The sequence below is a fragment of the Malania oleifera genome, chromosome 12 (assembly GCF_029873635.1).
Source record: "Malania oleifera isolate guangnan ecotype guangnan chromosome 12, ASM2987363v1, whole genome shotgun sequence".
Classification (NCBI taxonomy): Eukaryota; Viridiplantae; Streptophyta; class Magnoliopsida; order Santalales; family Ximeniaceae; genus Malania; species Malania oleifera.
This window is the reverse complement of record NC_080428.1, coordinates 77,544,831-77,616,919: the sequence shown is the minus strand read 5'-3', so window position 1 is coordinate 77,616,919 and position 72,089 is coordinate 77,544,831. Positions and strand designations below refer to the sequence as shown.

The 72,089-nt window shown below is 36.8% G+C and overlaps 2 protein-coding genes across 2 annotated transcripts; both read right to left on the bottom strand.

Moving 5' to 3' along the window:
* Positions 1-41,066: 41,066 nt before the first annotated feature.
* LOC131145153 (protein trichome birefringence-like 2) lies at positions 41,067-50,770 on the bottom strand. The gene is made up of 5 exons (XM_058094258.1): positions 49,605-50,770; positions 49,089-49,281; positions 48,659-48,849; positions 48,269-48,427; positions 41,067-41,754 (listed from the first exon to the last, which is right to left on the bottom strand). Exons 1-5 carry the CDS (start codon positions 50,552-50,554, stop codon positions 41,424-41,426), a joined length of 1,824 nt encoding a protein of 607 aa, XP_057950241.1. The 5' UTR covers positions 50,555-50,770; the 3' UTR covers positions 41,067-41,423.
* Positions 50,771-54,838: 4,068 nt separating this feature from the next.
* LOC131144618 (protein NSP-INTERACTING KINASE 3) lies at positions 54,839-63,204 on the bottom strand. Its single transcript, XM_058093352.1, has 11 exons — positions 62,259-63,204; positions 61,568-61,700; positions 61,369-61,440; positions 61,006-61,149; positions 60,780-60,851; positions 60,591-60,650; positions 60,394-60,491; positions 60,171-60,317; positions 58,648-58,989; positions 56,669-57,060; positions 54,839-55,362 (listed from the first exon to the last, which is right to left on the bottom strand). Exons 1-11 carry the CDS (start codon positions 62,359-62,361, stop codon positions 55,042-55,044), a joined length of 1,884 nt encoding a protein of 627 aa, XP_057949335.1. The 5' UTR covers positions 62,362-63,204; the 3' UTR covers positions 54,839-55,041.
* Between the last annotated feature and the right edge of the window lie 8,885 nt (positions 63,205-72,089).

Sequence of the window (72,089 nt, the reverse complement as noted above, 5' to 3'; positions counted from 1 at the left end):
ATACATGACATCAGCTAGTTATAGATCCTCGGGAGTTTTCAGTATTATAGATTATATCAGATAACACATTATTAGTATGATTACTTGGAAGTATGAAATTATATGTTTATCTAACCATATTACGATTTATGTTTATAGTATGAGAAATGTACGGTATAAGTATTACAACATTAAATATTCATGTTGCCACACATCTGATTTTAATTTATCTACCCTTACAAAGAGGTGTCTCATCCCGAATATTAAATGATTTTCAGGAAACCTAGAGATATCAGCGGGTCAGGGCCGCCACTGAGTGAGTTGAGCTTCCCTGCTAGGAGGGTAAGTTCTGATCTAGGATCAGGAGATTTTTGTTGTAAGATCCTAGGTTTATTTTGGTATTTTTGGGAGATTGTATATAAACATAGATATTTGGGAATGTAGTTAACTCTGGTGTTTGGATTTTATGGTTACGAGAATGTGATTTAAATTTACTACTGCTTAGGTTTCCGCTGTATTTGACAGGTGTCTTCGATACCCACAGGTTTGGATTGACTATTTTATTTATTATGTTTCATTTTATATTAAGATAAGCAGGTCGTTACAATTTTTTCGTGTATTATATTTCTTATAATTGAGGGAAAGACAAATACCAAATAAAATGTCTTACCCTGAGATTGGGACGAAATCTAAATCAACTCCACCAACGATTAACTCTAGTAGACTTGTAGAGAACTTCGCCAGGAGCGTCGTGGTGGCTTTAGATCATCGATTCGGTGTAAAATGGACCCAGAATCGAAGAGAGAAGGAGGGAGATGCATTTTAGAGAGAGAAAGAGGGGGTTTGCACTGAAAATTCGTCTAAAAATATGGGTTTTCACTATTTATAGAGTCGGATTCGTTGACGAGACACATCACCTCGTCGACGAGTCCTTTAATAATTTCGTCAACGAACTTCCTCCCTCGTCGATGAATTTTAGACTGTCCTATAAACCCTTTTCGGTATCTTCTCGTCGATGAGGCGTGGCTTCGTCGATAAGGTCCCTTATGCGCTCGTCAACAAACTCCCTGTGTTCGTTGACGAGGCCCTATGTGTTACTTCTGGGTTATTCCATCCAAAGTGCAATGTCGTCGACGAACGCGAAGCGTTCATTGACGAAGCCTACTGCCTCCTTCTATTTCTGTTTCCATTTCCCCCCTCTTCATTATTTATTATTTTTCAGGTCGTTACGTTAAAGTCACGCAGGCTAGTGATGTTGAGTTAGCTAAGATTGTAGAGAAAGTGCAGTAGGGGTGGGCTGCAGATTTCAACATCTCTGAGGGAGGTGTGTTGAGGTTTGGGAATAGGTTATGTGTTCCGAACGACAATGAGATAAGAAGGAAGATTCTGGAGGAAGCGCATCGTTCATTATATACGATACATCCTGGTAGTACAAAATGTATCGAGATTTGTGTGAGACCTTCTAGTGGAGTAGTATGAAGAGGCAAATTGCCCAGTTCGTGGAGCAGTGTTTGATGTGTCAGCAGTTGAAAGCTGAACATCAGAGGCCGACAGGGCCGTTGCAGCCTTTGCCTATTCCGGTGTGGAAATTAGAGCATATTTCCATAGACTTTGTGACCAAATTGCCATCAACACTTCACGGGTAGAATGTTATCTAGGTGATCGTGGACAGGTTGACGAAATCTGCCCATTTCATACTGATGAAGGTTAGCTATCCTTTGAGTAGGCTAGCAGATATGTATGTGCATGAGATTGTGAGAATGCACGGAGTACCGGTATCCATTGTATCAGATTGAGATCTGAGGTTTACCTCTCGATTCTGGTTGAGCTTCCAAGAAGCGTTAGGTACGAAGCTTACTTTCAATACGGTGTTTCACCCCCAAATTAATGGACAGTTTGAGAGGACGATACAAATCTTGGAAGATATTTTGCGAGCTTGTGTGTTAGACTTTGGTGGTAGTTGGATACAATTTACGCCACTAATAGAGTTCGCTTATAATAACAGCTTCCAAGCTAGTATCGGGATGGCACCGTTTGCAGCTTTGTATGGTCGAAGGTGTCAATCTCCTTTGTATTGGGAAGAGGTTGGTGAGCGTCAGGTGTTAGGACCTGAACTTGTGCAGTAAGCGTCTAAGAAGGTGGGTTTGATCCAGGAGAGGATTAAATCGGCTTAGAGTCGGCAGAAAAGTTACGTAGATGTTCACCACCATGAGTTAGAATTCGAGGTGGGCGGTAAGGTATTTCTAAGAATCGATCCGATGAAAGAGGTGATGAGATTCAGGAAGAAGGGCAAACTGAGCTCGAAGTATATCGGACCATTCAAGGTTCTTGAGTGAGTGGGTCCGGTAGCCTACAGGATTGCACTAGTCCTAGCACTTTCGAGGATCCACGATATGTTTCACATATCCATGTTGAGGAGGTACGTGTTGGATTCTTCACATGTTATCAGTTATGATGAGTTGGAAATTGGGGATACTTTAGTGTATGAGGAGATACCTGTTTAGGTTATGAACCGTAAAGTTCAGAAGCTTCGTACTAAAGAAATACCGTTAGTGAAGGTATTGTGGTGCTATCACGAGGTTAAGGAAGCTTCTTGGGAACTGGAAACGGAAATATGCCGGAAGTATCCGCAGTTGTTTTGAGTATGTGTACATTTCTCTACTTTGGGTTGGGATAGGTGGTTAGTCGTCGGGAGTGTATATATTGTGAACTTTTGAGACGGTTTATGTTTGTAACCACGACATTCCTCCGCCATAAGTGAGGATATGTATGTATGTATGTGTTATGATAGGGCTGCGCTATAGTAGTCGCCAGTTTTTCTCTAGAGTTAGGTGTAAGTGTTCAGTTGTATGAATGAGTTAGTGAATGAGAGATGGCAAATTTCGAGGACAAAATTTATGTAAGGAGGGGAGGATGTAAGAACCCGAACCATGATATGTGGGTTTAAATAATAAAGCGAGGAGTAAAGTTGGAATTTGAGCAGGCTTCGTCGACGAAGCCAGATTTCGTCGACAAAGGCTTCGTTCTGCTCATCGACGACCTTCAGAGGCTTGTCGACGAGGAGAAGCTGAGAGGTATTATGAAGTGTGATGTAATTCAGGGCTCGTTGACGAGGAGAAGCTGAGGGGTTTCAGAAAATTGGAAATCCCAGGCTCGTCGATAAGGCCATGGTCTCATCGACAAGAAGACTATAAGGTCTTGTCGACGAGGACGCAATTCATCGACGAGAACAATTGAGTCAAGGGTACTATAAATATCCATTTTAATTACTTCTCAGCTAAGAAATCTTATTCTCTCTCTATCTCTCTAGAAACTCTTCCTACTCTCCATCTCTTTAGATTTTTCTTCGCCGTTTGTTACGAGAATCGTTAATCTGAAGCTACCATGAGGATCGTGGAAGAATTTTCTACATGTTCTAAGGATCGAATTTTCGGTTCGGCTATTTTTGGGTTTTGGCGTAAAATCAAGGTAAGGCTCGGTTTTTAATTCTGATACGGTAGTTTTGTAGAGAACAATGTTGTGAATATTTTATGTATCGGGATTTGTAGGTTTTGGAACTCGGTTCGTTGTTGAGGAGTCTTGGAGTTTGGGATTTGTTATTTGGGGGAAAGGTAAGGGGAATTGTGTTTATATCGGTTATTTTTGAAATCAAACTCCGTGGAACTGTGGTCCATGGGCCTGTGTATGTTTTAACTACTCATTTAGGGGGATCTAACGAGTAAAACTATGAATTTTTCATGATTACAATTTTGGGAAAAAATGGGTGACGGGCTGCATCCTTGGTTTTGTTGAAAACCGTATGTATATGATGATTTATACTGTGTTATAGGAATGGTCATGCCTTGACTTGTTTAAACTGTATGTGTTTGGAAAACCATGATTTTAGATTACCAAATGAGTGTGGTTTGTTTGGTTATATGAGCATGCATAGTTGTGTTTTGTTGAAATGCAAGTAGGAACGAGGTTTCGAACTTGTTCTAGGTACTAAGAGTGTCCGAATCTATATCCGTGGATGTATGAAATCGTTAGGCTATGTTTGGCAAGAGTGTCCAGCTCTATATCCGAGAGCGTGAGCCTTACCGGCTGATCATCAAAGGGTGTGGATCCACTAGTTTAGTGCCGGTACAATGCCATGGGAGTCTCGGACTAGCCATGTGCCAGTGGCGCCGTGTTTCGTGGGTTGGCTACAGGCCAACGCCGTATGTCTCGGGGCGGCTTTGGGCCGAAGGGTGTGACGACACCGAAATTGCTTGATCACGTGTGTGTGCGTGTATGCATTATTGTGAAATTGGTACTGGAACTGCATTTAACTGTGTATGTATTACTGTCATGATAACACTCAAATGTCACACATTGATATAACTTGTATTCTTTCTTACTAAAAGGTGTGTCACCCCTGCTGTACGTACATAATTTTCTAGTCCTTCAAGTAACTGAAACTAGTGTCCTTGTGTTGGGAGAGTAGTGGTCGGTGTACTACGGGTAGCGCTTGGGTAAGTGCCGGAACTTTTGTTTTACAGGTTGCCGTTTTGAGATATGTTGGACACCTGATTGTACGTTGTATGATAGAGCATTGTTTCTGCTCTTGTATAAACTCTAGTATGGTACCATGTATGTGTAGAATGATCTTTTTCCTCTGCGTATATTCTGTTGTGTATGTATGTGTCTAGGGTGCCTGAGAACCCAACGGGGTCGGACTCTCCTCCTTTGTCGTGTATTTTGGTTGTTTTTGTTGGATACAGGTACAGGTTAGATTACATTTTCACCCCTGGGTCTCATTTTTGGGTTCAGGGCGTGACATTGTAGGCTCAAATGGGTCTAGCTCAACCGACCCTGGTTTGAGCCCAATCGAGCCTAACCTAACTCAAACTCGGGCCCAACCTAACCCAAACAAACCAACCAACTTAACCTTAACCTTAACCAACCTAACATGAACTCAGCCTAACCTAACCTAACTTGGGTTAATGCCTAGGTCAACCAGCTGTTAACCCCCCTATTTGGCTCGTGGGAAAATGCGAGAAATGCCCTAGTAAATCCAAGAAAACAAAGACAAGGAGGAAAGAAAGAGAAATTTAAAAAGTGAGAGAGAGATTTAGGGGGGTTGCCTTTAGATTTGGGAGACAGGGTGAGAGCTTAATGCTCTTTACCACCATGAGCACCATTCAAGACCTGCAAAAACAAGGAGAAAAGGAGATGGGTTAGAGATCTGAGAGAGAGAAAAAAAAAAGTTAAAAAGGATTAAGGATAGGAGAGAGAGTGAAGAGTATAAAGAAAGAGATATCGAAAGAGGTATTTCATACCTCACTTATATTAGTTCTTAGGGGAGTTTATCTAATAAGATCGCCTCATTTAGGAATTTTATTACACATTACCAAATCACACCTTATTTCATATTTTTTTAAAATTTTTTTATTATTTATTTACTTTTTAAGGAGCTAATTAAAGACCATAAAATTCAATTTAGGGATAGTTCATGGTTAGTTAGGTATTGTTCGTAAAACAGATGTGTAGTGGGTGCTAATACCTTCATCTTACATAATTAAACTTCCGATCCTAACTTTAGTAAATGCAGACCGAGACTACTAGTTCCTTAATCTCAAGATTAGTTTAGAGACTAATCAACGAGTAGCGATCAGGTAAACTAACCGCACATATGAAAATAACAAGTTAGTGGCGATTCCATCAAATTTTCGATATTATTATTTATCATCATTTTTTACCCTTCTCTAAACGTTGCGACATTCCATACACGCAGAATATAACACTTTCAAAAAAAAAAAATGGTTATTGCATAAACTTATTTGACCAATCTACAAACTCAATTCCTTAACAACAAAAGGTGAAAAGTGCTGATGATGCAAGATGTAATTCATGAGATTTCTTCGACACTTTAGTTAAAAATTTTTAAAAAAACATATATTAAAAAAATAATATAAAAATTGTGTTATTATGGTCCTTACTCTTCTCCTAGAATTCTCTTTTATAGTAGTAAAAATTCTCATAGGTGCCCTTAATTCAAAGGGAGTTACATGAAACATAATTTTACTCTCTTTTGTAAGAGCCATAGACCTTTTATTAGCCTTATTTTAGTACCTTGATTAGTTGCACCTTCAAAGTATATTTTTTTTTTGCTTTTTTTTTTCATCTTTTCATAATAGATATTATTTTATACACCATTAATGGACAATTTATAGTTCCAGAAAAATCAATTAGAATAAAACTCATCATTCATGTGGCATGATTAAAAGAGAAATTATATGGAAGGCGACAATTATATTAATTTTAGCTCTTGAGACACCAAAGAATCTAATTTTTAAATCTTATTTTGAATATATTACAATGCTTTGACTTTAAAGTTTTGCTCAATTATGTTTTAATTCTTAAGCTATGTTTAAAAATAGGAATTAGGGTCCATTTAAGTTTAAATTTGTATACAACTTAGACAAAATTCAACACAATTATTTACACCAAGCTTAAATTTAATTTCAAATTATGAAATTAAAATTCTCAAGTAAAAATTAGGACCCGTTTAGTTATTGAAAATATATATTTTTGATATTCTATTTTCCAAAGAATTATAAAAAAATTGAATAACTTTTAAAATTTTAAGATTCACACTAGAGAGATTTAAAAAAAGAGTATGTTAAGATGTGGAATTTTTTTTTTATTTTAAAATTTTAAAATACTCATAAAAAACTTATTTTCTAATTTTTCAAAATTTATAGAAGGTAATATTTAAAATTATTGATTTTGTGATTTGAATTTGGATTTTTTTATAATTTTAAAATTTATAAAATTATGACTTTTTTATGAATTTGAAAAATAAAAAATAAGGTGGCTTTTAAAGAAAACAAGATGACATTTTTTTACTTATTTAAAAAAGTAAAAATAAAAATACACAATTAAATGGTATCAAAACTATTTATTTTTTATTCATTTATTTCATACAAATATTGCAAAAATAAAAAATTATATAATTTAAAAAAAATTAAAAAAAAAAAGATTTATTTTTTAATTTAGATACTCTTTGTATTTTCATTTTGAAATTTAATAATTTAGGTTACAAATAAATTATATTGTTTTTTTTTTTTTGAAAACTATTTAATCACCAGAAAACTATCTTTAAAAAAAGTTTTACAATTTATTAAAAAAAATTAAATATAAAAAAAACAGCTAATCTTTTTTAAAGAAGAAACATTACATCACTTATAATAAAACCTTATTACAATTTAGAAATAAAGTGAAAGAGATTTCACTTGGGAAAGAACAACTAACTAAATGTAAACGCTTGTCATGTAATCACGATATTCTTTTACCAAAAGTGAGGATATATCAATAAATAATTGGAGGTGCTGCCCTCTTTTAGTTATAAAAAAAAAAAGTTTTCACATAATAATAATAATAATAATAATAATAATAATAATAATAAAACAGGGGTCACATAGTTCAATATAACTAATGGAGATCTATTCTTTATTTTCTATTAAAAGTAACCATATGATTAATTTTATTTTATATATATATATATATATATATTTTAAAAGAAGCAGCCCGAACTGATGAGCACAGCTCATGAGGTAGATAAAGTTTAATCTAAGAAATTGTGAAACATCCTGCTCGAATAGAATAGAGATATAGAACAGATCAGGTATAAACACTGATTAACTCGGATTGAGCCGATTATCGAATAAATCTCTGCTACTTGCCTGGATGGGGCCAAAATTAATTGGAATTTGCCTTTATTGGTTATTTAAAAAACTAGTTCGAATTATTACTCTTGAAAACTTGCATCAAACTTCCATGGGGGGGGGGGACTAATATAGCCAAAATCAGTACGCCCATATTTACAAATATACCCATGGAGGTAGATAGTCCTAAGGTCGGCTTTGGGTAACATTGGGTGTCTCGCGTAACTCCCTCTAAACTATTAATAATCCCTAGCGCGATTACGAAAGTAGCAATTGATGACTTGCATAACCGCCCGCAAATTACTTGTATAAGTTACTTGCAAACCATAAGTTGCTCGTAACCCCCTCAGCTTAATGTTACGGTTACAAGAGAGGTATTATTGATGTCTTGCATAACCTTTCTTAAATTACCTATGATCCCTCTAACCATAATGACACTCATAAATCTCAAGTTCAAGAAGGATTTGTCTCCGCCAAATCGTCACTATAAAAAGGGGATCCTAAGAAGAGGTAAGGATCTCATTCTTGTTTATTCTTATTTAGTGTTGTAACATAATTCCACCCATTATCCACTCAAATTTTCAATGTGGGACAAGCTCACAAGTGGAATTCTCAACAATCTCCCCCTCCCTTGTGAGTTCCAACAGCTATTCCTTAAATGAAAATTGTCTATCTTTTGGGAATAAGCTCAATTCTCCAACAGTTGCTAAAGTGGGCCTTACCACTGGCGCCTTATGTGCATTGAATTGCATTCCACGTGCCTCCAAACCAATCCTATCTCTCACTTCTTGACCCTATTCGGATCCATCTGCAGCCTAGATGAACTTTATTGGCCTCAACCACACACTTGGTCCTCCAACTGTTAGCACGTCAGGAGAATTAGTTTCGCATCTCGACTTTTTACGATGTCGCCCACTTAGAGTTATGAACTGTCGGTACTGATACCACTTGTTAAGATCCTGTGAGCAATAAACAAGTACCAGAAAATTGAGAGACACCAAAAATTTACGTGGTTCAGTCTAGATCGACCTACGTCCACGGAGTACACCACAATACCGGAAAAGAATACAATCTCACAGGCCTCTCTTCTCTCTTCCTCACTCCTCTACACTCTCTTCTTCCTCTCTGTATCTACCTCTCAACAGCTCCTCTATTTATAGATAGATGGAGTAAATTACAATAAATAAAAATTGAGGAGGTACATTCATCTACTATTAATGGCCTTGGATTACAGCTACGGACGCTTCTCCAGCTTGCATCTCCGGACTCCAGCTACCACATCTCCAGCTTGTGTCTCCTGGCTCCAGCTACAGAACAATAGTCTCCTACAGTTCATAATTTAGGCATCATAGTGATTTTCAGGAGTACACTATGGGTCCTACAAACCATTATTATTTGATTCCTTTGAATTGGTCATGATCGAAGGACGACCCACAAAAGCCGTTTGATTTTTAACGATAATAATAATAATAATAATAAGCAGGGGTCACATATTTGCTTATAACTAATGAAGATCTATTCCTTATATTCTCTATTAAAAGTAATTATATGATTAATAACAATAAACAATTTTATGCAACATCTTGTTTAAAAGGGATGAAGTTTAAAGGATTAGGGTGGTGGTGAAGAATGAAATCACTGTATTTACGGTAGGCATGGCAATAGGAAGAGCTTTTTGGTGATTGATTTGATTTGATTTGATGCGATTACTATTTCTTCCACCATCAATCCTGTTCGTCTGAAAAATTCTGGTTGCTACAGAAAAAAGTTTTGAGAATTTTGGCAACTTCAATTTTTTACAGCCGTCCGATCGTTGGCGGAAGTCGGGAAGCACGGTTTTTTATGATCGTCCGACGGATGAAATCCATGGAAAATTTATGCTTTTTAATTTTTACCTCCAACTCTCTGCTTTTTCTTTTTCTTTTCTATTCACTTTTATCTTGATCTTTAACTAATTTTTTTTTTTTTAAAAAAAAAGCATTTTGCCTCGACTCGTGCACGTGGAGCTGAGTAATGATTAATAGTCTGGCCCACTTATTGATATTTCGATTAGATAAAATTGAGAAATTATTGAATATATAGAGCATATACATTAAATTTATTAATCTTGTTATATGAATATATTTAGCTAATTTAGTTAATTTTTATTAGATATCACAAATCCGATACATACACTCAATATATTTAATATTTTTTTCAATAAAATTATGTGAATTAGAAAGTTAGATGGAAAAATTGAATACTTTCATGATAAAAGTTTTAAATTTAAATTCTAAATTTAAAAAACGAAATTAAAGCGATATATTATAATTTACTTATTTGTTTGGATAAAATTCATATACATTTTTTTTACAAATTTTTTTATGAGATATTACATCCTTTTGAATTTCTTACACTTGTCAAAACACCTCTTGAAATTATTTGTACAATAGAAATAATTAATTTAGGTTTACTGAATCAAGCATTTTTTTTATCAATGAAATTATAATATCAGAAAATTCTTTAGTAATTATCAATAATTCAAAGGGTAAAAATCATTTTTTAAAAAAACTTTTGGCATTAAAGATAAAAGAAAAAGAAATAACTCGAAAGTATTGTGTAAGTTTATGTGAAATAATTTTGAAGACATCTTCATTGGTTATGTAAATTACAATCTCTCCCAAATTATGAACATTTGCCGAGACCCTTTTACTTGTTTGTTGTAAAAGTTAAGCATAAACATTACAAATAATGGTAAAAATAATTGAGGCGTCATGTCACTTGGGTCGATCCATTAAGTGCAACATTATTCAAGTAACCTGATGCTACGACAAGTAGTTAATTCAACCATCTTCTATGCTGCTTTAGAGGAAAACAATTATCGAACAATTGGAAAGTGCGAATTTCAATAGTTAAATGATCATTTAATACATTGAATAATCATCTCTGCCATATATTTGGAGAAATTTTTTATTTTAAATTTGTATTAGATTTAGATAAAATGTAATATAAAATTATATTAAAATTTGTCTAAATCCATCAAAATCTAAATTTAAGGTCCAAAATTTATGCTCCCAAATGTCCAATAAAAAGTATAAAAATATTAAATAAATATATAAAATATAATCAAGTCTCTCTACCAACAAAACTTCTAAATTTTCCTCCCAACTTAAGCATTGGATGACCATTGAAAAAACACTTTTTGGCATAATTTTATTTTATAGGTTTTGGAATAGACACAATCTTTAATTACTAATCAAGTTTTTGTTTTACTAATCCTTTTTTTTTTTTTTGCAATATTTTTTATTTTCGGTTGATTTGATTATTTGACTAAAAAAAAATCAAAATTGAAATCGAATTGAGCCGAATTGAACCGAACTTAACCAAATTCTATTTCAAACATTTGACTTGGTGTTTAGATCCAAATAGTTCATCTTAGACCTAGCACATCGAATCAGGATGGATAATTCATGGTGAATTAGACAGATTATCAACTGAGGCTATTACAATCCATATCTGACTAATTTAAGTTGCGAATTTATGGCGGTTTAAATCGGATAATTTGTGGCGAATGATGGATAATCTGTCATTCTCATCCATAATACAACTTTTTTTACCATTTGATGAACAATTTATTTTGCAATATATTAACTAAAATTATTTTTAAAATTATAATTTGTAATTGTTAAACATTTAATAATTAATCACAAAACTACACTTTTAAAATTTTTTAGAACATGAATTTAGAGGCTTTTATTTTATCACAAAAGAATGAATATTTGGATTTGAGTTTGAACGTAGGCATGGGCAGACCCAGGGACACATACTACAAAAGTTCAAAGCGTGGGATTAAGTCTTGGCAGCAGAGTTTATGCTAATTGAATTGATGCCTAATAAGCAATGACATATGAGATTATCAATGAATTTAAACATTAGTTGTTTGCAGATACACAGATATCCACCGAATAAAATCTAAAACCTACCAATAAAAAAAGTTTAAGCCATATCAAACTCATTTAATATTGTTGACAACTTCACTTGTGAGTTTGTCCCACATTGGATAATTGAGTGGATGATGAGTGCTTATATACATAATTAGACTCAAGACCCAATAGATTTAAACTTTTAAGTCAAGTTGGTGTTCACCCATGTGTATCAAGCCCACCCATGAACTCCTCCGGCGCTAACAAGTGGTATTAGAGCCGACGGTTCGTAACTCTAGGTGAGCAATATTGTAAAAGTCGAGATGTAAAACTAATTCCCCTAACGTGCTAACAATTGGGGACTAAGTGTGTGACCGTGTTTCTGTTCAAGGAGAAGCACAGGGGGAGATTGTTAAGAATTCCACGCATGGACTCTTCTGGTGCTAACAAATATGTTGATCGATTATGAGTTGATTTAAGAGGATCAAATTCAGTTTAGATTAATAAACTTTTATCCATTTTAGCATGTCTAATTCAAATAGGTGAAGTTCAAGTAGGTTAATTAGATCAATTTGAACAAACTTTTGTATAGTATTAACTCAAGGCCGGTTCTGTTGAGGAAATGCCGCACTTCACAGCATAATTTGAGTGTTGAGAAATACCGCAATCTGTGACATGAATTAAGAAATCAAATCATGATTGAAATCACGTAAGGAGAAAAGTCAATCTTGGTGTACAAATTGTTTGAATGTTTTTGTATAAATAGGGCTTGTACAAATTGAAATAATATACAGAAATTCAATCCTTGCTTCTTTGATTTTTCTTTCATTTTTCTACTCCAGTTTTATCATGGTATCAAAGCAAGGTTGTAGAACCTCTGTTCCGATTATTTGATTTTATATATATATATATATATATATATATATATTCCTATTCATTACCTCATCGGCAAAGGTGTTCTGGAATCAGTTTACGATCATAGCGGCTCCCGATTATTGTAACAGCAGCAATGCAGGACAATCACCAGTGACCGGATCGCCACCATCGCTATCGCAACCACGCTTCGCCACTGATGTGACGCCTCGACCCGCCAAGTGGGGCCCGAGTGCCACGTGTTTCAATCACCTGTATCTGATACCATAATTAACATACACGCAGCGGCACATGAATAAATAACCTCAAATAAATACCAGAGTTCTATATAACAACCAAAAACCAACACTACAACATCCAAATATCTATATCCACAACAGTCCCAGCCTAAGCCTTCAAACTCGGTCTCCAGAAGAACCTGAAAAATTGTTAATCTACTAGGGTGAGACACTTCTCAGTAAGGGTGGAATAAATTATAACAGTGTGTGACAATTGAGTTTTAATATTTACATATCAAAATAAACTGCTTCTCATATAATATTAATAACAACTGAGAAAATATACCATTAATAACATCCTCAACATCTAATATCATACACACATCCAATATGCATAAGTACATGATTTTTTATGCAGGCGAAAGTCCCCAAGGATAGGGAAGATTACCCACCCATACAAGTAGCTTCCCTCTACTCTAGTACTAAAAACTACCTACCAGAGCACTCACCTTACTCAGTAAGCCCTTAGGTGAAGTATTAACTCGCCGCCAATACACACATCTTTATTATTTTAAAGGCAAAAGTTTCCGAGGATCGGGATGTCTACCCGCCCATACAAGTAGTATCCCTTTGCACTGATACCAAGAAACTACCTAACAGAGCACTCGCCTTTCTCAGCAAGCCCCCGGTGGTATGTTTACCTCGTCGCATGCACACACATACATTGTAACGACCAGCTCCTTTTTCACACATATATATATATATTTTATATATAAATAAATTATCATCACATCATACATTCCAACTCAGCAGGTCACAATCCACATGGGCCCGTGGGCACTAGGGATATAACAAAACATACAGCAGAAGCCTACGCAGCAGAAAGTATAAAATCATATACATCTCATCATAATGTGCATAACACATACCAGAGTCACTACAATTACTATCTCACAGTATATACATCTTAAAAATGAAATCTAGGGACAATCCCCCACAAAACCTAACTGTCCCTACTAAAAACTTACCCTTCCAAAGAGGGCAAACAACTGATCTAGATCAGCGGGGCTTTTCCCGCTCTTCTATCAAGGGCTCCTGAAAAATGTATAAGATTTAGGGGTGAGACATCTCTCAGTAAGGGAAATAAACTAATACCAGTGTGTGGCAGCATGAGTATTTTGTGTTCTACATATACCATACATAACATATTCAATACTGTTTATCAAATATGGGAAAACATATGCATATCAACACATAGCAGAATATACTGCATTTTCATAAACATATCTCATCTCATACACTAATAATAACATAAAACAATCCAAGTAGGTTAGCTGGCTGTTGTCATGTATTACCCCCACATGACTGGGTTGTGTGGCTCGAAGGCGGGACCTAACAACGGTTGGCCGACCACTACCAAGTCAAACAGTAGTCTGTAGGTCCGATGGGTCTACCCAAACTGGTCCGTACACTAGGGGCGATAACAGCACACTTCTTGAAAATAACCACATCGACCATCCAATCTCACACCACTCCGTACAGCGGCGTTAACACAGATATCATGATCACAAGGACCATGGACACATAGCAACGGTACCGTGCAAATGCTAGCCTAGACCAAGCCAACTAGGCTCTGATATCATATACATATACTAAAACCGTGATACATAAATATCTCATATTATTTATTTTCACATCAATCATATCATTTCACATATATACATGTATCATGAAAATCATCGGCCCGTACGCCGGTATTACACATTTTAACATAGCACGGCCCGTACGCCGGCAAATCACATAGCACAGCCCGTACGCTGGCAAACCACATAGCACGGCCCGTACGCCGGCAAATCACATAGCACAGCCCGTACGCTGGCAAATCACATAGCACGGCCCGTATGCCGGCAAATCTCATCCACATAGCATGGCCCATACGCCGGCAAATCACATATACATATAAAAATATCTTGGCCTGTACGCCAATTTTCCATCATAGAAATCCATATCGTCCCCATTCCCAAAAAAAAAAGTATTTCACAATATTTTTATACTCATGCCACACTAAACAAATTTTCTACGTATTCAACATATCTTCATTTAAACAGTATTTTCCAAATATAAATTATATATATAAATATATTTATTTTTTCCTAAAACCAAATGCTACATATATATATACATACATACATTTTCTCAAAATGAAACTAGTTTAGTTTATTCCCTTACCTGATTCCTGAAAAGCCCCTAAGAAAATCTTCCCCGTACCCACAAGGTTCTTAACTCAACACCCTGAAAATGAAAATTCGCAGAATTAAAGTTTAGTATTTTCGTATGTACAACATTTTCTATAACTACCACTAAGTCAAATTCGACTTAAAAAGTCTTACCTCAACTTAGAGATGATTCCCAACGTTCCCAATCAACACCCTGGAACTGAAAATTTTCAGTATTAAAATTCAGTATTTTTACGCGTATATCACTTTCTTCAACTGTCAAAAATCCAAATATTGAATATAAAGTCTTAACTTGGATTTGGGATGAAATCTAACTTCATTTCCCTGATGATCCGCTCCGACAGACTTGTAGAGAACTTTGCCAGGAGCGTCGTGGTGGTTTCGGTTTGTCAATCCGGCGTAAAACTAGCCCGGAATCGAAGAGAGAGAGAGTCGTAGGAGAGAGAGAGAGAGAGAGAGAATGAACTCACACCCACCAAAAAATCCAATTCAATTTGGATTTTACTTTCAAAGCTTCTTAAAGAAGCTTGTGTTATTATATATATATATATATATATATAATAGTAAACATTTATTAAAGTGTAGCTTCTTGAAGAAGCTTTTATACTTTATATATATATATATATACACACACACACACACACACACAGATATATATATATATATATATATATATACATGCTTTAATATTTATATATATATATATATATATATTTGTTCCTTATCATACTATTCATTTTACTTGTTAATTTAATTAATTAATTTTATTTTATTATTTTATTATTATTATATTTTTTTAAAATTAAAATTTATTATTATTATTTTTTTTCCCGGTTACTACATACATTCACAATATGCTATACCATTATTTTTATGTTATAATTAAATTCACATGCGCACAACACATCCACACAGGAATCATGCATCTCATACTTCATTTTCCAATATCCTCAGTATGTGGCCCACACAGAGCAACTGCATACATGTCAGTACGTGGCCCACACAGGCACCTACGTACTTCTTATCTACACGTGGCCCACACAGGTACCACTAACCACACAGGGTACATAACATGGCCCACACAGGCGCCATTATCCACACAGGATATAACATGGCCCACACAGGCACCACTACCCACACAGGGTATATAACATGGCTCACACAGACACCATTATCCACACAAGATATAACGTGGCCCACATAGGCACCACTACCCACACAAGGTATATAAAATGGCTCATACAGACGCCATTATCCACACAGGATATAACGTGGCCCACACAGGCACCACTACCCACACAGGGTATATAACATGGCCCACACAAGCGCCATTATTCACCAGTATCTAATCCCCATGACCTACCCGTCATACATCAATAGAACAAGCTCCTCGACCTGCCAATGTCCTACCCCATATAAATAACAATACGACGAGCTCCTCGACCTGCTAACGTCACATCATCATTTACATCTAGGCAATATAACAACCTTCTCATGCCAACGTTGTATTGAGATGCATACGAATAACCACACAGTTAGTTCACACAAACGCATTAAATCATTTCCACACAGGAATCCAACAGATTAATACATTCTCACACAGTAATCCAAAAGATCAATACATTTCCACACAGTATCCCCATAGATCAATACATTTCCACACAGGAGTCAAACATAACAACTCATTCATCTTGCCATAATCATTTCAAACACCCCCACATGCAAACCCAAATACCACAATAATTCATATTCAATTTATTAGGAAAATTACTCCCATGTCACACGAATTTAATATCATAAACAATTATCCCAAATATAACCGTAAACCAAATCATCATTTTTCCAATAATCAGGCTATTCTGAAAATCATATAGATAAATAATAAATTTCATATGCTTGTAAATAACCAGTTTACCTTAAAAAAAATACTGATATAATTTTATTCCCCCTTACCTGATTCCCTGAATTACGCTTGCAGGGCTCCCAAACTTATAACCGCAACGCTCACCCGAACCCTGATTCAATCAAATCAACCCCAATAAAATATTATTTTAACATTTCCTAATTTATAATAATTAAATAATAATTAATTTCTAAATAACACATTTATCCTAATTTTGGACTATTTCTACAATAACCCCACGAGAATTTCACTCCGCTAGACTTGTAGAGAATCATCCCTAGATTCTCGTGGTGGTGTCCGATCGCCTATTTGACTTAAAATTTAGGAAAAATTAAGATAAGAATGAGAATTTGGCTTACCCCACGAGATATGCCCACGTTACTCCTACGACAAATCCACTTCGGTAGATATGTCCGTGGCGAAGAATGGAGTTCGGTGGTATCTTCGGATTTTCAATTGGACGAGAATCGACCGCAAAATCGTAGAAAGAAAATGAGTGGAGAGTGAGAGAATATATTTAATTTTTTCTTTTTCTTTCTTTCTTTCCTTTCTTACCTGCGCGTGAGAAGGAACTTTTATTTTTCTTCTTTCCTACTGTTTTGTTCCGGCAGGAAAACTTACGTACTAAGTTTTCTTTTTCTTTTTTTTTTCTTTCCTTTATCCTTTCTTTAATCTTATCATATACTTATATATACTTATATATATTACTTATATCCACAATCCTCATATTCTTAATTTAATTAATTTTCTTAATAATAATAATTTTTTTGAATTAATAATTTTTTATTTATTTATTTTCTTTTTTGGGTCATCACAACTGATCTCTTTGGTATTTGTTGTTCCAAATCCTTCACCGCATTCTTCTCCGGTGCCTCTGCTACAGTAGATCTGCTGCTCATTGCAAACATTTGGTGAGGGAGAATGCTTTTGACATGGGAATTATTATTATAAGATTATTATATGGGTAAGAGTGGTGTACAAAAAATAAGCATTTGCTGGATAACATGGACAGTATTCAGATATTTGAAGTGATTATTTCACTATAAGGTTAGTATTTGCAAAAAAAAAAAAAAACTAGAACGAAGAACAAGGAGAAGAGAAGTTTACCTTTTATGGCTCAAGAGGCAACCAAGATGGAAAAATATGATGATCCAAATCATCACTTATATCTCCAACAATCAGATCATCCTGGATTGATTTTAGTTTTTTCACCACTTATGGAGGATAATTATTCTACATGGAGTTGTGCAACGATTCTTGCACTTCAAGCGAAGAATAAAAACTGCTTCATTGATGGCACACTATCTCCACCACCTTCTGATTCCTCAGAACATTCCCAATGGAGACGATGCAACGTTATGGTAATCTCTTGACTTCTCAATTCTATTTCAAAGGAAATCTCTAGCAGTGTGATCTACTATGAAACTGCATACGCCATATGGGACGATCTGAAAGATCTTTACTCCCAAGTCAATGGCCCCTGCCTATACAAGCTTAAACAAGATATTGCTAATTTTGTTCAAGGATCCTATCAGTTGGTGCATTTTTTCCAAATTAAAGAGTTTGTGGGATGAATTATGTGCAATTCAAGGAACATCTACCTACACTTGTAAGGCAAGCAAGGAGACCCTCAAACAGCAAGAACTAGACCGTGTCTTGAAGTTTTTGATGGGGCTCAACGATTCCTACACTGCAATCTGTGGGCAGATACTTCTAATTGATCCACTTCTCACTCTCAATCGTACCCATACCTTTGTACTTCAAGAAGAACGTCATCACAGCATCTTGTTTCCACCATCCATTGATGGTATTGCTTTGGCTACCACCAACCATCAGCCACGAAAGGAAGGACGTCTTGGTCCACCCAGGAAGTCTTTCAAATGTAGTCATTGTGGCAAAGAAGGTCATATTGTAGATCGATGCTACCGCATCCATGGCTTCCCTCCAGGGCATCGCAGTTCTAAACCCAATTAGGGTCCTAGGCATAGTGCTCATCAGGCTTCTTCACATCCATCTACTAGCAGCCTTCCTTTTTCTCCTGAACAGTGTCAGCAGCTTCTCACCATTCTTAACAACTCTGCTCCCTCTCAACCCATGACACACCAAGTGGGTAGTGTTGAATCACCATTGTTAGGTAAATCTCATTATGATTTACTATGGATTCTTGACAGTGACACAACTGATCATATGGTCTACTCACCTGTTACTTTCACACAGTCTTTCCCCGTACATGGCCATACCGTTCGATTACCAGATGGATCTCATGCCACCGTTACTCATATTGGATCAACTCACTTATCTTCTAATCTTGTTTTAGACAATGTCCTTTGTGTCCCGACTTTTCATTTCAACTTAATTCCTGTCTGTAAATTGTGCAAAATTCATCATTGTCTCATTATTTTTTCTTCTAATTTTTGTTTCATTCAGGACCTACGCTTGATGAAGATGATTAGGATGGGAACTGAGCAAGATAACTTATACCGATTCACCAGGAATGCTAGTTGTCAACTGACTACATCCACATCCACTTCCCAACTTTGGCATCGTCGTTTAGGTCATCTGTCAAATAAAAATTTGTCTTTTCTTTCCAATAAATTTCCAGAAAATTGTAGTTCTAATTAAGATCCATGTTTAATTTTTCCATTGACAAAACAAACTCGTGCACCTTTTCCATCTAGTTCCATTTCTTTTTTTAAACCTTGTGACTTGTTGCATGTTGACATTTGGGGGAGCCATCGTGTTGCTTCCACTAGTGGTGCACACTATTTTCTCCCCATTGTTGATGACTATGCCCATTGTACTTGGGTTTACTTAATGCGCCACAAATTTAACACACGCCCTATTTTGCAATCCTTTATCCACCTTATCGAAAATCAATTTTCCACCACCATAAAAATCTTTCGAAGTGATAATGGGCCTGAGTTTGACATGCTTTTATTCTATGCACCCAAAGGCATTATACATCAAACTAGTTACGTCAACACTCCCCAACAAAATGGAGTAGTTGAACGCAAACATCGTCACCTCCTTAATGTTGCCTGTGCATTAATTTTTCAAGTACATATGCCTAAACACTTTTGGAGGGATGTCATTCTTACCGCAACTTATCTCATTAACCGAACTCCTTCCCCTATTCTAGGTGGTTTGTCTCCTTATGAAAGATTGTATAATATCAAACCTGCATGTAGCCATCAGCGAGTCTTTGGATGCCTATGCTTTGCTTCGACTCACTCGCAAAATCCATTAAAATTTGACCCCAGAGCAACTCGATGTGCTTTTCTTGATTATCCATATGGCCAAAAAGGCTACCGACTTTATAACCTTGCAACACACAACATCTTTGTATCTCGATATGTTCTCTTTCATGAAGATTCCTTCCCTTTTGCTTCATCTACTCCCAAACCCATGGAACTCGTTTTACCTTGTCCTATTTCTTCTCTTGACATCACTGAAATTCCACCTTTATCACCATCTTCACCACCAAACTCTCCTCCATCCCCATTTAATATTTTACCCACTTCTCCACCTCCCCGACAATCTAGTCGTCCTACTCAGCCACTAACATACTTGCAATATTTTCATGTGGAACAGGTTTTACCATCTCGGCCCGCTCAATCATCTGACTCTACAGTGGTTCGTTTGTCAGGTATCCCTTATTGTATGACTGATTTTTTATCTTATTCTCGTCTATCTCCTTCTCACTGTGTTTTCACCATAGTTCTCTCTCTTACCAAAGAACCACCGTCATTTTTACAGGCCATGACAGATCCCAATTGGTGTACTGCCATGCCTGCTGAAATTGATGCTCTCGAGCTCAACAACACCTGGCAACTTGCTCCTCTTCCTCCTGGTAAGAAACCGATTGGCTGCAAATGGGTATACAAGATCAAATACAACTCTGATGGATCCATCGACCAATACAAAGCTCGCCTAGTTTCCAAGGGCTACAGTCAACAGGAATGCATTGACTACATTGAGACATTTCCTCTAGTTGCTAAAATGACCACCGTCTGTACAATTTTGGCTCTTGCTTCTGCTCGCAATTGGCACATCCATCAACTCGATGTCAATAATGTCTTTCTCTATGGCGACCTTGATGAAGAAGTGTAAGAACCCGAACCGTGATATGTCGATTTAATATCTGAAAGAAGGGTAAAGTGGTAATTTGGGCAAGCTTCGTCGACGAAGCCAGAGTTCGTCGACAAAGTCCCTTTTGCTCTCGACGATGAAATTCAATGTCTTGTCGACGAGAAGATCCTGAGGGATTTTGGGAAAATTTGGAACCTCGGCTCGTTGACGAGGCCACCGTCTCATCGATGAAGGTAATGGCGGACTCGTCGATGAGGACGCCATTTTGTCGATGAATTCACCCGAGTCAAAGGGCTATAAATATCCAAAAGGGTTGCTTCCAAGCTAAGTTTGCTTAAAAATCTCTCCCTCTCTCTCTAGAACTCGAAGCTCTCTTTCTCTCTCTCTTTCTCTCTTGATTTTTTTGTCATTCGTCACCTGATTCGTAAATCCAACGTTACTAGGTAGATTAGAGCGAGATTCTCTTCGTGAATAGTGTATCGAAATCTCGTTTCTAGATTTTCGGGTATCAGCCTAAAATTGAGGTAAGACTCAATTTTCATTTCTGTTTCAGAATATGTATAGTAGTACGGATTGTAAGCATGTATTGTATCGTGGTTTATAGGTTTTGGAGTTTCGATTCATAATTTTGGGGACCGTAGAGTTCATAATTGGAATTCGAGTTAAGATAAGGGGATTCAGTTTATATCAGTTTATTTTCGAAATCGGGATCGGTAAGCTTGTAGGCTACGATCGTATGTATGTTTTGGTAACTTATTTGGAGAAATCTATCAGGTAAAATACGAGATTTTTGGGTTACAGTTTTCGGGAAAATGTGGGGATTTCGGGTATAATCTCTGCTTTGTTTGGAAAATCGTTCGTTTTGTTTAAATTGTATTATTGAGATGACTGTTATCCATATTTGTATAAATTATATACTTAAATTGGAAAACGATATGATTTGCCGTAAACCAAATAAGTGTGGTATGTATGGTTGTATGTAATTGTTCTAGGTATTTTGTAAAACAGTTATGTGGCGGCTAATTACCATACGTTGATATGTATATGAGTGTGAACTCCAAAATGATTCCAAGTTTTGTGAAATCGGCTAGGGGCGGTTAATTACCGTACGCCGAAATAGCTATGTAGCGGCTAATTATCGTACGCTGCGCCATGTACTGATGTGAAAACCGTGGGTGAAAGTGTCCGACTCTATATCCGAGGGTGTGCAATATCACTACGTATCCCGGCTGGTCACCGAGGGGTGTGAGCTACACTGTATAGCAATGTAATTACTGTGAAGTTTCGAGTTTCATGGAGTAGTTGCGTGTTGGCAATGTAATTGCTGTGGGACTTCGGATTCATGGAGTAGCTGCTTACTAGTGTGAGCTACATCGTATTGGCAATGTAATCGCTGTGAAGCTTCGGGTTTCATAGCGTAGTTGCATATTAGTGTGATGACACTAACTGTATGTTTTGGGTATCGTATGTACTGGAATGAATTTGTGAAAATATTGGAATTATATGAAACTGTATGGAATTGTATGAAACTATATGTAAATGTTTTCGAACTGTGTCGTATTATATAGTGTTATGTTTTGAGTAAAATAACACTGGTATGCCACACACTGATATAACCTGTTTTCTTCCTTACTGAAAGGTGTCTCACCTCGAATGTACGTACAATGTTTTCAGATCCATTAGTTAGCCGTATTTAGCATCCTAGCAATCGGAGGCGGGGGTGTCTTAGCTATTGTTAGTACCTAGTTAGGTACGGGATTTTGTAAGTGGGTTGTCATGATGGGTTTTGTAGACACCCAGAGTATGTACGGTATTTATGGGATTGTATACCTTAGTATTGCATGGCTTCGTGTATCCTAGCTTTGTATAGACTCTGGTATGGTATGTAATATAGATAGATGAAGCATTTTCCGCTGCGTAACTGATGAGTATAGATGTATATGTGTATGTGTATAGGGCATTTATGTACCTCACGGGGTCGGACCCTCTTATTATACTATATCATGTATGTTCGAATTGATACAGATACAAGTTAGGTTACTATATTCACACCTGAGACCCATCTGCAGGTTTGGGGCGTGACAAGAAGTCTATATGCAGTTTCCTCCAGGATTTGGACGAAAGGGGGAGACTAGAGTTTGCAAGCTTGTTAAGTCTTTGTATGGTCTCAAACAAGCTTCAAGGCAATGGTATGCCAAATTTTCTTCTACTCTCATTGATGTAGGATACAAACAATCTAAGGCAGATTATTCACTATTCGTCTGATCCTATGAGGGTAATTTCACTGCCATTCTTGTCTATGTGGATGACATTATTGTTGCAAAAAATAGCTTGAAACAGGTCAATGAGATCAAGAAATATCTAATCGATCATTTCAAACTCAAAATCTTGGAATTCTGAAATACTTTGTGGGAATCAAAGTCGCCCGTTCAGTCAAAGGAATATTTTTATCCCAAAGAAAGTATGCACTCGAGATATTAGAAGATACAGACTTCCTTGGACCTGAAAACTTTCCCATGGATGAAAATCTTGAACTTAATGAAAGTGATGACGAACTTATCTCAGATCCTTCTTCATACAGGCGACTTGTTGGAAGATTAATTTATCTAACCATCATAAGACCCGACTTAACCTATTCAGTGCATGTGCCAAGTCAGTTTATGGACAAGCCACAAATACCACAATTGGATGCAGCACACAGAGTCTTACGGTACCTTAAGAAAACCCCAGGTCAAGGAATTTTCTTATCTACTTCTAGCGAAATTCAGCTCTATGCATTCTGTGATGCAAATTGGGCACGATGCAGGGATACCAGATGATTGATCACTGGGTATTGCATCCTACTTGGAAAATCACCTATTTCCTGGAAGACCAAGAAACAAATAGCAGTTTCATGCTCCTCAGCCGAAGCAAAATATAGGTCTATGGCTTCCACATGTTGTGAGGTCACTTGGCTAAAGTCTCTACTCTCAGACCTTGATGTAATGCATTTTTAACCAGTTAGTTTGTATTGTGATAACAAGGCCACTATACACATAACTTCAAATCCAGTGTTCCATGAACGAACCAAGCATATCAATATAGACTCTCATGTGGTTCGAGAGAAACTCCATAGTGACATCATCCAAATGACTTACATGCATACAAGTCAGCAACCTACTGACCTTTTTACCAAAGCTCTGTGATTCGCATAGTTTAATTATTTACTTAACAAGTTGGGTGTCATAAATATTCACGCCAACTTGAGGGGGAGTGTTGAGGAATGCCGCACTTCACGGCATAAATCGAGCGTTGAGAAATGCCGCAATCTGCAGCATGAATTAAGAAATCAAATCACGACTAAAATCACATAAGGAGGAAAGTCAATCTTGGTGTACGGATTGTTTGAATATTTTTGTATAAATAGGGCTTGTACAAATTGAAATAATATATAGAAATTCAATCCTTACTTCTTTGATTTTTTTCTCATTTCCTAGTTTTATCAGGGTCTAACCGAATAATTAACAAGGGTAACACTAAATGTAAGTCAAGGAAGTTTAAGTCTCTTTAATCATTAAAATAAAGATGAGGGCAACTGTGATCTTTTCATGGTAATGAGAGAGAGAGAGAGAGAGAGAGAGAGAGAGAGAGGAGTTTGGAGAGGAGGGGTTAGGAAGGCAAAAAGAAGTCACGGCGCAGGGAGAAGCTAAACTAAGCAAAGCTCTTTTGTTAGTTAATTAATTAATCTGGTCATCCGAGGGGGAGGGAGAAAGTTAAACGGAAGTGCAATGAACTTGGAAAATGAGTGTAAACATAGCATTAGCATTGTTTGTCTTTACTCTTTTGTGGTGCGGCTGCCACACGTACGCGTTTGGATATCTTTCCTTTTCTTCTTTCTTTTATTTTTTAACTTTCAACCAACCAAAAGAATACAATGCATTCCAAATGATAACTTAACATTCACCATAGTTAAGTAAAGGAAGGGTTTGGGGGAAGTTGATTGTGACTCGTGGTGGCCGTGGAGAAGTCAATTTGAAAATAACATAAAGCAAGAATTGGGTGCCCCATTTATCCCATAGGCCTGGATTGATTGCAACTTCCGCAGCCGCCCTACGCCCTACGCATACTTCTCTTTTTTAGTTCCATCGTTTACTTGATATTAGATTTTTGTTATATAATTATTTTATTTTATTGTCAATGCATTCTGTTTTTGCATACTGTGAATTTAGACGGTGATATTGTCGGAAAAAAAATAATAATAGAAGAGATAAATAAATATTATAAAATTAATAATAAACGAAACATAAATACTATCACTTAGTTGAGCCGTGGAGGGGTTAGCATTTATAAAACCGATTTTGCGCCTACACAGAAAATGTATCCAGACATGTAGTAACTGCATGCAAAACTTTCGGCATTACTCGACAAGTTCGATTGTGTGTTAGTCATAGACACTAAAACCATATGAAATATAGTATTATTTTAAATACCTAACAAAACATAAATTACAATAAAAAGTAGAAAATAGAATTGTTTTGAAAAAGAGAAACGTATATTGGTATGAAACTCGATCACAACTCGCATACCTAAAAATAAGAATAACTTTTAATATAATAAATACAAAACCATTGAAATAATAATTAATATTCTAAAAACGTTTAAAACCAAAATACTAAATTTAATATATACTTAAAAAAATAAAATCAATGCCTACTATATAGTATTTATTAAAAAGATTTTTTTTAAAAAAAATTTGAAACATCCAAAGTTATACCAACATATATTACTTACTAGTGGGGTGTTCTTTTGGCTCGCAAAAATTGCAGAAGGCGTAAAAGGTTCTTTGCCCTCCTTAGATAAAAATTTATTGGAAGAGTTCAAGGTGAAACGAGAACGCCGAAGTTTAGAACTCCTCAAAAAGTAGTATGAGCCCAAGGTATATCAGACCATTCGAAATTCTTGAGCGAGTGGGTCCGATAGCCTATAGGATTGCATTGCCTCCAGCACTCTCGAGGGTCCACGATGTGTTTCACGTATCCATGTTGAGAAGGTACGTGTTGGATCCTTCACATGTTATCAGCTATGATGAGTTGGAAATTGGGATACTTTAGCATATGAGGAAATACCTGTTCAGGTTCTGGATCGTAAAGTTCAGAAGCTTCGTACTAAAGAGATACCGTTACTGAAGGTATTGTGGCGAAACCACGAGATTGAGGAAGTTTCTTGGGAACTGAAAACTAAAATACGCAGAAAGTATCCACAGTTGTTTTGAGCACTAGTACATTATCCTACTTTGGGTTGGGATATGTGGTTAGTCGTCGAGAGTGAGTATATTGTGAACTCTTGAGACAGTTGTAAGTGAACCACGGTATTCCTTCCCCATAAGTGAGGGTATGTATGTGTATGTGTATGTGTATGATGGGGCTGCGTTGTAGTAACCATTTTCTTGTCAGTATTTCGTGTATGTATTCAGTTGTATGTACAGGTTGTGAATAAGAGATGACAAATTTCGAGGATGATTTTTTTTTTTTTTTGATCAATTGGGTAAATATATTGATCGACTAAAATATATACAACTACACTGGGCATTCCCAGGTCAACTTCATACCACAATGACAATACAAGTCTAAAAGTCCCGAAATACATCAAACCCGGGCATACTCAGGGGCCAAAACATGGCCAGTCAATATAACAACACTCAAAGATATCACAAGAACATCAATACATGCCCTGCAATATCAAACTGAGAACATATCAAATTTGTCAAAAACGGCCCTATAGATATGTCTTCGTAGAACACTAATTAAATCTATAGGAGGTATTACATGATTTTCAAATCTTTTCTATTCCTAGAGTGCCAAATAAAATAAACAGTAGTAGCCAAACCAATTTTCTTCCTAGCTGAGTGACTCCATTGCCTTTTGCTTCTTTATGTAACCATTTCACCACTGCCTTAATTGAAGTCATAGCCCTTTTAATTCCAATCCACTTTCTTATGCTACCCCACACTTCAGCCGAGTATTCACAGCCGAAGAAAAGATGTTCAAGTGTCTCCATATCCCTTTTATAGAACATACATCTTAGGTCAATCTCTTCTCCTTGTATCTTGTCACAAGTTGGGAGCTTTCCCTTCCATCCTAGCCATAAGCAAAAAGCATACTTCGGGAAAATTCCATTATACCAGACAGTTTTTTATCCATGGCATTTTATGACTCTTCACCCTCCAGAAATCATAGAACATATGCGAACCACTTCCCATTCTTTCCATATTTTCTATAGCTGCAGCCACACTCCTAGAATTCAGCACCAACTGGTCTTTGATTTCAACCAAACTTTTGAATAGGGGAGAGTCATCTTTTTTAGCTACAACATACCATATTTCAACCTCCTTCAAGTAAAACTGATGAATCCATTTCGTCCATAAACTATCCTTTTTAGCTTGAACATTCCACAAAGCTTTAGTCAACAGTGCTTTGTTCCATGTCTTGAGGTCAACTACTCCCAAGCCACCTTCTTGTTTTGGCTTACAGATTTCCCTCCAAGCAACCAAGGACTTCCTCCTACCGCCCCACAGGAATACTCGGCACAGCTTGATTACTTGGTTTAGAACATTCCCTGGAATTGGAAAAATGGCAAGCCAAAAACATTCTAAACCTTGGACAATTGAATTAATTATTTCTAGTCTACCGGCATAAGTCAAAGTGTGCATAGGCCACCCTTTAAACAACCCAGCAATTTGATCAATCAAAGGCCTGTAATGGGCAGCATTCAGTTTAGATGACAGCAAGGGAACTCCCGGGTATCTGAAAGGAAATTCACCCTCTTTGATTCCTGTTTGATTCAAAATAATCTCCAAGTCTCGTGGTTTCATACCAGCCTGATAAAGGTTAGATTTCAAACAATTTGCTGAAATACCAGAGCACTGAGAAAACTTCTTCAAGCAATCCATTAGATATTCAACAGATGTAGCATCTCCCTTAGAGAACAGCGTGAGGTCATCGGCAAAAACCAAGTGTGTAATCTTCAGTTCATCACATTTGGGATGGAATTTAAATCTACATTTACCCTCCAAAGATTTAAGTAGCCTCGACAGGTACTCCATACAAATAACAAAAAGCAGAGGTGATAAAGGATCACCCTACCTTAGACCCTTCCTCCCCTTGAAAAAACCATTCAACCTCCCATTCAGGGATACAAAAAAGGATGCAATCGAGACACACTCCATGATCCAAGTAATCATTTGAGCAGGAAAATTTAAATTCACCAACATATCCTTCAGGAAAGCCCACGAAATAGAGTTATAAGCCTTTTTCAAATCAATTTTCAGTAGGCATTGAGGGGATATTCTTTTCCTTTTGTAACCTCTTATCAGTTCCTGCACCAGATAAATATTTTCCACCACATTTCCCCCTTTGACAAAAGCTGCTTGGGCTGGGTTTATCAGATCTTCTAGGCATGGTTTAATCCTACAAGATATCAATTTAGCAATAACTTTATACAGAACATTGTAGCAAGATATTAGTCGATAGTCACTCCCTGTACAGGCATGACTAGTCTTAGGGATTAAAGCAATGGAAGTATGGTTTATCTATTTTAACACTTTGCCACTCTGAAAGAACTCCTTTACTGCTAAACAGAATTCATGGCCAATGGTATTCCATGCCTTCTTATAGAAACCTGCAGAGTAACCATCAGGACCTGGAGCTTTATCATTCCCAATACTGAATAGAGCCTCTTTAATCTCCTCCTCTGATATAGGAATTAACATGTCATTCTTACTTGTTTCATTCAAAACAACTCCCCTTTTGATCACCTGGGTATTTAAATTTGAACAGCTCTCTTCAATATCTAGAAGCTGAGAGTAGAAAGTCACAAACTCAAATGCCACCTGATCGTATGACTTTGTAAGATCACCATTCTTTTTCAAAACAGCAGATATATGATTCCTGCATTTGTTCCTTCGCAACAAAGCATGGAAGAAAGAAGAGTTCCTATCATTGTACCTCAAAAACTTACACTTAGCCACTTGGGATACAAACATCTTGTTAGCATTCTCTAACCTTACTGCTACACCTTTCTTATAATACAATTCCCTTTGCAGTTCGAGGCAAGTAAGATCATCATGTAACTTACTCTGATTTTCCAGAAGTTCATCACCTGCCTTCTCAGCTCGGACTGAGATATAGGAGAAGTGACGAGCATTCAGGGATCTTAATGGCTTCTTCAGAGCTTGCAATTTCCTAACAAAACAGAACTGTCTGCACCCATCATAACTTCCCTGCCAAACTTCTTTAACTCTCTCTTGGAATTCGGGGTGGATTGTCCACATATTAAAGAACTTGAAAGGAAGTCTTCCCAATTCCAGCTCAGTAAACAAGGACGCCAGAGAAACTGAGTGTTCAGACAAACAACCAGGAAACTGGTAATGAACCTGAGTATTCCAGCCATTCAAATACCAAGCCTAATTTACCATTACTCTATCAAGTTTACACCACACTCTCCCATTAGACCAAGTAAGAAAACAACCTGAGGATTTCAAGTCAGTCAAGCCAGCAACATTAAAACATTCACTAATGTCTTTCATATCATATACTAACACAGGTACCCATTCCTTTTCTCCTCATTATTCAAAACACAGTTAAAATCCCCTAAAAGCATCCAAGGTCCAGTAAAGGCAAAACCAGTTTGGGTAATGTCCATCCAAAATGGTCTTCTAGAAACTATAGTATTAAAACCATAGATGAAACTCATAAGGCATTCATTCGATGTTACCTGGCATTTAACCAAGCAGTGTATGGCCTACTCTCTTTTATGGCATACCTGCATCTTCACCTTTTGAGGATTCCAAAGAATTAGGATTCTTTTAGCCTCATGTAAAATTATTGACTTGCTCCCACAAACTAAATTTTCTACTCATCATTTTTTCCAATCTTTCCACAAATAATTTTGTTTCCAAAATCCCCATTATATCCAATATATTTTTCCTAATGAGATCCTCGATCCCTTTTTGTTTTAGGAGCATATTAAGGCCCCTTATATTCCATACAGCCGTCTTCATTGTGCATAATGGGGGCCAGGCACCCCTTTTTTAGTTTGTTGATTTGGAACACCTCCTTTCTTACCATTTTTCCTGTTCTTGACAGCAGTACTTCCTTCATTTATGACTCTATTAGTTTGACTTGAACAACCAGCTTTGGTACCCCCACTAGCCTTTAAAGCACATACCACCTGCTGGTACTCAATCAGACATGGATCACGTTGGTATTCCACTTCTATATCATTGCCTCTAATCCCAAACTCAAAATCCCCTTGAGAACAACAGGCTACAAGAGCACCATCAGATCCACCTCCCTGAAGCCTAACATTTCTAGAATCATCAGGAACCAATGCATCAAGGTCAGTGTTAAGGACCCCCCCCCAAAGTAGCATTACAAGCCTCCCTAATCCTCTCCTTCATCAGAGAAGACTGATTGCTCACAAAATCAACTTCAGGGAATAAATCACATACCCGATTCATCTTTTTGTAACCCAACTGAGCTAGAAAATCCCCACAAATGGGATCAAACAAATACCCCTCAGATGTGTCAGCCAAACATTCAAAAGCCCCCACCTTCTCTTTTCCCTTTTCTCCTTTTACCTATTTATTATTTAGTTTATTAGCATTCTGGCATCCTGTCCTATGCATGTTATTTTCCATTTCCTTTGGCTTTGCTGCTTCTACATTCCTTTTCTTAATTCCACAAAAATTAACAGTGTGCCCAACATACTTACAGTGAGTATAGAACCTGGGCAGGTTTTCATACACAACCTTTTGCACCATTTCCTCATCATCAGGGAGGTATACCTTAACTGAATACTTAATCTCCTTCACAACATCTATCTCCATAAGCACTCTAGCATAAGAGATTCTGGCTTGCATCATAGTTAACTTATCAGCACATATCGGCTTACCCAACTCAGAGCATATCCTACCCAAGGCCAACGGATTCCACATCTCTATTGGTAGGTTCCTTAACTGAACCCATAAGAACATAAACCGTGATAAATGGATTTAAATAAATAAGAGAGGGGTAAATTGGTATTTGAACAGGTTTCGTCGACGAAGGCCATGCATCTCTCATCGACGAAGTTCAGAGGCTCATCGATGAGGAGAAGCTGAGGAGTTTAGGGAAACCGGTGATATTAGGATTCGTCAACGAATCCACCGTCTCGTCAATGAGAAGACTATAGAGCCTCGTCGACAAGGACACCATTTTGTCTATGAGTTTGCCCCGGGTCAAAGGGCTATAAATATCATTTTTCATTGCTTAACCATTAAGAAACTCAAATATCTTTTCTCTCTCTCACTCTCTCTATAATTCTTCCTACTCTCTATCTCTCAAGATTTCTTCGTCGTTCGTCGTTAGAATCGTGAATCTGAAGTTACCACGAGGATCGTGGAAGGATTCTTTACAAATTCTACAGATTGGAATCTCGTTTCGGAGATTTTTGGATTGGCAAAAAATCGAGGTAAGGCTCGTTTCAATTCTGATCCGATAGTTTTGTAGGGAACAGTGTTGTGAGTATATTCTGTACTATTGGTTGTAGGTTTTGGAACTCGGTTCGTTGTTTAGGGACCTTAGAATTCAGGATTTGCTATTCGGGGAAAAGGTAAGGGGAATTATGTTTATATCAGTTATTTTCAAAATCAGACTCGGTGGAACTATGGTTCACAGTCCTGTGTGTGTTTTGGTTACTTATTTGGGGGAATCTAATGGGAAAAACTATGGGTTTTTCATGATTACAGTTTTGGGGAAAAGGGGGCAACGGGTTGCATCCCTGGTTTTGTTGAAAACTAAGCATATATATTGATTTATACTGTGTTATAGGGATGGTCGTGCCTTGACTTGTTTTAAACTGTATATGTTTGGAAATCCATGATTTTAGATTACCAAATGGGTGTGGTTTGTTTGGTTATATGAACATGCATGTGTGTGTGGTTGGTTAAATTACTAGTAAGAATGGGGTTGCGAAATTGTTCCTAAGTACTAAGAGTGTCCGACTCTATATCCAAAGGCGTGTGTTTATCACCTGCCACGTAGGCAAGAGTGTCCGGCTCTATATCCGAGGGCATGAGCCTATACCGGATGATCACCGAAGGGTGTGGATCCACCAGTTAGCGCCAGTATGATGTCATGGGAGTCTAGGACTAGCCATGTGCCGGTGGCGCCGTGCTTCGCGGGTTGGCTACAGGCCAACGCTGAAATGTAGCAGATTGGCTTCGGGCCGAAAGGTGTGACAACACCGGGTAGATCGTGGGTGTACGTATGCATGCATGTGCATGTATGCACTGTGTAAATTGGTACTGGATTGCATTTAACTGCGTGTATGTTGCATCATGATAACATTCAAATGTCACATACCGGTATAACTTCTGTTCTTCCTTACTAAGAGGTTTCTCACCCCTACTGTACGTATATTTTTACAGGCCCTTCAAGTAACCGGAACTAGCGTCTTGGTGTAGGGAGCGTAGTGGCCGGTGTACTGCGGTTAGTGCTTGGGTAAGTGCTATGACTATATTTTGGTGGGTTGCCTTTTTGGGATGTGTTGGGCACCCAGTTGTACGTTGTATTGATGGAACCTTGATTTTGTCCTCGTATAGACTCTGGTATGGTATTGTATATATATATAGAATGACCTTATTCCGCTGCGTACATTCTGTTTTGTTTGGATGTGTTTGGGGTACCTAGGAACCCCATAGGGTCAGACCCTCATCCTCTCTTCTGTATCATGGATGTTTTGTATGATACAGGGACTGGTTAGATTACATTTTCACCCTTGGGTCTCATTTTGCGGGTTCGAGGAGTGATAGTATCAACATTTTCAGTTTTAGTTATTTGTACTACTCTTAACTCAGATTAATTTTTACGAATCTATATCTCAATAGTCACACACTAGTGATATGATATTTCGTCTTACTGAGCTTTGGCTCATGCCAGTGCTGAATTATTTTTCAGGTGAGCCAGTTGGGCGAGTGGAGCAGGCTCACAGATAGAGGAGCTGTTAGTCTGCCCTTTTTTAGGGTAAGTGTTTTGGGGTTCAATTTTGTTAACACTGGTATTAGTAAGAACAGTTCTTGAGAGTACAATATAATATGTAATATTTGTGGAATTTTTAGACACTTTGGTATTATATTTATATATATATATATATATATATAAGGTTGTGTTTCATGTTATTTGCTTTCCGCTGTGTATGAAATTGTTTTAATTTAAAATAGTAGAGAATTTATCTTTATAAGGAGGTTGTTACACCTTGATAGCCATTACAATAGGAAAATTGACTTCCTTCGAATATGAGATCCAATAATCCACATCTATTAATACAATCACTGAATTCAGCCATAAACGAACCCAAGCAAGGTCGACCTCCTACGCTTTCCTAATCTGACCGAATTACATTAAAATCTCTTATAACAACCCAAGCCACATCAAAACTCGACATCCCTTGAAGTTGTTGCCATAATTCTCTTCTCTCAATATGATAACATTTAGCATATACAAAGGTAAAAAGCATAGTCTTTATCCTCTGTTAACAAAACTGTCAAACATTGATTTGATGCACCCACCCAATCAACTTAGACATCATCTTTCCAGAATAGCCAAATCTTCCCACCTTCCTCTACATTAGAACAAAAATTAGTAAATTGCAAATACACCGCTCACCTTTGTATCTTCTCCACATCTTGAAAAGGTTCAGAAACAGCCAAAATTGAAACCTTCTGATCTTTCGCAATTTGTTTCAATATTCTCTTCGACGTGTCTAACCCTCTTATATTCCAAAACATAACTTTATCAATCATAAGTTCAATTTTTGGAGCACTGCCTTAGCCCTCTTAGACTTTCTCACTTGCCCATCTTCTTTATTTCTTCCTTCCAATACACCCACTGACACATTACCTAGATCAGAGCAATATTCTTTTTGAGTATCAATGCAAACCTCTATATCTCCATCAGATAACACATCATAATTATCCCTACACACCACACCCTCCTCTTCCCTCTCTCTCATCCACATCCTCCACTAGAACCTCCTTTTCATCCTTATCATTTTCAACTTCTCCCCCCCCCCCCTTCATCAAAAACTCTAATTTCCTGGGCAGTCCTAGAACAAACACCCAGTTCTACATGCACCCCTAACACCCTTGCCTTATGATCTTGAAAACATTCGGCTTTCTCTCCACTATTCTTCTCTACCAAGTGCACTTCATCCACTTTATGTGTACCCGTATTACTAACCTCATTCACAACTTCTTTATTTTTCTTATTCACATTCAAATGACCACTTACATCTTCATTATTTTTCTCCTCCACCCTCTGATCTTGAATTCTCAAAACAGGACCTTCCTCTTCTACTATCACATTTTCTTTTCTACCCACTTGTTTCCAAACCATCCTATCTCCCTCCTTCCATGACCTACCTTCCTTTTATCCTTAGGCTTTACTCCAAACCAGCATACCACATCAGTGTGACCTTGCCTACAACATTTATTACAATAGAAACCCCTCTTCTCGTATATTACCCTTTGCCAACTCTACTTTTGTCCTACCACCAACGGAAAACCCTCTACATAATCCTTCTGCAAATCCACTTCAACACACAATCTTGCACTAGTGACTCGTGTTCTATATAATGTGGTATTAACTATACCCAAAAATCTACCAAATCTAGTGGCAAAACTTTGTAAACAGTCCAGTCTATATAAATGTAAAGGCAAACTTGGTAAGAAAATCCACTATGGTGCGATCGATGGCTCCTTGTTCACATCAAAATTCACGGGCCAGTTAAATAGCCAAAATTGGCACCCTGCCACCCATCTTCCTTCTCGTGCCCATGCATGAATGTAGTCCTTTTCATTTACCAAATGCAACAAAACATGATAGTTGTCCATAAAACTTATCATTGGAACTTCAAAAAGACCCCAAGATTGGATAGTATGCCTTCGAAGGACATCGATAGACGGTCTTGCAGAAAGAAATTTGAGCACCAACGCAGACTTTAGATCCTCAATATCCTTTTCCATCTCCACATTCGAGAAAACAAAACCTAATTCCCCATTAATCAGTTCTGGCTTCCTCAAAGGGATTTTAAATTTTGAAGATGGAATTGGCCTCTTCAATGTTTCTGCAAACCATTTTCCTCCAGCGAAACCTTCCCCCTTTCCGACCATATCATCCCTTAAACCACTCCCCGCAATCCATGAACCACCATCGGCACCTCCTCTCAGCCCTTCGATAACAGCTACTAAAGGCGGCGGGGCCATGGCTAGCGGCTACCTGTTTTCCATATTGTTAACCAAACTTTATAGAGAAAGTAAATGGAACCTAAGTTGTGATGGCGATTGCAAACTCCTTGACATGCGGTGTCCCCCAAGATTCCCTGTGGTTCACAGTAAAGAAGACGTCGTTGGCTATGTCGTCGCCGTCACCGTGAAACTATGTCGCCATCGCAGCTTTGTCGTCGTCGTCGCCGTCGTAGGTTCACTATCACAGCTTCTTCGTCACCGAAATTAGTACCCCAAACCTCCTTCGCGAATAAACTTGAGAGAAGAAGAAACTCGAGAGCTTCCCCGCGGTTCACAGTAATGAAGACGCCATTGGACTTCGCAGTCGCGCTACGTCGTCGAAGTTGTTGCAAGTGTCGTCGTCACCGTCGCAGTCGTTGCTTCATCTACGCCGACACTGGTATCTCCTTCTAGAGAGCTTCCCGATAGCACAGAACAAAGACGTCATTGGTTGCGCTACGTCATCTTCCCCGTCTTCATCGCCGTCGCAAGTTACTGTCGCTGCACAGTGCAACCCTTTGCATACTCTCCACGAAAACCAAGCTCCCAAGTCAGCGATAGTTTTTAATAGAAAACTCTCACCCCGATGTTGGTACCTCCTTTGCGAGATCTTCCCGGCGGCACAGAACGAAGACGCCGTCGCGAGAGCTAGACGCTATTGATCGCACTACGTTGTCTTCCACGTCACCGTCGCAAGTCGTCATCACAACTTCATGTCGTTGACGTTGGCTAACCCTAGATACCAATCTCCACCTTGGCTTTTAATCGCAGCCAAGCACAACATTCCATCCCCACACTCTGGGATGCTTTGTCAACAATCATATAGAGACTACATTAACTAAGTCCAGACAGCGCTTGAACTTAGCTAATGTAACAGGTTTCGTGAGCTTATTTCCAGCATTTCCATCTGTGTGGATCTTCAATAACTGGAACTTACCACTTTCAACTCATCCTGCGTTGTTTACCAAACAAACAGTATTTACAGAACTTATGCTTACAACAAGAATTACCTCCCAATAAGTTCCGCCTATGCAGCTCCTGCAAACCACACTCACTCATGTGACCCAGAATCATATACCACAGAGTAGTATCATCTGTATTTGTATCTGAAGAGGTACTAGCTGCAGCTCCACCTGTCACTGTGCTACCCACCAGAGTGTACAAATTGTTTCTCAGATGACCCTTCATTGCTACCAGTGACTTAGCACACCATTCCTAACTAAAAAAGAGAAACCATTACTATCCAAAAAGCTCAAGGAAATCATATTTTTTTTCAGATCTGGAACATGCCTCACATCCCTGATGGTTCTAACCACACTATCAAACATCCTGATTCTGACTGTTCTAATACCAAGAATACCACAGGAAGCATCATTACCCATCAACACCATTCCTCTAGAGATTGGTTCATAGGAGTCAAACCAGTCCCTCTATGAACACATATGATATGAGCACGCCGAATCCAAAGTCCAGATATCAACTAAGTAACTGGAACATGTAGTAACAACCAAATGATCCCCATCCAAAACGGATGAACTGCTCTCCACTACAATTGCCTGCTCAATCTTCTTGCTATTCTTTTCCTCTAAATCTCTTTTCCTCCTTAGACAGTCCTTCTTCATATGTCCTTCTTTCCCACAATAAAAACAACCACTCCTCTAGTTCCCATTCTTACCCCTAGACTTGGATCGAGATTTCACTCGATTCCAATTACCCCTGCTAGAACTCCTACCCCGTTGTTGGCTAGACTCACCCTTAGCCACCAACCCTTCTCCATGTCTTGGATAATGTGGTCTGTGAAAATTGTCACTCTCCAAAATGGCAATAGTCACCTCATTAATTGTAAGAGTCTCCTTACTTAGCAGTAGTGTGATTTTCAAAGTATCAAGTGGACTGGGAAGTGAATACAACATAATTAGTACTTTATCTTCCTCCTCAATTTTTACCTCAATACTCAACTGCGTGATTATCTTATTGAAATAATTGAGGTGGTCTTTGACTTCTGTGCCCTCAGTCATCCTTAACTGATACAACCGTTTCTTCAAATACAATTTATTAACCAAGGACATGGACATATAATATTATCCAGTTTTTTTTCCAAAACTCAGCTGGTGATATTTCATTCAACACACTGTATTTAATTTCTGGAGTTAAACTTAAGTGAATGGTACTTACCGCTTTCATTTCCACCTCCTCCCACGGATCATCTAACATGGTCTCTGGCTTTTTGTCTTTCCCATACAGTACCTTAATCAGTCCCTACTGGACCAACACATCCTTTACAGTGCTCTACCACAAACTGAAATTATTTTTTTCCATTAAAGGGCTCCACCTCGAACTTAGACGTCGAAGCACTCACCATTTAAAAAAAAAAAAAAAATTCTTTCTCCCTTGTTTTTCTCTCTCCTCTGTCGTCAGTACCTCTCAGGATGACGTCAGTGCTCCACGGAGAGGATCCGCACCTCGACCTGACCCGTTCCACTCGACCCGGATCCCTGATCCATTGCACGTGTGACCTGCACGTGTTCTAGATGACCCGGATGCTAACCCATGCCTTAACCCGGCGGGTTCCGCTTGGTTCCAACTTGCAACCCAACCTCTTGACCCATGTGTCAACCCGTTGCTTTCTGTACTCGACCTAATGAAAAATGATCCTCCTTCAATTGAAAAAATTTCAGAATAATTTTCCGGCACCTGATCTAAATCCGCATACCTAAATCTGATCTGAACGATGTTGGCCTTACAATGCTTAAAATCTTATTATCTTGTTTTGATGCTAACAAACAAGTAGAATTTAATGTATTTGTATGAGTAATGTTATTTCAGGGCTCATATATGAGAAAGTAAGGTCAAAGTACTCACAAGGATCAAATGAAGCTTAAAAGAGTCAAAGCATGGATTTAAAGATGATATATTAAACCTTAAAGAATATGAGGACATGAATGAGTTGTTGAAAGTCAAGGAATATTAAAGTCAAAAGAGTCAAAGAAAGACAAAGTGAGAAAGCTCAAAGAATATGAAAGCTTGAAGAAAAGATGGACTCAATCCAAGGACAAAGCATGAGGACTCAAGAACCTAAAATGAGAAAAGTCTTAGAAGTCTTTATGTAAGTACTTTAATGTTTAAATATCGTTTGAAATATTATGAAACTCTTAGGTTAACTTCTTGAACCTAAATACCTTTTAAAATACTTGTAAATTATTTTTATAAGGTCAAAAATTATTTTAAAAAGGTTAGAATCATTTTTGGAATGAAAAGCACCAAAAAGAGTTTTTCCAAATGCTGTCAGCTTTTATACACTTGCATTGAGGTGCATTTTTATCTTTCAGAAACTATTTATTTTAAAATGTGTTCAACATGAAAGTTGTAAGATTTTTTCCTAGTTTTCTTTTGACACCAATAACACCTAATTTGGAGTTATACAAAAAAAGTTATGGCCAAAATATTGAAGTAGGGTTACAGCTGTCAGCCAACCGAACACTGTTCGGAGGAACTTCAGCTGACTGAACAGCACACAGAACCACTTCAGACGACTAAAGAATAAGTTCAATCATCTAAAGATTTTTTACTGAATTTCTAAAGAGGTAGAACCTCCTTAGACGACTGAACCCGAAAGTTCAATCATCTGAACACTGTTAACGGGCATATTTTTCAAAAGTTTTAAAATTCAAACTTACATTGCTTGGGCTCCAAAATTTCTAAAAAATTGGGAAATTATCTAAGGAAACTTTAGTGACAAGGAAACAAGTTTGAAAGCCTATAAATACATGGTTTTGCAAATCAAAACATACCATGAATTGAAAAATCTGTTTTAGAAGCTGAAAGCACTCTTGTTCTTCCAAAGCTCTCTTGTTCACTCATTGCAAATCTCTTTTGCTAAGATATTTTGAAGTGCTAATCCTTCCTTCTCTGAATTCCTACTGCTAATCCTCATCTAAAAAGGATATTGGTGAATTCTACACTTAAGTTTCATTCTATTTCATATTGATATTTTACATTGAAGTATATAGTGTTGAACTTAACTAACTTGCTCTTTGTGAGAGTATATTTGTACGCATATATCTTGTTTCTTGTAGTTCTTTGACGTTCTAAGGATTGTTTGGAACATTGGCTAAGCAAGAGGATATTGCTTAGAGAGACGGACTCTAGCCTAAAGGAGTGACCGAATGAGGAGACATCGTTTGGAGAGGCGGGCTCTAGCCTTGTGAAGGAGTGTTTGAGCGTGGAGTATCGCTTGTAAAGATTTTGTTCCACCCGTCAACGAAACAGGTTTAGTGAATCCTTTGGTGGTTTGCCAAAGGCAAGGACGTAGGTTGTGTATAAGCCGAACCTCGTAAAAATCTCCGTTTCACTCTCTCTTTCCCTATTCTTTATTTTTAGTACATATTTAAATTGTGTGGATGGTTTAAATTTGAAAATTATATAAATTACGTATATTTGGAAATCAAGTAAACCTTAAAGTTTGATTTTGATTTGGGTTACGAAAATCAAAAGAGAGTACGTTGGTTGAACCATTCTTTGCGGAAACCATACGGGAGTACGTTACTTGGCTAAACATCCTAAAGATAAATTAACTTAAGAGTTTTTTTGAATTCTAAAGTTTAAAAAGAGTAATTGGATTTTATATTGAATATCATATTGAAGAAGAAATTTCAAATATACAGAGCTTTATTCAAACTCATATTTACCACAGGGCTGAACACAACATAAAAGCTAAAAGTTAAATATACTAATCTTGAATGCTTCCATCAATCTAATAGTGCTGAAGTTAATTTATATTTGACAATCAAATTGGTTGTTGGTTTGAGCATTGTGGTTGATTGGCTTGATTAGTTTAATTATTTGTATGGTTGAAGATTGAATGTTTTATTAGTTGTTTTGTTGATTGTTTAAAAGAAATCAAATTCTTGTTTGATTGACAAAATAGATAAATAAGTTAAAGAATTGGTTAAATATTAAAAGAAGTTAAGGACTTTCAAAAGAAATTTTTAAAAGTCAATTCATCCCTCTTTGGAAGTTATTCCTAATTCCACGAACCACTCTAATGTTGAGCACTCCCGCGGAAAAACTATCCAAAAAATTTCTTTCGATTTGATTTGATCTATCATATCTACACCCAATCGAAACCGTGTTCTAATATCACTTGTTGATGCGCAGTGATTTTAATCTTCCAATCAACAAAATAAATAGCACAAAGAACATTTACTAGAAAAAATGTAAAAGAGAGATTTTACGTGATTCAACAAGATTACCTACGTCCACGGAACGTGCACCTGGAGAAAAATCCACTATAAAATGATGGTAGTATAAAATCTGATTAGACTCCCCAATCCTAGATCCCCTATACACCCCTTTACCTGTCAAACCAGTGAAGAAAAAATCTTCCTAAAAAGAAAGTCCCCTCTAACTCTCCTTACACAAAATGACAAGTAATACTATCTTTTTCCCATGACTTACAAACATATATATATATATATATGACACCACACAACCATTAAATTTAGAGACAATCGAACGAGTGTGATAAAAGTCACAATAAATAAATAAATAAAAACATATTTTTTAACAAGTATAAACAACCACTAAATTCTATTTCGAACAGGGGGATTCCATCTTATTACTAGGTTATTTGATTCCTTCAATTTAATTTAATACTCTTAAGAGACTGGAATATTTTTTATCTTTTCATGGAATTACTTCTACACACTTCTGCCGATACAAAGGTCAAGAGTGTGAACCCACATGCCACAATTATGCATTCACTTTTTATCCCTAAACAAACACAATTTTCTTTGTCTTCCTGAATCTGCTCTTACTTTTGGCAGGGTTGCATCATGATAATTCTTTGAAATTTTAGATGTCAACGAGAAACAGCTACGCAAATGGAAATGTCTTGTCCTACTCATCTTCAGCAATTACTCTTATTTCTAAAACAGCCTCACTTTGCCTTCACTGGACTTCACGAGTTCAAAAATTGACATTTATGATCAATCAATCAACAAATGTTACACAAGGACTGAAACCCAGAAAAGCTAAAAGAAATGAATATCGAATTTTCATTTTCATGTAGAGCACTACTATTCATCATGGGAATAACATCACGGGTGACGGGATGATGCGACGCCCTGTAATTCCTCCATGATACTATAATTCCCCCATGATACTATTCCCATGATGAATAGCTTTCTTTTCTCTTGATTATGCAACGAGTGTGTTGGTGTAAATCTCTCATTTAGTTTCTTCTTGTCACCAATAGAGAAGCATACAGCAACTCATTCCAAGTATCAGGCACCCCTGGCAAGCACCAATGGCTACAATCTTGGGACTGCTCGGCTGCAATTTGTTCTTCTAATGTCTTGTATTCCCTCCTGTATATTGAAGGATGCCCATCTTTTCTGTAATCTGTGAGCCTACTTATGTTCAGGTAAATTACTGGAGTTTTCATTTCCCCAAGCACATGCTCTAGAGCCCTCATCTTTGAGGGGTACTTGGCCAAGAAAATTGCATTGGAGATCGGTTCGGTTTCTTTGTGGCACTGCCCTCCTGAGTTCCACGGCCCCCCCCTGCAAACACTTTCTTACTTAGTATCACAGAAGCAGAAAAATAAGAAAAGTTTGATCCACTTTAACTAGGCAATTCCCGTGACCGATGTATGATCAGTTTAATCTGTGAGGGGGAAAAATATCCAAGGATGAAGCAGGAATTGCCGTCCTGATAAGATAACTCAGCAGTGGCTGTCAAGCCACAATGTAAGAATTCAACCATTACTTAATTCATTTTTCCCCTAAAAAAATTGATTCTTTTTTCGTTTGGAATTTGGAAAATATTAATGAAAGGAAAGAAAAATATTAAATAGTCCACATTTTCATGTTTGGTTATAAGAAAGAAAAAAATATACATATCAAATTCATGAACAAAATTTTGATTTTATCATTAATATTTAGTATTTCTTAATTTTTAATCATATAAAAACATAATCTAATATAAAAAAAAAAAATTAATGGAAAATGAGTTTCCTCCTCATTTTCCTTTTCTTTTCTTTTTCCAAGTAAAATCCTTGATTCAAACGAACAGTAAAAGTATCTACACTTGATCCAAACAGACTGTAAAAGTATCTACAAGGAATAGTGTCGCAAAAATATGAGTATAAATTCCAAAGATACTATGCCATATGGCCGATTCATATAAAAGGCAAATGAATGGTTACAATGAATGCAGCATTGTGAGGACACCAATCCTCTAACAGGATGTGAATACCTGATCCATATGGGAAATGGGAGAGGAATGGGGATAGTTTTCCTTGGCAGGGATAGGAAGGGGGAGGAGTAAAAATTGCCCCAGAGTCGGGGCAGTTCTTTGGGGCTTGTTTACCTGGAAAAAAAAAATTCCTTGATTTTGAACTTTCTTCTCAACAGCATATATACGGGCCAATTATATATTTTCAAAATTTAATATAAAATATATGTTAGAATTTTGTGGACTTACATAGCCTTTTTTATATAACCTAGATCAAATCAATATTAAACATTTTGGGAGCATGGAATAAATAGGCCCCAATTTTATTTTATTTTATTTTTTTTAACTAAAGGAGGGCGACACCTCCTAATTATTTATTGATATACCCTCACTTTTGCCGGAAGAATACGGTAGTTACAAGACAAGCATTGAGAGATTACAGATAAAAAAATTAAAGACCTCCTAAAAACAACACTAACAACCAACCAAAACAGAACTACAAATCCAAACACAGCTAAATAAGAAACAAATATAAACAGACCTATCAAAAACAAAAATAATAAAATAAACTGAAATAAAAAAATTTAAACCAACCAAACAAAAATCGAGATGATAAACTAATGACAAAAGGAAGTGAGACCAAACCTATCCATCCAAAGGATACCTTTTGTAAAAGATGTTTTTCGTAGTTGACATTGTTTCACATTTCTCCTTCTCTAGCGAGAAAAGCAGCCGCACTATTGTCTTCCCTATATTGATGGATCACCATGAAGTTCACTCCTTCTAACTCATGGTAAGTGATCACCATATTAAAGTTTTGGGCCTAAAGCACTAGTCCATGGGATTTTAGTATGTGAGCATTGTGTTTGCACAAGGAGCCCATGATGAGTTGGGTTTCCTTATACGCTATTATTTAAGTAACAATGAGAGGTCTTGATGCTTGCCCATGCCATCAAGTCACACATCAAGAGAAGGGAAGAGGGTACTAAGCTCTCCTTTCATATTGCGGAACTCTTCAAACCTCAAGGCCCTTGCAACAAAATCCATGGCGCAAGGTACAAATCTTGAAATTAATTTATGTTTCATGTTCATGTACCTTGATTCATTTGCAAAATCACTTTATCGTTCCAAAATGTTATTGTTATTGTTCCGAAAAATATTTTATCAATACACAAAAAAACAAAACCAAGACTTAAATTCTACTAGGTGGGGTTGGAAAATCTATTGTGAAACATCCTCCTAAGAGATTTCCTAGTACATCAAGTAGATGATGATCTAAATGATGCAAGACAACGTCATGGAGTTACAGCCAACACATAATTTGGGAGAGAAAGAAGAGAAGAGAGGAAAAGAAGGAAGAAAGATGAGGAGATAAAAGGCGGGAAATCACGCTTTCACTTCAATTCAAACTCATCAAAAACCACTTCTTACATGGCCATTTTTTATTTTATTTTTTTCACTTCTTACATGCCCTCACACACTATTTCTAAGAATTTCTGTAATACATGAAATTACACATATACTCCTAAAGATGCAAGAAATTACAAAGGGACCCCTAGAATACAAAAATACTTCAAACAAATCCCCAAAAAATGTACGATTAATTATCTTAAATTTATTAGGCCGATATCTTTCTCAATCAAGTTCTCTTTAACCAGCCTCCAAGCGTCCATCCATTGCCCTGCTTCTTGTCCTACATTACTAACTTACTGGTCAATAATTTGGTCCAACAGAGCAGTAGTTAAACATACATATCTATCATAAGTATCCAACTAAATGCATATGAGAGAAACTACAGACCTTTTGCTGCTGATTAGAGTTCAAACAGGCCAAGGATTCTCATTGGAACAATGAATGCAGTAATAGAGCCATTTAATAAATGGTCAAATTTCGAACTTCATAGAATACACGACCTCAAAGGCTCAAAACATGACAATGTAGGCAAAATAGTATCTCTCCCAATAATCCAAACCATAGATTTGTAAAATTGGTTCAAGTTACTAAAAATGCTTCACAGGTAGGAGCTGCAAGGCTGTCTTTAAGTTTCACACATGGCGCCATCCAATGAATTCAACCGATGGCTTTGTACCATTCTTTTTTGTACCAACTAAGAAGGATAATCTTTAGCACAAGACCCTCATTTGTAGTAACGTCTAGAAAGGGTGGATTAATAGCTCATCTTACCCCCAATTCTAGAGAGGCTAACTCCCAGATTCGAAAACACATCACAGAAAAGGAAGTTCAAGTTGCCCAATTTTTGTAATTAAGTTATAGAATTAACCGACTAGATGTCAATGTAGGGCTTTTTGGACATTGGATGATTTGGATGCTTATTCCAAAGCAAAGGGTCAACGGTTTATTGGACCCAACGGGTTTGGGATTGATAAGTTAGCATTATGTTTATGTAGGCTTTATTTTTACTTTGCGAGTCCTATGGGATTTTATTTAATTAGTAAAGGGTCAGATTGTTTTCTTGTAACAAGGTTAGGGGAAAAGAAGAAAAAAGCAAATGGAAGAAGAAAAAAGTGGGACCACAGACTTGAGTCAGCTGCCACATTACCACATCACTCATGTTTTATGTGTTGAGAATTTCACTTGTGAAGTTTGTCCTATATTGAAAAAAGTGAGTATTTGATGGGTGTTTATATACATGGTGTAGTCCAAGACCCAATAGGCTTAAGTTTTTGGGTCAAGTTGGTGCTCACCCATGCGTATCAAGCATACCTATGGACCATGGTTTTAAATAAAGGCCGCGACCGTTACGTAACGCCGTTACGTAAAGGTTTTTTGGGTTACCGATACCGTTACACACCGCGAAATCGGTGGGAAGAAAAATCACGGCCGTAGCGGCCGTTACGGACCGCGACCGTTACGTAAAGGCCGCTACGGCCGTTACGTAACCGCTACAGGATTGTTACACCAAAAAAAAATTTTATTTTTTACTTTTTCTTCTCACTTTTTCTCTCTTTTATATATCATTCTTAATATTCCAAGTGGCAAGAGGGGGAAAAGATTATAATGAGGATGACAATGATACAAAATTTACTTTTTCTTTAAATACTCATAATAGATGCATTAATTAACAATTTCAAAATACTAACTTGTTAGGAATTTTTTTTTTTAATAATATTAGTAATGTGATATTTATGTTCTTTATTTTTCAACTTCAACCTTCTTTCTTTTCTAGCTATTTTATATTTATATTATTCGTATGTCTTATGTGTCTAATAGATTAATGGAGTGTATAATGTATTTTATTTTATTAATTCATTTAGCACACATAAGAATTTATCACAGATAAGAACAATGAGAAGTATAAATACGTGCACACACGTAATTTTCTATCAATGATGGTTTAAAACAAATGTAAACTTGTTGCCCTTACCAAATAACTTAGTTACTCGAACTAAAGGGTCCAAAATACACTAAAACCCTTTCTAAGAATGGCCAAAAGCTTAAAACATGCAAGTACGCTAATATGCACAAGGTTGTGTGTGCTTCAAAAAAATTCACGGCCGTTACACCCACTTCCCGTTATGTAACATCCGCTACTCCTGCTTCCCGTTACACCTGTTACCGTTACGTTACACTACCCGCTACTGCGATTTAAAACCATGCTATGGACTCCTCTAGTCCTAACAAGTGGTATCAGAACTGACGGTTCATAACTCTGGGTGTAGGAGCGCGTGACCGAGGCTAAGAAGGATCATCTAAGCTGTCAAGATGGATTCAAATTGGGTCAAAACGTAGGAGGTAAGATTAGTTTGGAGGCGTCATTTGGAATACAACCCAAGACACGTAAGACGGTCCACTTGAGCAAATTGTTAGAGAATTTGTCCCGTAAGGAAGAAAATGACTTCCGTTCAAAGGGAAGCAGTTGGGACTCACAAGTGAGGGGGAGATTGTTGAGAATTTCACTTGTAAAATTTGTTCCACATTGGAAAAAGTGAGTATTTGATGGATGCTTATATACATGGTGTAGCCCAAGACCCAGTAGGCTTAAGCTTTTAGGTCAAATTGGTGCTCACTCATGTATATCAAGCACACCTATGGACTCCTCCGGTGCTAACATTTTGAATGTCTAACAACGGCCCAAAGGTTGCAACTCACATTTCAAAGTTTAGTGATCCTAGTTTAATTTGAACTTCAGTCACCAACTTGTAACTCTCGAGTTTAGAATAGTGACTAATGGTACAATTCAAATATGGGAGTTTATTTTAATTTTTGGTTTTTCTTTGGAAGAAAATGATGAATAAAAAATTAAAACAATAGATTCAGCTAGCACTAGAACCTGAGCTTCAGCCAGTGCTTCCTATAACCAGGTTTATTTTCAATTAGTGAGCCTTCGAGGTTTTTATTTAATTAGCAGGGATTTTGTTCGTAAATACCTTAATTTTAACCTTTTCTATAGATTAGTATGGTGTATCACTCTTACCAAGTTGATTCTTTGGAACATTTATGTGTTTCGCCCCAAATCTCTTCCCTCTTTTGTTCTCTCTCCTTTGATCCCACAATCTTTCTTCCTCTCTCATTCTTCTTCCCTTCCCTTCTAGCAGTCTACATCATGTTGTTGGGCTTTGTGGAGCCTAATTATGTTTGATCCATGGACAGCCCAAGCTTGGCCAGAAATACTGAGAGTCTCGCCCAAGTGCTCAACCAAGAAGAACTTAAAGGGCGACCAAGTCAAGATTCTGAGATTTCCTGAAGGACGAGATCCTGCAAGTCTCAACCATCATCTCAACCAGTAAGACTTAATGGTGCGACTAGGTCGAGGATTCTGAAGTTCAAGTTCCTGGTTTCTCGCGAGGCTCGACCTAGGCACAATCATGGGAAACAAGGGAGCGACTAGGTCAAGGCGACGATCTTCTGTGCGAGATTTCGGCAGAACTTTCCTATTTTGAAAGTTCTGATCTTGTAAACCCTAAGATATATAATTCTACTGTTCGACTATGCGCGAAGGGTGGCGTAGTGGCGTGTGAGACCTTGTGTGCACAATACAAAGCCGTTTGCTTTGGTGATTAGGGTGGCGTGCACATTGTTTCTGCCTTGTTGAGAGTGAGAGATACTGTAAAAGGCCACTCTGTATTCTTCCCTGATAATAGTGAAATCCTTGCAACTCTCCGAGAATGTAAGCAAAATTGCCGAACCACGTAAATATTGTCTTGTGCGTGCATGTGATTTTAATTTGGTGTGTTCTTTTTCTATTGTATTTCTCACAGGTTTTGTGTTCTGGGAATTTTCGCGTGTTTGTTTATTCCCCTTACAAAGCGTCAATGTCTCGTCCCTAGAAGATGCATATCTAGTCATGCAAATCGTAAAATATGCTAAAACCAAACCATCTTATCAATTTGATTTCATGCCTCTCAAGCATAAGAATATTTCAAAAAAAATTTAGGAACCCTGATGTAAGCTTGTTTTACTTTATTATATACCTAGAACCGTCTTAATTCGTTTAATCCAAAAAATAAATAGAAAAACATTTAACAAGAGAAGAGAAAGTTTACAATATGGTCAAACCATTGTAATAAACTCCAAATTGGCAACATAAAGTTATTGTTTTCTAGCATACATTTGTTACCCGTATTCAAAACTAGTTGTGTAATTCAAGTTCTTAACCTCCTCTAGAGACTTTTGTATTATTCAAGAGAAAACCACTACTTTAAATCTAATATTCACAATAACCAAAAAGAGACCTATGAAGAGAAGAAATCAAAATTCCACAAATGAGGTCAAGACCAATGCGCCTCAAACTCGGTGAATGGTTTAGTAACTTTAGTCTATGGTAGCTTTAGATAATATGAAGTGATATTTTAACCCCGATAAAGTAGAACAACTAAGTACCTGAAATGGGTGACTGAATACCCTCTGAAGAAAACCTGAGTTCTGTTGCTATCAATGTTCTTGTCAACCCATCTGGCCCAAGTCCTAAGGGCCCTCTTGTATGCTTCTAGGACCTTAAGTCTTGGATGTACATGGTTGCCTTCTTGATAGTAGTCCTCTCTGCAAAAACGACAAAAGCAGAAGTCTCAAACCAGCAGATTGACATTGCAAAGCATGATTATATGAATACTATACATTTCAAAGTGAATATTGAACCCAATATTCTGTTCCAATATTTTTTTCTTATTCTATCAGATTACGACATAGGAAGCTCATTAAGATTTCAGTTTAATCAAACAGCTGCGTCACAAATGTGTAGAACCAAACAATAGGCAAAATGGTGGCACTCACCCTCTGGAAGTTTTCTCATGAGTCCACCAATGACCTGTGTTGAAGACTATTACATCAGCATCATGATACATTGAAGTTGTGCGGTCCATCAAGTCCAATCTTAGAGTTTCAAATGACCCATTTGTACCCTTGAAAGATGATTCTCGGACGAGGAATGGAGCACCAACAAAATCTACAGAACAGTTATAGTCCTACATTAAAGCCAATGCATAGTAAATTAGATACATAAGACCCAAAAAAAAAAACAAAGAATTAACTACATGTTTGGTACCAAGGGAATGGATTAATGGAATCAAAAATCACTTGATTTCATCATGCTTCCCATTCAAATTTCATTCCTTTCCTTTCCTTTCCTAGTCCCATTCCATCCACAATTACAAACCAAACAAAATGTAAGTTGCATTATAAAGAAAAGATTGGAAGAACATGCCTCAAATCTGAAGGCATAAAACCCCTTCTTCTTGAATTCTCTTCTTCCTGAGATCTCGTAAACCCTTTTTTTGTTTCGGATGCTATGGCAGAGAATGCACACCAGAGACTCCCACATGTTCCTATTTAGTGAATCCCCGACAAAAACCAGTTTCTTTCCTCTCAACCTCTCCAGAAAATCAGTGGCATTTAGACTACAGATGGAAATAATGGAATCAATAATCAACAGAGAATTAATTGTGAAAAATAATAATAAAACACAAGAACTTCTATAAATATAACATAAAAACATTACAATGTACCGAAAAAAAAGCTCTCATGAATGCCCAATACAAATTTTAATACAGAAACATCATTTTTAAATGCATATTAGAACTCAAAACACATCAAGCTGATCATGAATCTCCAAGATCACCACATGAAATGGTCATTTTCACAGGCAGGGTTATAATTCACACTAAAAGTTCGTTTTCTCTTCTTCGAAGTAGCAAATAAATTTTGAATAGATCTTGCTTACCTTGGAATGTCACACCCATTCGGTTGCCATTTCCATCTCAAGAACGCATTGTCTGGCCTCCCATTGAGGTGACAATCAAAGTCCCTATCAATGTAAGGACAAGACCCAGCAGGATAATATGGCTTTGAATCATCTCTCACCCATCTACCATTAAATATATCACATGCCCCATAAGAACCATTCTGCATTTCCGTAAGCTGAGAATCATAATCAGAGGAGAATGTGATATTATTTTTCTCAGTGAAATTTCCCCGGCCATTCATCTCTGGAGCCCTTTCTTCTTCACCAGGAAGCAGAGCATTCCCTCCATTGTGCGACAGATTTACCGCACTGCTATTTTCACTGACCCTTATGTTCCCAAAATTTGAATTCTCGCTAGATCCTGCAGACTTAATCATAGAACTCCCATTCACAAATGTTGCATTGCTAAAGCTCCCATCAAAACATTTCTCACCAGTCACATTCTCCTTAGCAGAATGACTGAAATTGTTTCCTTCTTTAGATAAATTCGCCGAATGGGTCTTCTCTGAAACCGTTCCGCTCACATTAGAATCCAAAAACTCCCTATTGTTAGTGAAATCAAGCACATCAGCTTCGCGGGCAACTTGGGTATTTCCCAAAATACTTGCATCTTTAGCAGGTAGTGACAAATTTACTTCGTGGGTTTTATCTACAACAGTTCCATTTGCAGTACCCACAGCGGCAGAAGAAGGAGAAGGTGCAAAAGAGAAGGGCCATGAAACAACAGAAAAATTACCTCTAAAACTAGAAGAGCTTTGAAAGAATGGTTTGATCATGAAAGGAGACTTCAAAGAGTAGCTAAGAACTAAAACAGTGAGAACAATTAGAGAAGCCCCAACACCTAAGCTAAAACCAGAAACTAGCTTTCTTCTTGAAGAGAGAGCGTGCGGAAACTGATGAGGAAGCGCGAGTTTCTTTTTCCAGTCCATGGATGAGGAAGAAAAGCAGCACAAGTACAGAGCAATACTGGAAAGTAAGCGGGTGGATTTATGTACGGGAATGGGCGAAGATTGGAAGAGCAAGTAAATGAATTGAAGAGAATACAGAGATGGAGACCGCCATGGCACTCTGAAAAAATATAAGAGGCCAAGAGGAAGCTAGAAGACGATGAAACTCGAAAGCAGAGGAAGAAACAGTGTTTGAAAAGGTAACTTCTGCTGTTTTACTGTTGCGTGATGGCCCTGATAGGGAGAGGGCAATCGTGGAATTACGAAGATGCCCTTTAGTTTGGGTTTTTTAAGAGGAAAGTTAATTTTATAATTAACTATAATATTCAGTGTAGAAATTTAAGATTTAATCTCTAATTACAATTTTATATTTTTTGGGATCAATTATGACAAGTAAAATTTAGATATAGGTGTTTTGTAAAAAAAAAATTTTTAAATATTTAAATATTTATTTCTAACTTCAACTTTTTTTATTGTGATTTTTTTGATGAGTTTGGTTACGGAAGGACACGTATAAGTTACAATAATAACGAGACTGAATCTACCATATAATTCTATCTTTCTTTTCTAAATTATTGTACAATATAATATGGTTCGCCAAGCTCTGATATAGTCACTTCTTCTGTTCGTATAAAAGTTAAAAAGTTACAGAATTTATAAAAAATTAAATTTTTTAACACGTTCTTTATTTTATAAATATCTTTATTATTTTACAAATATAATAAAATTATCCCCACATTAACATATTCTTCCAAATAATGTATCCACTTTAACTAGTCATTTAAATATCTTAAACAGTACATAGTATATTTTTTCTTAAGTTTTAGGACATGTCTAAATTTAGAAAATATTAAAAAATTTAAACAAATTTATTCTTTTATTCTGGATAATCAGAAAAAACAAACTAGCGATTAATGGTTTCTTACATATCATTAGTATTTGATTTTTAAAATTTTAAATCATACTAACAATAATTGGTTTCTTGTCCATGGCAAGGACAAAATTGAGAAGCAAAATTTGGAAGGGCAATTATGGCATTGGAGAAAAATAGGGAGCCTAGTTTAACCGCCACAAACGACACGAACTTGGCCGACACGGATCATGGGACACGTGGCGGTTGCTGGCCTCAGTTGTACGGTGTTTGATAAAGAACCGCGTGCATCCCATTCCCACGTCCCGATGTTCCAGTGGCAACTGGCAGCCACCGGAAGGTGGGCCATTTCCTATTAAGCCGTTCAGATATATACACGTGGCAGGATCTTTCCGGCTGATGTGCAGGAGCACGCTACTCCCGCGTTACACCCCAAAATTTCTCCTTTCGTGGTGTAATTCGAACGCATGGTTCTCGATCCGAGGCGAAACTGCGTCGTACCGTGGCTTCAAACCCGTTTGCTGCTCTTTTTCTTTTTGGGTTGCTTTCGTCTGACGGTTCCGGGTCGTCGCCCGATCCTTCTAGCCCCTAGAAGGATCTTCTCATAAATGAAGTGTGAATTAATCCAAGAGCACGGGACAGTAAATGGAATATATATATATATATATATATATATATATATATATATATAAATTAATTATTATTTCTAATTTTTCACACAGCTATTTCCTATAATTAGTCTTCTTTTTCTATTAAATTTTCTTCATTTTCTCTTTATTCGAGAGAGGAAAAATGGGGGTTTTTTTTTTTCACTTTCCTCACGTATTTGATATGTTCTGTATTATATATATAGAGTAAAAGAGAAATTCAAAAGAGTGGATATAATTTTTAAAAAAAAATATTGCCAATTGAAGGTATAATTTATTTTATTATTAATTTTAATGGATTTTTATCAAAGATAAAAGAAAAAATATGGTCCCTTTAACATGTATAATATATTTTTATTTTAATTTTTTTCACTTTTTAAAATATTGATAAAGGAGACTATTTTTATGCTCCTTGAATTGTGTATCACATGCAAGTCACAAGTGAACATAGCTTATTTTTCATTCATGCTTGTTTTGAAATTTGAATTGTTCATATAATTAGTTTGGTAAAATACTTGCTAAACTTATTAACCTCATAAATTCTCGTTTAATTTGTTTAAATCTAAGCAATTAAATAATTTAATGTACTGCTCATTAAAATAATAAGGTAAAAGATATTAACATTTCTTGAAATTCAGCAAAAAGATAATGACGTCCCATGATATTTTAAGAATTTCAAGAACTTTCTAAAATTGATTAAAAAGATACAAACTTTTCTTTGTACTTTATAAAAAAAAATATATATTAGGGGAGGTTTGTATTTTTTTGACAAACCTTAGGGAAGGAGACATTTTATTTTTTTGTCAAACTTTGAAAGAAATTAGTGTCTTTTCTCTAAAATAACATTCCAATTACCACAACATTAAGCTCAACACACTTTTATAGTTTAGTATGAAAAATGTACTTTTAACTTTTTGTTGCAAAACTTTTATTAATTTTTATATTTTTTAGTAGCTAGTAAAGGAATTTGAACACTATTACTCACTACTTTAACCATTTGAGATAATATTCTAAAAATTAAAAATAAATATGATTTTCTACAAGAATAAAAGGAAATATTAATATTAACTTTTATAACAAAAAATTAATAATATTCTTAAAAGAATTTAAATTCCGCTCTATTACAACTTCATTTTAAGAGACCTATTACTTCTTCTTCTTTTTTTCACGAAAACCTCAAATTTATTTATAACTCTCACTTATGGCAAAGGAATTCAGTAGTCACTCCTTCAAGCTTCCCCACGAGATCCTCCCAAAAATCTCAAAGATATCATAAGGCACATCTACCTTTCCATAGCCAATCAACAACAATTCGCGAGTCACTTTTAATAATCACATTAAATTAATGAAGTCGTTTACATAAACGAATTCCTTTCAAAATTGTTTTTAATTCTGCACTATTATTCGTACCATTACCAAAATAGCTAGAAAAAGTCGCTTTCCCCGGTAGTTTTCCTTCCTTTTGTTTTTCTGATTTCAACTTTCAAATCACTCTTGCCCTATTTCCTAAGTTTACAATCTGACAAGTCTAATACTAACCTTTTACATTGAGTATCAATTGTTAAGATGTTAGAATTATGATTTATTCACCCTAAAAAAAAGTACCATCAATTGTATGATAGAAATTATCAAAGCTTAATTAGTACTTCAACCATCCAGCTCTTGACTTGATCTCTAATTTTATTAAGAATTTAATCAATAAGATTCAGTATGATAAACTTCAACTTAAACTATCTCAAATTCAACTAATTTTTTAGTGAACAAGTTTGACCAAGTATTTTTAAGTTTGATTTGGCCTTGGTTTAGCTGTAGAAATTTAATGAACAGGTATTTTTAAATTTAATATGACCTTGTAAAACTCAGCTTAATCCATTGCAATTTATATATGATGCATATATAAACTATTTTTTTTTTTAAATAAATATCTTCTGAAAATATTTTTTTTTCTCAAAAAAGTGATTATAAAAAACTATTTAAAATAAATAATCCCATATATACTACTTTTGCATAAGTACTTTTTTTTTTTATAAATATATCTATTTTTGTTTTTAGAAAAAATACTTTTCTGTAAGTGATTCCAAATCATCCCTAATATATTCAATCTCCAATAGAATTAATGGATAAAAATTTCATCCCATGAGAAAATTATTTGATCAGAGTCAGAACAATATCTGATACATTGCCAGGCTCAGTTTACAAGGGCGATTCAGGTTTCAAATCTTTCCATTAACCGAAAAATGGGGCAAAATCCAGGCACTGCTCAACAGTACAGGGAGCAGAACCAGCTCACGTTTTAAAAAGCTTGGTTAGAGTCTAAAGCCCAAGCTGGGGTTCAAGCTTTTTCTTACAGCATGTCAAACTGTTGAAGAAACACACAATGGAGATAACATTTGTTTGGTTTGTGGAACGGAATGGAATGGAATGGAATATGAAAGAAATGGAATGAAATTTTGAACCAAGAATTTGATGAAATTGGTAAATTCAAATGATGTAATTGGTAAATTCAATTCCATTCTTCCTTATTCCATCTCATTCCTTCATACCAAATATACATTTAAATCCACCAAGGTTCAATAAAAAGCCTGAACAAGACTTCAGGACCCCCAAGAAGTGGCAACAAGAAGCTGCAGGTCCAAAACCCTAATGAGCCCAAAGTCATCTCCCTTACCAAATCATCAAAATGTGAACAAAAGCTACCAAAATCATAAAGAGAACAACTGCCTAAAAAATTATAATACAGCTGCAAAATTTTGACAGAAGCTGGATCAACCCAATCAACTTTCCAAGGAACAACCAGACGCTTATAGATAACTTTCCTTTCCATTTTTACAGGTGAATACATGCATTTGACAGCTAGCTATCGACATGAATCACATCTCTCTCACTTAAAAAGGGAACGTGTAGAGGGGGATCAAAAAAGAAAAAAAAAAAAAAAAAGGAAGAAATTGTTGTCACCTTGGGCCAGAAAGCTCCATCGCCTCGATGACGAGTGAGGATTCTTCTATGAAATCTGAGTATCTATGTGTTGTGGAATTTTCACATGATCGGAATCTTGGTGTCTCGACCTTCTGTGAGGCCTCCCATTTCTCAGCTAACCCATCACCTTCCAACATCCTTAGTACTTCGGACATTTTTGGTCTGTAAGAAGGATTAAATTGAGTACACAAAAGGGCAACCTGAACCATTTCTTCTAACTCGACTCTGTCAAAAATGCCCTTCAAATCCTTATCTACCATAAGGTTCAGCTTTCCATCTTGATGAAGCTTCTTTACCTGCATAAAAGTTAATCTATAATAAGGGAGGGCTAAATCGAGGGGGAAAGAGGGAAGCAAAAAACTTGGGATAGTCCTCTGGACGTATTTCAATTTCATAGGTGATTTTGGTTGAAATTTTTTGCTGAAAATGTTGCAAGGGAAGGCCAGTAGGGGGAAGGGGGAAAAGGAAATAAAAAGGTCTGAAAAGCCATGCACTAAAGTAGGTAGAATATAAGAAGTAATGCATGATTGGCAAGATCCCCATATTTTAAATAGAACAGTTGATAATCCAAACATATTTTATCATTTTCTTTATGTTCAGGCTTCATCAAAATTGTTGGCCCACGATCAAAATGCTTAGCAAAAATACTCTTGTTGACGACTGAACCTAGGAGGTCCTAGCAACAATACCATTAATATCAAATGTTATGAATCCACTAAGCCTCCAACTAAAAACCAATTGGTGATGGTTGGAGTGACCTATTAGATTCATTTGATATATATTTTTTCTTTGGTTTATAGATGCGGGACCTTAAGTCCAGAACAGACCACTGTCTTCTGCAACAATTGCCCTTGACTACTTTACTCTAAGCTGCAATAGAATATTCATTAACCCAACAACACCCACCTCCTGCTAATTTTATCAGGCCTACGGGTATCCCTTATTAAGTCATCTTTTCCTATTAGGGTCATGACAACTTCACTCTATTGTCAAATGTTATGATTCCACTAGGAATCCAACTTAAAACCAAGTAGTGATGGTTGGAATGACCCATTAGATTCATTTACTCTTGTTTGTTCCTTTCATTTATAGATACAGGACCTTAAGTCCATAACAGATCACTGTCTTCAGCAACAATTGCCCTTGACTAATTCACTCTAAGCTGCAATAGAATTTGCATTAGCCTGACAACACCACCTCCTGCTACTTTTATCAGGCCCATGGGTATCCCTTCTTAAGTAGTGTTTTCCCATTAGGGCCATGACAACGTCACTCTAAGCAACTGCAGTCTATTGACACTGACCTAAAGACACTGCTTACCTGTAATTTTTTAATTATAAAGCAGCTCTTTCTATGACGCCTATGATGTAGAACCAGCTCAATTGTCAAATTGAAGAACCACTTAACCCCAAACCTTGAGCTAAGCAATTAGACTGGGGGCCAAATTTGTATTCCAAGCCTGAACACTTATTCACATCATCTTTCTTGATGCATAAAAAGTAAAAATGGAAAAATGCATGCACCCATGCATGTGCGCATGCACAAGCATGTGCACGTGCACACACACACGCAGAGAGAGAGAGGGAGAGAGAGAGAGATTACCCAATCAAGCATTACACCTTTCTGGTTTGCTGCTCGACCAAAATCCAAAGCCTTCTGGCCTGTGATTAGCTCAAGGAGCAAAATTCCAAACCCAAACACATCTGTTTTCTCTGATGACTGACCTGTTGACAAGTACTCAGGAGCAATGTGGCCAACAGTTCCACGCACAGCAGTGGTCACATGAGAATCTCGGTGATCCAAGAGCTTTGCCAATCCAAAATCTCCAACAACTGCTTCAAAGTCTTCATCCAGCAGTATGTTGGCTGCTTTGACATCACGGTGTATAATTTTTGGATCACACTGCTCATGTAAATAAACTAATCCCCTAGCTGTACCTAAAGCTATCCTCTTTCGTCGTGACCAATCTAATGCTGGCTTACCATGAATATGATCTGGTATAAAATCAACATGTGGTTAGATAACTTAGATTAATCTGATTTTTGAGGCAGATGCCAGATCCTGTCCAGCTTTATCACCCAAAAATATAGTGCAAAATAGTATTGGAATATCAGATAAAATTACAGTTAAAAACATTAACAGCCAATTAAACTTGGGCTTGAAACAAGTGCAAAGATGAATGAGTCGTGAATCAATAGTGGAAAGGCCAAGTTCTTTGGAAAGGAACATAACCAATTTTTCTGAGTGAAAATATGTTGGGGATGTGTTTGGAAGTTTGAAAAAAAAATGCAAATACTCAAAGTTCTATAATTAATCTTTACAATGGCATGGTCACGAAGCTGTGCTAAAATGCATGGCTATGGAATTGGTGCATCCTTGTATATAGATGAATTGAAACTACTGCTGAACAAAATGGCATCAATTTGAAATATTCTCTGTTTATGTTGAATTTCACATGATCATACAGGTAACCATGGTCCTGGATGTGGGTTTGGTCTGCAGAATGGGCTAATGATGACAAGATTGAAGAATTAGTAGCAAAGGCTTGCATCATCACGGTGAATGAGGATGAAAATGGGACAATGGTAAAGATTCACTGGAGGTAGTGCATGACACTGTTGTTTGGAAATATAGATGCTGTGGAATGGCCTTAATGGAGGTGATGGCCGCTCTAGCTGTGACTGCAGAAACTGCTCCTTGGAACAGTGATGGTAGTGGTTGTGATGGTGCATTGGCAGTGATACAGCCGTTGGCATTAGCAGTCTCAGTTCAGCAATTGCAGTGGCAGCAGTGACAGTGGGGTACCCAGTAGGCATTTGAATATCAAAGCATATTTGACTGCTCTGGAGTCTGAAATTGTGGAATCAATACTTTATGCTAAAGGTAACATTATCATTCAGCTTGGCAGCACAATTTATCTAGTTCCAACAAGACAACAGCAGAGCTGTGCTGGTGGTAGAGCTAGCTATTGGAGGTAACAGAGGGGTGTTGCAGCAGTCGTTTTATCTAATTGTTTGAAATTTTAAGGCAAATTTATGACACCCCTCGAGTCAATAATTATGGATCAACTATTCAGGGCCATATTATATTTGAATTTTCCAGTCAAATTATCCACACCTAGAAACTTATTTTGTTTCCTAAAAGAAAAAGATCTTTTGCTATTTTCTACCCATCAGGGCAATGGGAGGTTCACTTAAACTTCCCAAATTCTTTCCCTTGCAAATAAACCCTATTTTTCTAGCATCAATTGCATTTCCATTACCTTTGATACATATATTCTTGCAATCATTCCTACAAGTAATTTGGATCAGCTATTTTTTTGGAAGAAACTTCATGAAGCCATGCTGCAGAGTTTTCTAGGAATCTAATACACCGCATTTTGCAGGTTGAAACACATATATTCTGAACCGACAGTTAACCCACATTTTTTAACTTGAAAAATCTACCCACTGGGCATCAGAGGTTTAATTTACATTATGTTGCAACAAAAAATGCACATAATAAGCAGGCCAAATTACTCAAGACAAACTAGGGCAAAAATAGTTAAGTCAACAAAGGTACCAAAAATAAAGTTAACTAACCCCTTAATCGAGATGCTACACTCCCATTTGGCATAAAGGGGTAAACAAGGAGACGTTCACTCTCAGTTGTGCAGAATCCACATAGCCTAAGAAGATTCCGATGGACGGCCAAACTTATCATCTCAACTTCTGTCTGAAATTGGATTTCACCACCAACTGCATTATAGTCCTTCAACCGTTTGACTGCTACGAGAGTACTATCATTCAAGCATCCCTTATATACAATTCCAAATCCACCCCTCCCCAAAATATTTTTTGAGTTGAAATGGTCAGTTGCAGCCCGGAGCTCCTTAAAAGTATATCTTTTCAAGTGACCCAAGCACACCTCAGGGTCATATTGATCTGCCAGCAACATTTTAAGACTGAGAATGCAGGAATAATTATGCAGTAGCGAAGGAATTTCATCATTATATGAATGACAGGAGTTCTAAAACAATTTTAAAAGCTTCAACACAACATTGTTTGAAGTTGCATAATAAAACATCCAGTCCAAGAGTACCAACTAGGTGATGGTCACAATTATGATTTTAGTTGGATATGCATGGATCTCAAAAAGACCACGTTTTAACAATCATATGGCAAAAATATTTTGAAAGCAGATCACCATTGGATTCCCACAAGCAGCCCGTGCATGTGCTTGTGTGATTGTGTAAACAAAAGTTATTCTCTCTTGCAAAACAAGGAAAAGAGCTTGGTCACAGAAATTTCCTCCCTTTTTTTCTTTCACTTACTTCCTTTTTGTAATTATTTCACTTTCAATTATCAAGATCACAAATTTAGTGTTATCTCCACCCTCAACTTTAAACATGCCAAGGAATGGAAGTTATTTCTATGCAATTTTGATTATTTTCCCTTTATCTCAATCACACTGAGAATGAAATAAGCAGGGCACAAGGACCCTAAAGTTTCCCTGCAATGCCAACAATATAGCTTTCTCATCTCATCTTAGTAAGCTTGCATTTACATTTTTCCACATGGGAAGAAATACCCCATTTGTCTTCAGGACACATTGAACTCTTCAAATTTTTCCCTTCTTTTTTTTAAAAAACATTTTATTTTTCTTGTAACTCTGCTTACTGGCTTGTTGAATTGTCGTGGTCATGGTTAAGTTCAAAATTGGTTCCAAACATGGGGAACCAGGGTAAGCCAGAAGATAAATACCAAAAAACCTCAGCAAAGTTTCCCAGGTATTCAGTTTGAAAATTTTCTACCGTATTGATTGTATTTACTTGAAGTTTCAAAATTTCAAGAAGTTTTTCAACAAAATAACGTGTACATGCACTCCTCGAAATGAAGTTCAATATCACAGCACACCCTCAATCCATAAATGGTCCTCAAAATTGTGCAATTCATGATACATGAATTAAGAGTGTGGGCATAGGATACGATGCATCTTGTCATTGTTTGCATCATAATAACTTGAATAATGCAAGCATGTAAACATAAAGTCAACAATATTCACTAATAAAGAAGCACTGAAAAGAGACATTCCTAGGACGGGCAAAAAAAGAAAAGAGACTAACCATTAACATCAAAGAAAACCTGCTGCTTGGGTCCATATCGCCTCCAAATAAAAAACCCAATAACAATTACAAGAATAAATGCAGCTCCAAAGCTTGCACCGAAAGCGATAGCCACACGGTGACTTTTTGTTCCAGTTTCTGATTGACCTGAGAAATCAAAAATTTCAGCACTGGAAGGCAGAGGAAAGCCAGCCAAAAAAAATGAAAAAAATATGATTGATACCTCTCAGGGCATCTGGTGGGAATGAAAGTGGGTCCAGAGAGATGGCTGAGCAGTTGTTCTTGGCATTTGATCCACAGATTAAAGGATTACCCATAATTCTGAATGTGAAAAGAAGAATAAAATGGGAAGTTATAATTGCAACAAAAAAATTATAAAAGGGAATTAGGCATCACAAGAAAAGGGAAAGAATGGCTCACTTGAAAGTTCTTGCTGATATTTTTGGCACAGAACCACTCAGATTGTTAAAAGAAAGGTCACTGCAAGCAAAATTAGCATAAAGTGGTGAATAGATACAGTGTGTAAGAAGACAAAAGTATCCATGTTTACTATTATCTCTATCTAATTTAAAAAATAGAGCAATAAATTGGAAGGGTGCAAAGGCATACACGAGACTGAGACCTTCAACCTTGGACAGAGAATCAGGACATGGCCCAGAAAGACTGTTGTTGCTTAGTCGCCTGACTTGCTCAAAGAAATAACAGAAATGGGAGCACCAATTAAAATCAAAAACAGAACTAGCTTTGATCAAATTTAATTATTTATTTACACAAATACTAGATGCATGCTATGGCTAGCAACATATTTTGGCAGTATAAAGTTTCTAAAATTTACAAATAATTCAGGTTCTTGAGGTCCCCCAAAGAACTGGGAATGCCACCATTGAACTTATTGTTGGATAGATCAAGTGTCTGAAGCTTCTCTAACTTCCCAGTTTCAGCAGGAATAGGACCAGAAATGGCATTATTCTGCAGCAACCTACACAAATGAACAGATCGTTCATTGTCATTCAATTAGATTGTTCTAGCATTCACAACGAGGATAGTCAGAGTTCCCAAGCATCCCAAGTAAACTTAAAAAGACGTTTTTGTAAAATTTACACAAGTAAAACATGAATTTAATCTATTTTCTTACAAAACAAGAAAAGGATAAAGAAATAAAAAAAAAGGGGGGGGGGGGTGGTGAGGAAGAACTTACACAGATTGCAGGTGACTGAGGTCTCCTATTTTCGGAGATAATGTACCAGACAAGCTCTGACTAGGCAGTCCACTGGTCAGAAAAAAGGATTCTTCAGTGAGAATGAGTTCCAACTAGAACTTGACTAAACCATTATTTTCGCAGCAGTTTCTTTGGAGAAGAAGAAGAAGAAGAAAAGGTATATCCTAAATCAACTTACAGGGCAGACACATAGCCATCCACGGTGCAAGTAACCATCCTCCAGCTGCAAGGATCTACGGAATTACTATCCCAGTTCTCCAGAACATTATATGGATCATCAAGATCATTTTTAATCGCCATCAAAGCTACAACTGCATCAATTTTTTTAAGCAGCAGAAAGGGTCGCCATCACAATTTCCAGATGAACATATTTCTCTCTTTATTAAGTAAGCATATGCAGAAAATTTAAACGAGCCTTTCCAGAAAAAGGAGAAGCAAATGAACTCGAGGAAAAAATAAAAACCAAGGAAAACAAAGCTTCTGGAAGCCACAGGGATCAGTAACAGTAAGTGAGATATAAAATTAAAAACTATAAATAATTCTCAAATTTTGGGAGTTCAGATATTGTTGCAGGCCATCAAAGCGTTCAGCAGAAGAGAAAAGGACATTTTCTTTTTCATGGCTTCATCCCCCACCCGCAGAAAAAAAAAAAAAGTTAAAAAAAAAAAAAAAAGGAAGCAAAAGCAAAACAAAAATAAAAAAGTTACCTATAAAATGAGAAAGAATACACTGCAATCTTGATAATTTTTTTCACAAATAAACTTGAATGATCTGCCGACTCAACTCATTTCAGCCCTTGGCAAACAAATTTATCATTGCAATGGAGAAAAAAATAAAAATAATTTATAAATTACCCAAAAGAAACTAACCTTCATAGTTTATACCGGAAGGAGAAAGAGTTGCAGAAGAACTCTCCATCAATATCAAAATCAGCAATCCTAATATCCACAACATGAAACCAGGCCTTCCCATACTCTATTTTCAGTTCACCAACTCACAGTCATTCGCCAGCCAGTACCCGCTTATCAAAATCACCATATCCAACAAGACCACAACCCTGCCTCGAATGAAATTATCTCAATACCGCCCCACCCAAAAAAAAAACTTCAACCAAAAGAAGAAAAAGGCTCATAAATTTCAAACACTACAAAGCGAAACTTCCGTAACTTCAACCAGTAGCAACCCTTTTCGGTTTTCACTTCAGAAAAGTGAAAATAACTTCACCAAACCGATGACCCACATGTTGAAACCACTCCCTTCCAAAATTCCCAGCTGGAGAGAATCAAATGGGGCCGAATGGGCACCGTTCAGACTGGGACAAACGAGAAAAGGAAGATAATTTTCTCGAGAAACAAGCACGCAACCAAGCCTGAAATTCTGAGATCCTAGAGATCTGTGAATGCTGGGGTTTGGTTTCTATGCATTTTAGGTGACCCCCTCGAATTCCAAGTGGGTATGTTGTTGGATTTTGGCTCTGCCCTGTTCATATTCATCGATTTCACCATATCTTCTCCCACCGGGGAAAAAAAAAATAATCAAGATCAGTATCCCACTAAGAACCAAACACGCAAGGGCCAAGTGCCCAGGTCGACACACTTACAGATGCAGACCCTGCGAAGATAACATTTTATAAAAATCAAAAATCAAAAGGAAACAAGATAGAGGTTTTTATGCTCATTAAATTTTAATCATTTTAATTGAATTAATTAACTATTTGCACAGTGATTGGAGTGAAGGGATGTGTGGGATTGATCAGAAGGAACAAGGGGATGTCTAGCAAAAGCAAATTGCAGGTAAGGCTTCGGCAGATCACGTGCCTGGCTTGTCTTCCCCTTTGTTGGCTTTTGGCTCAAACCTGTTTTTAAAATTTTAAAATAATCGTTTTCTGTTGAAGCTTTTTGCAGGGGGTGGCCCCCACACCCCGCTAACGTGCGCCTGATATTTGGACGCTTTTCAAAAATTTATACAAAAAAGTCTCTGTTCCGGGCCGGATCTGCTGCTCCACCACTCTCACCCACCAGCACCCACTCACCAATCAAAAATGTCTTTGGTGGAGAAACAAATATTATGTTACATCACCTCACTATCTCACATTTAGACAATTAATTATATTTTGAAAATAATTTTAAATTAAAGATGGTCATGTTAAACTAATTTTTTAAAAAATTATTTAAAATCTAAAAATATGATTATTTGTCTAAAATATAACGTTATGATGTCACGATCCCACATTCACATTGGAGGTATATTAAGAAGATCTTGAATTTATAAGAATGGTAATAATGGTTTGGACTTCAACTATATGAGGAGTCTTTTATAAGACAAATATGTGAACCCGATGGAACAAAATGGACAATGCTTCACTAGAATTGGGCCAAAGATACATTTGGTATCCGAGTCATCTCTTGAGGGCAATATCATGTGAGTGGATCCTGCATAGATGCCGAGAGAGCTTGGCATGGTTCCACATTGATTGTGTACGGTTTGACCGATTAATTTATTTAGTGAAATAGTTGATATATAATATTTGTTCAAATGACATTCAGATCAAACAAATGTTCTTTTTATAAGAGATGGTTATTTCATGTAAGATTTTAAATTATCAATTAAAAGATAATAATGTGTTTCACATATCACTTTAATGTGCTTGATAATTAATAAACACATTTCATGATTGGTGGGTTCCAATCTCATATAAAAGGACCATGCTTTACTAGCATTTCCCAATAATTTTCCTCCCTTTCTATCAAGTTCATATTGTAAAGCTCCCGCTTATGTGTTCAGATATTAACAAAGATTTATTAATTTATATGTAATATAATTAAATTTAAATTTTTAATAATCAATTTAAATTTTTTATATAATTAGGTGAGAAATTTGCTACTCACTATAGAATTTATTTAAATCAAAATAAAGTATAATTTTTTGAATTTTTCGTCTCTTAGAGCTAAGAATTTAAATCTTAGTTATACTATGTTGCATCAAAATTTACTCTATATATATATATGAATTTACATAAAATTTATATAATTTTTTATGTCCAAAGCCAAATAAATTCAAATAAAAGTCCAAAATTTATGCCGCTAACCATAGGAGTAAAATTCTATATTATTTTATTAATTGATAATGCAATAGTTCATTGTAATATATTAATATGGTTCAAGTTCACTTTCATTTTATTTTTTTTATGAAATTGTTGTTAAATACTATTTGATTTCTGGTACACATCTAACATAGGAGTATGTAGGATAAAAATATAATTTTTACTTTTAAACGTATAATTAGGTTTGAATATGTCCCCTAATTTTAGTCTTTTTATTTTATTTTATCTGTACATTAGAAAGTTAGGGGGAAGTATTTAAATAATTACCATATTGAAACCTGGCCAAAATTTTAGAAAAATAAATAAAATAAAAAATTTATTAATTCATATTATTTTTATTTATTTAACATAAGATTAATAAGAAACATTGATTTAATTATTCATAAATTTCTATATACTTTGGCCAGAGATTTAGTTTTAAGCTCAAAATGTTACATGTACTAAACTGTTAAAAGTTTAAAAATTCAAATTAAAATAATATATATAATCTCTAACTTTTATGTTTATTCAAAAATTTTAAAATTAAGTCTCATTCACATAATTTCTCAACTTTTTACCTAACTACTTGATAATATTATTAACTATAAAATAGAGTAAAAGTTTAAATATTCAATTTCAAAAATATGTTTAATTCACATTATTTGTCAATTGTTTTTATCTGGCCATTACATTCTATTATTGATTATAAAATATAAAATATACAATTACGTACCTACTTTCCTAAATTTTGTAATGACCCAAATAATAATAAGATTTAAATAATAAAAGGAAGGGAAATGGAAACCGGAAACAGAAGGAGGCCGTAGACTTTGTCGACGAACACAGGGCTTTGTCGACGAGAAAATACCGAGAGAGGTTTTGCGGCAGCCTGAATTTCGTCGACGAATTTAATGAAGGACTCGTCGACGAGGTGACTTGTTGTCACCTCATCGACGAAATCCCCTGCTCTATAAATATGAAAATCCGGATTTTGACTTCCTAAAGAAGCTAAGTTTTCCCTCTCTCTCTCTCTCTCTCTCTCTCTCTCTTTTTCTGTTTCTCCCTCTCTCTCTCTCTCTCCTCTTCGGTTTTCTCCCTCTCTCTCTCTTCGATTTTGGGCTCGTTTCTCGCCGGATCGAAGATTTGAAGCTACCACGACGCTCCTGATGAAGTTCTCTACGAGTTTGCCAAAGCGAATCGTTGGGAAAACGAAGTTGGAAATCATCCTTGAGTTGAGGTAAAGCTTTTTAAGTCATATTTGGTCTTACGATAGTTATAGGAAATGATGTATGCATGGAAATACTAAAGTTTAATACTGAAAATTTTCATTTCCAGGGGTGTTGAATTGGGAACGTAGGAAATCTCTAAGTTGAGGTAAGATTTTTAAGCCGAATTTGACTTAGTAGTAGTTAGAGAAAATGTTGTACATACGAAAATACTAAACTTTAATACTGAGAGTTTTCATTTTCAGGGTGTTGAGTTAAGAACCTTGCGGGTGTGGGACAGTTTTATTAGAGGCTTTTCAAGAATCAGGTAAGGGGATGAATTGAACTAATTTCGTTTTGAGAAAATGCATGTATATGTATATATAGCATCTGGTTTTAAGAAAAATAAATATATTTATATATATATATATGATTTATATTTGTAAAATACTGTGAAAATGATTGTATGTTGAATATGTGAAAATCCATTTGTGTGGCATGAGTAAAAATGTGGTGAAATACTGTTTTCTGGGAATATGGATGATATGGATTTTTATGATGGAAAAATCGGCATATGGACTGAGATTTTATATGATTTGCCGGTTTACGGGCCGTACTATGTGGATGTGATTTGCAGGCGTACGGGCTGTACTATGTGACTGTGATTTGCCGACGTATGGGTCGTGCTATGTGGATGTGATTTGCTAGCGTACGGGTTGTGCTATGATTTGCCGGCGTACGAGCTGAGTTATGATAAAATGTGTAATACCGGTGTATGGGCCGATGATTTTCATGATATACGTATATATGCAAATGATATGATTGATTTAATAATTAATTATATAAAATATTCATATATCACGATTTTAGTATATGTATATGGTATCAGAACCTGGTTGGCTTGGTCTAGGCTAACACTTGCACGGTACCGTTGCTATGTGTCCATGGTCTTCGTGATCATGATATTTGTGTTAACGCCGCTGTACAGAGTGGTGTGAGATTGGATGGTCGATGTGGTTATTAAAGAAGTGTGCTGTGATCGCCCTTGGTGTACGGACCAGGTCTAGCAGACCCATCGGACCTACAGACTACTGTTTGACTTGGCAGTGGTCAGCCAACCATTGTCAAGTCCCGCCTTCGGGCCACACAACCTAGTCATATGGGGGTAATATATGACAACAGCCAACTAACCTACCAGGATTGTTTTTATGTTATTATTACTATATGAAATGAGATATGCTTATGAAAATGTAGTATGTTCTGCCATGTGTTGATATATATATATGTCTTTTCCAGATTTGACGAAACAGTACTGAGTATGTTATGTATGGTATATGTAGAATACAGAATACTCATATTGCCACACACTAGTATTAGTTTATTTCCCTTACTGAAAGGTGTCTCACCCCTTAATCTTATAACTTTTCAGGAGCCCCTGATAGAAGAGCGAGAAAAGCCCCACTGACTTAGTGTTGGATATCTGCCCTTTTTAAAGGGTAAGTTTCCTTTTGTAGGGATACTTAGATTTTGTGGGAAATGTCCCTAGATTTATTTTGGGATGTATATATGGAAATACTGTGGACTATAGCAACTCTGGTATATTGTAATATATGGTATTGAGATGTACATTATTGTATGTTTTCTGCTGCTAGGGCTTCTGCTATATGTTCTGATATATCCCTAGTACCCACGGGTCTAGGTGGATTATAACCTACTGAGTTGGGATGTATGATGTTGATATTATTAAAAAAAAAAAGTGAAAAATGAGCAGGTCGTGACAAATTTTCTATAAAAAAAAAACAAATAACTACTACAACTACTAGTGTCTGCTGTTGCTGCATCACACATTCACATAATCTATTTAGGCTCACTATTGAGATTTTTTTTTTTTCTAGGCAATCTTTGCGCTATTTATTTTGTCAATCTTGCACCTTGGATGTTTCGATTAAGGTTCTCCTTGAATACCAGGACCAAGACGACCATTGACCCTTCTCATCCTTCTTATTGTGTCTCTGATGCTTGAATTAAAGTGTTCTGTGGATTTTGAACTGAGGTGACCATTGGGTTTGTTTTTTCTAACTAATGTTGCTTTCTCCTATCTTAGCAACGTGGATACCTCTACACGTAAGTATCAATATTTTTCAAGGCTACCATCTCAATCTAGTCTTTTGACTAAGGTGGCCCATGCGTAATTCAGAAGGTTGTTACCTCCTGTAACTGTGATTGTAATTACCTACTCTTGAAAGCTATTTTATCTAGGTTACCGTATCGAATATTCTAACCAATATAATTTTCCTTTTCATTGGATTTTAGAGAGTTACTATATCTTGCCGTAGCAACAAAGGTGGTACGTTGTCCACTACTATTTGTTATGGTTAATTTTGACACTTGGTAAGTTATTTTGTCAAATATGCATCTATTTAGCCTTTTTGTATTTAGCCCTTTTGCCATGTGGGGCGTATTTGACCTTTTGTACTTGATCACCATTTTGCTAAATTTCCTTTGGGCCTATCTGTCATTTTTTATACTTGACCATTCTACTATGTTACATAGAACACTTAAAAACTACAATTTTTGACATTATTAGCATACTATTTAATGGGTGTTCATCAATAAATTTTTATTTGTATTTGTTGGTTAAAAGTTTTGATTTAACAAGCCTCCTAGGCCTTGCAATAATTTGCATGTCTTCATCAACCTTAATATTTTTTATTTTTTTTTGGGTTCATGTACTTGAAGCATGCCCTTCTTTGTAAAGAGTGCCCCATGAGTATTGGGTTCAGGTGGGCAAATGAGGCTAAAAAATATTACATCAAAATCATGTAGTTAACAACACCCAAATGCTAAATGAATAAACAATTATTTTTCTTAGACACTTGCACTCAATTATTGCATCTACTTAGCTAGTAGACCAATTTTGACCAAAGGGTATGCAACAGTGGGGGTGGGTTCGCCTTTGTATGGTTTCTAAAAGCCACGTCTACCAATTTTCTGTTTAGAAATTGATCATGGGAAATGGAAGAAAGTTATTGGGTAACTTTGGTTTTGTTGGCTTTGCACTTGAGAAGTATAAAGTAGTTATTGAATGGGGGTAAAATACCAATGTCTAATGCATTTTAACAAGCAATTGGTGAATTTGCATGACCCTCTAGTTTTTTCAAGATCCAAAATATTCTGAGAATCATACTCACACAAATAGAGAGCAACAATACTCTTGTATTGAATTTGAGCCAACTTTCAATACAATTAACATGCAACTTCTGTCCTCGGGCATAAGTGTTGAAGATTAAACTTGAGAACAGTGGAACGGTGGCAGCAAAAATTTGACTGCAGCAGCTTCATCAACCGGCAGCCCACCTCCATTGAAGTTAAGCAAGATTTGGCCACCAACTTTACCAAACCAGCCACAATCGTTGAAGTTTAAATTCCCACCATTGTTGATTATTTGGTTTCTGTAATTGCTATAAATAGGTGAGTGTGTGTGCATTGTAAGTGTGGTGTGTTGAGAGTGTAAAGCCAGTGAGAGAGAAAGAAATGAGAGTTGCTTCCTCTGTGTATTGTTTCTGATTGAAATAAATTGTTCTAAAATTTATCCTCATTGAGTTTCAGTCACAACCAGTGACTGAGTGTTCCTCTCCACCCATCAGTGGTATCAGAGCGTCCAGGTACGCCGGAATTCGCCAAACAGAGGCGAACAGAGGAGAAATTCAATTTTCTTCTCAGTTTTGAAGTTGCTCCAAATCCCAAATTGAGCCTGCCATTGTGCAATTAGACTCGAGACGATTCCAACGGTGGAAACTACGTCTCAAAAGGACACCCGGAGAGTCTACACGCGCTCCCACGCGCATACCACGAAGACAGCGTTTTTCCCACGCGCCACACGCACCGACGAAGACTCCGGCAGACGGCCACACGCGCCTCACGCTCCCGCACACGTCTTCTTCGCCCGATTGGAGAGATCTGACCCGGACAGCGACCCGCAACCCGGCCCAGCGACCAGAAACCCGGATCCGTGCCCGAGACTTGACCCGCATTCGACCCGCTTCTAGAAGCGACACGCGACACGCGCAGAGAACGCCACATGGTGTAACGGGATCATTAACGCCGTTAAACGGCCGTTAAGTTAAACCGGTTAGTTAAAAATTCACCAGAATTGCCTATAGCCGGTTCAATGATTTTTAGACCGGTTCTTTGCAAACCAAAACCGGTTCCTAAGGTTTTTCAATCTTTTGAATTTATTTGTGGCATTAGATTTACCAAAATCAGTCCCCATCTCTCTGTTTTTTATATATTAAATTCGATGGCTAACGGTACTATCCAATCGGTCATTCCAAAATTGACCCGAGAAAATTATGACAACTGGTCGATTCAAATGAGAGCCCTTTTAGGTTCTCAGGATGTCATGGACATCGTTGAAGATGGGTACAGAGAAAGCCCATCAAAAGAAGTCGAAGCAGCTATGCCCGAAGCTCAAAGAACGACCTTGCGAGCCGATCGAAAGAAAGATTGCAAAGCAAAATCCATAATCTACCAAGGCCTTGATGAGGCCACGTTCGAAATCATCGCCTCCGCAAAGACATCTAAAGAAGTTTGGGACTCTCTCCATCGAACACACAAAGGTGCAGATAAAGTAAAAAAGATTCGTCTTCAGACATTGCGAGGTGAGTTCGAATCTCTCAAAATGAAGTCTACTGAATCCATTACAGACTACTATACACGAGTAATGTTAGTATCAAATCAATTAAGAAGAAATGGAGAAATTCTCAATGACAAGAGAATTTGTGAAAAAATTTTGCGATCTTTAGATCCAAAATATGATTATATAGCTGTGACCCTAGAAGAAACAAAAGACTTGGAAACAATGTCTGTAGAAGAACTTGTGGGCTCACTCCAAGCCCATGAGCAAAAAGTCAATAGAAGAAGTGATGATAAAGCACTGGAGCAAGCTCTCCAAACGAAGTTGTCCCTCACTACAGATAGATACGACAAAGGGGGGACGTCACAACAAGGAAGAGGACGAGAACGAGGATCTCGTGGAAGAAATTCTGGAAATTTTAACTCCAGAGAAGGTGGCAGAGGCAGAAGAGGTCCCACTAGAGGAGGACGAAATCAACAGAGCTATGTCCCACAAGGCAGAGGACAAGGAAGAAGAGGAGGATATAATAATCACTCGAATGTAGACAAAAGAAACATTCAATGCTACAATTGTCACAAGTATGGACACTATAGCAATGAATGTTGGAGGCGACAACAAGAAAAGGTTAGCGAGGAGGTCAACCTTGCCGAAACTGATCATGCAGATGGAGAGTCGTTGATGCTGATGACACACAATGCAACTCCTCAGGACCAGAGTGTTTGGTACCTTGATTCTGGAGCCAGCAACCATATGATTGGCAGAAAGAACCTATTCTTTGAACTTGATGAGAAAGTTCAGGGGGAGATATCTTTCGACGATAATTCTAAAATCCCAGTCCAAGGGAGAGGAGATGTTTTGATCAAACAGAAGTCTGGAGATCATGCTTACATCTCCAACGTCTACTATGTGCTAGCCATGAAGACTAATATACTTAGTCTCGGACAGCTCGTGGAGAGAGGCTATTGAATTAGCCTCAATGATAAGCAGATGGTGATAATAGATGCTCGAGGAAAGCTTGTTACTCGAGTTCAAATGGCAAAGAATCGAATGTTTCCGCTTGCCATTCAACATGATACGCCAAGGTGTTTGAGCGCTATCATCAAAGACAAAGACTGGCTATGGCATCTAAGGTATGGGCATCTAAACTTTGAAAGTTTGAAACAATTGGGAAGCAAGAAGATGGTGAAGGGCTTACCCAATATCCATCATCCAAATGTGATATGTGAAAGCTATATTTTGAGCAAGCAACATAGAAACAGCTTTAGAAAGCAAACCGACTGGAGATCAACTATGCCGCTCCAACTAATACACACAGATGTGTGTGGTCCACTAAGACCATTTTCAAATGGACAGAATCGATACTTCCTCACCTTCATCGACGACTACAGCAGGAAGACCTGGGTCTACTTCTTGAAAAGGAAGTCAGAGGTGTTTGACAAGTTCAAAGAGTTCAAAACTCTTGTGGAGAAACAGAGTGGCTTCCGCATCAAGTCACTCCGGTCAGATCAAGGAGGAGAGTACAAAGACGAAGCTTTCCTAGAATTCCTTAGACAACAAGGGATTCAGAAACAGTTCACACCATCATACACTCCCCAGTTGAATGGTGTAGCCGAAAGGAAGAACCGCACAATCCTTAACATGGCTAGAAGCATGTTAAAGGATAAAAATGTGCCCAAGAGTTTTTGGGCAGAAGCAGTGTTATGTGCAGTCTATCTGCTCAATAGGTGTCCGACGAAGAGTCTTGATACAAAGACACCATATGAAGCCTGGAGTACTC

Excerpts from the sequence above, each read along its gene's own strand:
- LOC131145153 (XM_058094258.1), bottom strand. The coding sequence starts at position 50,554 with ATGGACTGGAAAAAGAAACTCGCGCTTCCTCATCAGTTTCCGCACGCT. Across the intron at positions 48,850-49,088 it reads TTTATGCCTTCAGATTTGAG|GACTATAACTGTTCTGTAGA; the intron begins GCATGTTCTTCC and ends GCTTTAATGTAG. Across the intron at positions 41,755-48,268 it reads TATTCAGTCACCCATTTCAG|GGGGGGGCCGTGGAACTCAG; the intron begins GTACTTAGTTGT and ends AAGTGTTTGCAG.
- LOC131144618 (XM_058093352.1), bottom strand. The coding sequence starts at position 62,361 with ATGGGAAGGCCTGGTTTCATGTTGTGGATATTAGGATTGCTGATTTTG. Across the intron at positions 60,318-60,393 it reads CCCACCAGATGCCCTGAGAG|GTCAATCAGAAACTGGAACA; the intron begins GTATCAATCATA and ends TTGATTTCTCAG. Across the intron at positions 55,363-56,668 it reads AAGGTGTAATGCTTGATTGG|GTAAAGAAGCTTCATCAAGA; the intron begins GTAATCTCTCTC and ends ACTTTTATGCAG.